Source organism: Cajanus cajan, chromosome 5, assembly GCF_000230855.2.
Source record: "Cajanus cajan strain Asha chromosome 5, NIPB_CcT2T_4, whole genome shotgun sequence".
Classification (NCBI taxonomy): domain Eukaryota; kingdom Viridiplantae; phylum Streptophyta; class Magnoliopsida; order Fabales; family Fabaceae; genus Cajanus; species Cajanus cajan.
In genome coordinates this window covers 58479964-58552052 of record NC_138521.1, presented here as the reverse complement: position 1 = coordinate 58552052, position 72089 = coordinate 58479964, and the positions used below count along the sequence as shown (strand labels likewise).

The 72089-nt window shown below is 36.0% G+C and overlaps 7 protein-coding genes and 1 non-coding gene across 12 annotated transcripts in view; 3 read left to right on the top strand and 5 right to left on the bottom strand.

The window, feature by feature from the left end:
- The window catches only part of RDR2 (RNA-dependent RNA polymerase 2), a 4948-nt gene extending 3569 nt beyond the window's left edge, over nt 1-1379 (top strand). The window contains exons 3-4 of the mRNA XM_020371095.3: nt 224-374; nt 463-1379. Coding sequence (XP_020226684.1) covers nt 224-374; nt 463-1227 — 916 coding nt within the window. The 3' untranslated portion in view covers nt 1228-1379. The remainder of the gene's footprint in view (nt 1-223; nt 375-462) is intronic.
- A 1626-nt stretch (nt 1380-3005) lies between these two features.
- On the bottom strand, nt 3006-4599 carry LOC109807265 (uncharacterized). Its single transcript, XM_020369785.3, has one exon. The coding sequence runs from the start codon at nt 3662-3664 to the stop codon at nt 3185-3187; it is 480 nt and encodes a 159-aa protein (XP_020225374.1). The 5' UTR covers nt 3665-4599; the 3' UTR covers nt 3006-3184.
- Nucleotides 4600-6928: 2329 nt separating this feature from the next.
- NFD2 (Ribonuclease III family protein) lies at nt 6929-7839 on the bottom strand. Its single transcript, XM_083075472.1, has 2 exons — nt 7679-7839; nt 6929-7614 (listed from the first exon to the last, which is right to left on the bottom strand). Exons 1-2 carry the CDS (start codon nt 7748-7750, stop codon nt 7126-7128), a joined length of 561 nt encoding a protein of 186 aa, XP_082931598.1. The 5' UTR covers nt 7751-7839; the 3' UTR covers nt 6929-7125.
- A 9298-nt stretch (nt 7840-17137) lies between these two features.
- On the bottom strand, nt 17138-23363 carry LOC109808706 (putative alpha,alpha-trehalose-phosphate synthase [UDP-forming] 9). 2 transcript variants are annotated; one of them, XM_020371818.3, is made up of 6 exons: nt 23248-23363; nt 23013-23082; nt 21512-21576; nt 18355-20441; nt 17710-17983; nt 17138-17634 (listed from the first exon to the last, which is right to left on the bottom strand). In XM_020371818.3, the coding sequence occupies exons 4-6, from the start codon at nt 20337-20339 to the stop codon at nt 17302-17304; spliced, it is 2592 nt and encodes an 863-aa protein (XP_020227407.1). In that variant the 5' UTR covers nt 20340-20441; nt 21512-21576; nt 23013-23082; nt 23248-23363; the 3' UTR covers nt 17138-17301. The 2 variants fall into 2 exon arrangements, with proteins under 2 accessions (XP_020227407.1, XP_020227408.1); XM_020371819.3 differs by lacking the exon at nt 21512-21576.
- A 13481-nt stretch (nt 23364-36844) lies between these two features.
- Nucleotides 36845-38536, bottom strand: LOC145958113 (uncharacterized). Its single transcript, XM_083074589.1, has one exon. The coding sequence runs from the start codon at nt 38534-38536 to the stop codon at nt 36845-36847; it is 1692 nt and encodes a 563-aa protein (XP_082930715.1).
- A 284-nt stretch (nt 38537-38820) lies between these two features.
- LOC145958488 (small nucleolar RNA R71) lies at nt 38821-38926 on the top strand. The gene has a single exon (XR_014434329.1). It is a non-coding gene; the product is annotated as a small nucleolar RNA R71 (small nucleolar RNA).
- An 8334-nt stretch (nt 38927-47260) lies between these two features.
- Nucleotides 47261-50318, top strand: LOC109808995 (uncharacterized). 2 transcript variants are annotated; one of them, XM_083075471.1, is made up of 4 exons: nt 47261-47807; nt 47889-47969; nt 49541-49680; nt 49864-50318. In XM_083075471.1, the coding sequence occupies exons 1-4, from the start codon at nt 47490-47492 to the stop codon at nt 49922-49924; spliced, it is 600 nt and encodes a 199-aa protein (XP_082931597.1). In that variant the 5' UTR covers nt 47261-47489; the 3' UTR covers nt 49925-50318. The 2 variants fall into 2 exon arrangements, with proteins under 2 accessions (XP_082931597.1, XP_082931596.1); XM_083075470.1 differs by having other exon boundaries at nt 47271-47807; nt 49767-50318.
- Nucleotides 50319-50440: 122 nt separating this feature from the next.
- Nucleotides 50441-66824, bottom strand: LOC109809064 (spermidine synthase 2). 3 transcript variants are annotated; one of them, XM_083075468.1, is made up of 10 exons: nt 58946-59379; nt 52893-57566; nt 52429-52505; nt 52233-52355; nt 51972-52076; nt 51787-51859; nt 51470-51541; nt 51140-51338; nt 50907-51033; nt 50441-50788 (listed from the first exon to the last, which is right to left on the bottom strand). In XM_083075468.1, exons 2-10 carry the CDS (start codon nt 53071-53073, stop codon nt 50723-50725), a joined length of 1023 nt encoding a protein of 340 aa, XP_082931594.1. In that variant the 5' UTR covers nt 53074-57566; nt 58946-59379; the 3' UTR covers nt 50441-50722. The 3 variants fall into 3 exon arrangements, with proteins under 3 accessions (XP_082931594.1, XP_082931595.1, XP_082931593.1); XM_083075469.1 differs by lacking the exon at nt 52893-57566; XM_083075467.1 differs by lacking the exons at nt 50441-50788; nt 50907-51033; nt 51140-51338; ... (4 more) ...; nt 52429-52505; nt 58946-59379 and adding exons at nt 63136-64205; nt 66008-66824 and having other exon boundaries at nt 57380-57566.
- Nucleotides 66825-72089: the final 5265 nt, after the last annotated feature.

Sequence of the window (72089 nt, the reverse complement as noted above, 5' to 3'; positions counted from 1 at the left end):
AGTTAAACTTTAGCACATAAAATAGGGGAGGCTTATCCATTGTCCATGCTTAACCAGAGGCTCTTGCATGACATAGTGGATGTCAAGTATAAAACCTTTATTAACTTTTCACCTGAAAGTTTAAGCTTTTAGAAGATTTGGTGTTTATCAATAGTCATTATTATCATTGATGTTTATCTTTAAAATATTTTTCTTATATTGATGTTTATTGCTGCTAATACAGGCCTCATCCAAATGAATGCTCTGGTGGTGATCTTGATGGAGATTTGTTTTTCATAAGCTGGGACAAAGATCTAATCCCATGTCAAACTGAGGCTCCAATGGACTACACAGGAAGCAGGCCTCGTATAATGGACCATAAGGTGACCCTAGAGGTAATTTTCATCGAAGTTACATTTTTCTTTTAAAAAAATTGATAAATGTAAAAACTGCTTCCTCATTTGTTATTTCCTTTCCGAGTAGGAAATTCAACAATTTTTTGTTGATTACATGATCAATGATACTTTGGGTGCTATCTCCACCGCACATCTAGTTCATGCCGACCGTGAACCAGAAAAGGCCAAGAGTAGAAAATGTCTGGAGTTAGCACATCTTCATTCCATGGCCGTTGACTTTGCAAAGACCGGAGCACCTGCTGCAATGCCTAGAATCTTAAAACCAAGAGAGTTTCCAGATTTCATGGAGAGGGTGGACAAGCCTATGTATGTCTCCAACAGCGTATTAGGAAAACTTTATCGTGCCATAATGGAGTCAGAATTGCAAATAAGATATAGCTTTGTGTGGTCACAGAAGCTTGCTGAAGAATCATATGATCGTAGTCTTGAAGTTGATGGTTTTGAGGCCTTCCTTGAGACGGCTTTAAGTTACAAGGAGATGTATGCGCAGAAGTTGAGCAGTTTAATGAACTTCTATGGTGCAGAGACTGAGAATGAAATGCTACTTGGCAACTTGCAAAACCGTGCTTCTTATTTGCAGCGTGATAACAGAAGATATGGTGATATGAAGGATCGGATTCTGCTCTCTGTTAGGGGCCTTCAGCGTGAAGCTAAAGAATGGTTTGAAAATAGTTGCCAACCACGTGAATATCAGCGTATGGCATCTGCATGGTATCATGTGACTTATCACCCGAGCTATTGCAATGAAAGCTTATGTTTTTTAAGCTTTCCATGGATAGTTGGTGACATCTTATTGCAAATAAAGTATGTAAACAAAGGACTTCACACATGAAGGCTTCCTCTAATGCTTTATGGGGAAAAATTCTGAAGCCGTTTGTGGTGGATGACATGTCAATGCAGATGTTGGCAAAATTATTACTATAAATTTATTTGGCACAAAAAATATTTACTAGCTGTATGTGCAAATGCGATTCTGGATGGCTTCATGTGTGTCCATTTTTTAGAGCTACCAAATCGAGTTAGGCAGGCTCATCGCATCAAAAGTGGGTTGGGTTAATTTGACCTGGTTTGTACCTTGCGAATTATTTATTTAGGTTAGTTTAGTAATGTTAAGCCAATCTGCACTGAAAACAAGTATGGATGTGTACCTCACAAGTCGCAAATCATCACCTAAATCTTAAATCCTACCGATTGCATACCACCTATGAGGATAAGTAAACTCAGATTATTCTTAGATTGTGTAAATAGAACATTTTTAATCTTAATATTTCTGTTATGTTTACCAAAAAGTTTGTTTTATTGTAATTTAATTGAAATAAATAATGTTTTGTAAAATTAGTGACTATTTTAATTCCATTTTGGGTCTCTAATTTTTACGTTTTTGTCCCATGAAACTGTATATGTAATTTTCTCTCCCTGTTTTATTTCATTGTTAGCATGTTTTATTGTAAATTTAACCTCCACTATCATTAATCAAATCACTCGTTCTCAATTTACGAGCACCCAAGGCTCAATTATCCCTTTTACATATTGGCAGACACTGCCATGTCTGTTTCTGCTGTTTATCAATAATGTTAATTCATTGCCCATAGTGAAGACATCAACACAAGCACGATTGTCTCTACACATAATATATTTACTGTATTTTATAATTAAAATTTAAAAGCTTTTAAAACTATTTTTAAATTAAGTTTAACTATTATTTGCAACGTTGTATAATTAAGAATCGGAATATTTTTCTTCAATTAAATTACGTACGTTTCTTTCAATCAATGATGTGATTTTTTTGGTTAATTTTTCCTCATTAATTAATATTAATATCTAAAAAACGTACGTTCATGTTTTATTAATTTATCAAACAAATACAGTGAAATTGCATTGAAATTAACTAAAATACACATAAATGATCCAAGTATAACCATATAGATGATACCTTGTAGGTTGCTATACTCATGTATTTTGTGTTCAATAGTAACATACCGAAAATTATTATAAAAAAAAAATTAAAAAACAAAGAAGCAAACTTTTGGAAAAAGAAATATCCGTGGAAGGAACGGTTGATAATATGTAACAATAGAAGAATGATTGAAAAGGTATTGGCAGAAGCATTTCGGAAATGTCTTAATCTAATTATTGATAAATAATAGGTTTACCCAAAGATATAAAGATTAAAGAGCAGTTGTTGTCTGTAAGTATAGGGGTCACTTATTGAGTAGACAGTAGTAAGGGAAGGTGGTGGAACAAGTTCCTATGAATTTACCCTACCAAGTACTTTGAAGGGTGACGAAGACGACACTCCAAACAAAAAGGCGATACTGAAAGCCCCAAGTTGTACAGCTAATCCTTGTTCATTTCGTGGAAGCCTCATTTTATTGATTGCAAATTGCCAATTCGAAAAGCAAATCCCCACCACCCATGGCCTATCCTTGCACATTATTATAATAATAATGATCACTACTTGACTAGGACTACTACCTATTATTATGATATCCGGGATTGGAAGCCAAGCCTTCTTTTTTTACTCCTCTCCACCCACCCAAGAACCAAACCAACCATTAACAGAAAACACCCAATTAATTTAAAAAAAGAAAAAAGAAAAAAAGGTGTATATACAGAATAAGAAGCACCCATTCCGATGTATATACTATATACCAATATGAAAAGAAAAATAATTAAAATGAAACAATGGGCGGTAGAATGGGAAATGAAGGAGCGAATGAAAGCAAAAAGCGAAAAGTGAAGCGAAGGGGCAGGCAGAGGAGAGCCAATGCTACCTCGCCAGTCGCCACTCAGACCAAAACGACATCATCGATGTCACGAGCCTTAGGGGAAAGCGACTTGACGTTGACGGCAGCATAGCGGGTGGAGAAATTGCGGAAGGTGGCTTCGTCGTTGAAGTCCCCGTTATGCCCCTCGTCGAAGTTTAGGGCGTAACTCAAGGGATCATACTGGTACTTGGGCGTGCGCTTGGAGTTGGAGTTGGAGGCGCGGTTGCGGTTGCGGTTGAACCTGCGAATGAACGTTTTCCACCTGGGACCTGCCACGATCTCCGACCACTCGCGAATCTTCTTAAGAGCCCGAAGCCCCCGCGACCACCACCGCTCTCCACTTGGACCTGAATTGGAGTTGGAGCGGACCAGCTCCCACCATGAGGAACGACGTCGTGGGCCGAAGCAGCACGGCAATAACAAGGCGCACCGAGAGTTGGATCTCTCTTGGGCTTGGGAGGTGGGAGTGGGAACGGATTCAGAATCAAGCTCGATGGACATGTCAGCTACTCAGATCAGATTATATGAGACAGATAGAGAGAGAGAAAGAGAGTGTGCCCCGTCTTCGCTTCAACTATAAATAGCTAATACAAATGGCTGGGCTGCCTTTGCACGCTCTATTTAATTCCAAATGTAACCCTATGTCAATGTCTCTTCACCCACACTACTCACCATCCACTCACCCAACTTTATTACTTCTTAAATCAACCATTCCTACTATCATTTCTTCTAATATTATCCCTGTCACTTCTTTCTCACCAATAATAATATTCTAACATCACTTTTTAATTCCTCTATATTCAAAAATAAAAAAACATTATCAAATAAATATTGTTAAAATATCATCACCATCAACGACGCAACAAGCGCCCACAGAAAATAAGATCACCAGCACCACACGTCACACACACGCACAAGCACAAACACGGGAATCTCATTCTCATCATCAGCTAGTGCTTGCTCACTCGCAAGTCCTGATTGCCCTCTCTGCTGGGTCAAAATACCCTCACCTATGTATATCCATTCACACGCATACACATGCATATGTTTCCGCGATATTTCTTCTGCTGTTTAATTACACCTAAATTGATCTACACTTGTAACCATAAAGTATGCACTTTCCCTTTAACATCACATTCACAGGTTCAGCGCCCCTAATTTCATTTATGCAACTCTCTATTCATTCACTTTTTCTTCAATAAATATAATCAACAAAAATTATGCCTTACTTAAAGTCAACTTTAAAATTTTAATTTGAATTCATTTAGTACACAAAAATTACAGCTAACAAAAATAGGGTCACCCACCCATCACTGCTCCATTTCAAAGGAAGCAACGTTGACTTAATTTCATTCTAAAACAAGAAAAGTAGTATTCATGTTATACAATTAGACCCGCTTAAAACCTTTTGTATGTTATATTTTTAAGGAAGAAAAATTATTTTTCAAAATCACCTTTGATCAACCATAGGATAACATGTAACCAATTCTTGAAAGACCAAATCAAAATATAAGATAAATTTTAGTATTAAAGACCAAATCATCAAAACTAAATCTAAGAGAAATATTTGTTTAATAAAACAAAGTTAATTTAAAATAATTTTTTAAACTATAATTAAATAAACATATTAATTTTTTTGAAATATCACTCAAATAAATATATAACACTATCTTCACTTGTATACATTAATTTTTACTATGTCACTAATTAATAAGAAATGCCTAATGCAAACTCTCATGTCAAGAATGGAACATTTCAAATGAAAAGTTTGTAAGACTAAATATCTTAGGGTGGGCCAAATAACAACTCAATACCAATGACCTAATAGTCCCAACAACTTCTAAAATAAATTCTGATACGCTTCTAAAATTTAGACTTAAGTGGTATCTTTAAGCCATGTGAGACTAAACACACCCTGTTGACTGTTGAGACGACAATTGAGGCAGCCAGCCAGACCACAATTAAGATGGTTTTCTAACAGATATGGGTGGAAAATTGTGCCGTTAAATTTAGTGGGTTAAAATTGTCATGCACTTCAATTTTAAATCAGACATAAATACACTAGTGCTTGCTCTTAATTTAGGGAAAGAAGAAAACTTTAACAAAACCTAATCCAACATGACAAAGACCAGCTCATCTAAATTTCTCTCTTCAATCACGGGGCTCGCAGATTTGAAATTAAGTAATGACTAATGAGTCGTGGCAAACCCACGAGATGTGTCGACTCTGTTTTTTTACCACTACTACAAAAGATGTCATGATTCGGACCAGAATCTGTCGATGGGAAAGACATGGACAATAGACAGAACTAAGATTATGACACAACTCAAAGACGTATAACACACGACAGCATGTTCTTCATTAAAATTACATTGTAGTTCGTATGGATAAACAAAAGAATAATTTTATTACTCATCTAGTGACAAAATCATATCCAATGGATAGCTTATCAAATCTCAAGTTTCTTCTCCAAGCCCTTAAGTTCCACATTTTACCATTATTACTTGTGATCGTAAGTTTATGAAGAAATGAAACCATATCAGTACCAACGTTACCCATTGTAACAATTTCATGCAACGACTCTAATATGAAGGCACCGCATCATATAGTGGTATTTGATAACCCACGTCATTCCTAAAACCATAAGGATCACAGTCTCTCACCTCTCCCTCCAATCTAGCTGTTTAAAAGAGCTTTAACACATTTGTTTTGACTTATATAAACATTAAAGATGAATCTAAGAAGTTATCATCAAAAGATAAAAGGATAAGTAAAACTAATGATTCTGCTATACCTAAAGTTAAATATTAGCTCCCAGAAACCCAATCTAAGAATGGTGAAACAAACGTCAGCTTTAGTGAAAAATTTCACCCATTTCTCCTCCCCATTTCATGACAATGTACCTCATGTAAAACAGGGGAAGATTTACCCAGTAGGGACACGGGGGATGTGGTCTGAAAAGATTAGAAAAAGGACAAAAACCTGGTTAAAATGAGTAAATACTTGAATTAGTAACTCCAAAAACACATTGAAACAGTTCCTCTTCTCAAAAGATTTTGAAACATCAATTTCATCGTACAAGATGTAAAGACTGAATAGATATCCAAAGGTATATCGAGGGAAAAAGTAGGTTTCCATTTTAAATGTGTGTGTTTGGTAAACATGAAAGAAATAGAGAGAAGAGAAGAGAAGGAGAGTAAGTAAGAAATAGAGCAAAAATTGAATTTGTTTTGTAGAAGAGAAGCAGAAGAAAAGATGAGATAAATTTTTAATTGTTTATATTAGATTAAATAAAAATCCAAAATTTATATTATCAATTAAATTACACAATTACCCTATATATTATGCAACTAACTTCAAATCTTCAATAGAAGGACAAAAGGATAAAAAAACCTAACTTTCCTTCTAATCCTCTAATATTATGAGGTATTAAAAAACATTTGGGTCCCACCACATCTTCCCCTCACTTCCACTCAAATCCATCACACCAAACACACACGCACCAAATTGATGTCTAAAATCTTCAGATGACCAAATCGAGTGTTCAGCCATAAAACAACTATTCCACAACAGAACAAAGGACAGTAGGCCACTAAATCAACGTCCAGCATACCTCAAGAGGACCGATTCAATATCCTCCGTGTCTTCAGCAACCAATTTAGCACGAAGTTTTACAATAACAGCACCACAAACAATTGACAATAGATAAACAACACCACAAGTTCATGCACGAAAACCATATATTATTAACAGCCAAAAAAGAAATGAAAACACAGAGAAACTACATAGCTTCATAATTCATTCAACTAACAAACAAGTAGTTGCAGCATCAGTACATCACACTATATTAACAGTAACACTCCCTGCTTCACAACTAGCGGTCCAGAGCTAATAACAGTAATTAAGAAGTATCTTGAGCAACAAACAGAAACACAGGACAATTGAAAACTGAAGTGACAGTTTCAAACAGGCAGGGAAAGTCCTAGGTCAGCGCCATGAAGGGACCAGAAAACGTTACCTGCGTCATCGGATTTACCAGCGTCGATAGCAATAGCAGCAAAGATCGCTCGGAAGGCGGTGCAAACGACGGCGGGGGCGGAGGAATTGGTCTTGGGGGAAACTCGAACGACCTTGTGCAACCCTAATCGCATTCCATCGACGGCGCAGGAAGATTCGACGTTGGTGATTTGGGACAATCGACGGTTGAGCTCTTTGGGAGAAACGTCAACGTCTTTGGAAAGCATGTGGAAGGAAACGGAGGTTTGGATGACGGTGGCGCCGAGAATGGCGAAGGCTTTGTTGTTCTCCTCGGAGAAGGAAGCGTGGGTCATGGCGCGGCGAAGAAGATCGACGCTCTTGAAAGTGTAGCGGAGTTGTTTCTGTAGGGTTTCGAGAGCTGTTGAAAAGGGAGAAGAGAGGCGAAGTTTGGAGGTTGGAGTTGTTGCGTGTACCTGCAAAATGTATTGTAAGAGAATGAATAAAGGAGAAAAAAGGGGTTGATGGAGAAGAAGTAACCGGAACGTGGGGGAGGATCGCAATGAGGAACACCGCGAAGACGGTGAAGCTGCGAATACACGACGATCGCATTTTGCTCTTCTTCCCTCTCTCTCTCACACTTGAGTTTTGAGTTTTGAGCTTGACTTCCTCCTCCAACTTTACTTAGCTAACAAGCACTTTCATTCAAACTATTATAATGTTGTGCTGAAAAAGCATTGCTAGCCTTCACCTTCAGTTTATTTTTAAATATTTTTTAAAAAAATTCTATTATATTTTAATTTCAATTGAGAATTTGCTCAATAAATTTTTAGACTCCATTACATTTTTTATCCACAACACTCAAATATGAGACATTGTATTATAGATTTGAGTCATCATCATCTAAACCAATGACTTATTTGTTGTTAATTTGTTGAATGTTATCACTAGCTACTATATTATTATTACATTATTGTCATCGTCATTGTAACTCTAACATCATTATCATCGCATTACCTTCTTTGTTTATATAATTACCAATAACATCATCACCATTATTATTAATTCATCGTTATATTACTAAAGTTGTCATGACAATTATTATTATTGTTGTTATTATAATCACTGCTATCAAGTTTTAGTGCACGATCATTATTATTAGTGTCTCCGTCATCATCAATATTATTATATTAAAATAATTAACATGAATTATATAAAGTTAATTGATATTAAAAAAAATGGTTTGATTAATTTTATATTATTTTTTCCTTGAGTTATTCATTATACACTAAATCATACATATGATACAAAAGTTGCTCAATAACTTAAACATTTGTTTTGTACTATTTTATTCTCCTTATGTTGTGTCTTATTTTTTGATTTAACAAGATTGAACCTAATATTAAATGATTTATAACCATTCACCTCATCCACTTAATCCTTGTGTTGTATCTTAATATGCATCAAACACATACTAATTTAATACATTATAAAATCAATTCCATATAATAAATTAATATTAAATTTTTAAAAAAAATATTAATTACATTTAGTTTCAATAAATTGTAAACACTCAAGATTTAACTCATTAATTGAGTGTGTTGTTTTTAGTAATGAGGTGAGATAATAAATTTTTATAATTTAAATAAAATATTTAATAAATTTATTAATATTATAAAAGCAAGAAGTTATGCAACTTCTTTCTTTCTTCCAAATCTCTTTCTATATTTTATATATATATATATATATATATATATATATATATATATATTCTATTATAAAATAAATTGATATTAAAAATAATTAAAAACAAATAAATATATCAAAATAATTAATACCATAATATTTAATAAATACATTGCAAATTTCACTTTTATAATTAATAAAAAAAATTATAATTTTAATGATAAATTGGGCAAAATAAATGAATAAAAATAAATAAATTTTAGGTTAACAAATAAAAAAATTAACTACTTTTTATTGCTTAATTATTACAGTTTTAAAGTAATTATAAATGAAAAAAAATCACATAATTTATTAAAATCAATTATTATGAAATGTTAATTATATTAATTAATAATTATTAAAGAACTTAAAATAAAATTAAAATTATACAAATTTTACAAAAAAATTATCTTTAAAAAATTTTGTTTAAGAGTGATATTTATACATACGTTTGTATTTAATTGTAGTTATTTATATACATTAATTATACAAATAATTTACACAAACAAGTCAAATGTCCTAGTAGTAACTCTTGATTGTTGTAGAAAAGGAAGGAGTTGAGAAATCTTACCTTCAATACTTTTATCGTTCTAAACATTTAATTATTATTATTATTATTATTATTATTATTATTATTATTATATTAAAATAAATTAATATTAAAAATAATTAAAAATAAATAAATATATCAAAATAATTAATATCATAATAATTGATAAAAAATGTTATATGTTTCACCTTCATAATTAATAAAAAAATTATAATTTAAATAATAAGTTGGACAAAGTAAATGAATAAAATTGAATAAAAAATAACTATAGATTTTATGTCAACAAATAAAAGAATTAACTATTTAAAATAAATCACAAAAACAACTAATATATGAAACTATAACATCATCATAAAATATTTGGTAGGAAAAAATATGTAATCAATTATTAATTTTTTATACCAAAGTTATAATATTACTGATAATTATAAATAAATATTATTGTTAGTAATTTATAACTAATTTTTTGTTAATGATGAAAGCAAACAAATATATAAAAAGAATTATGGAAACTCAAATAACAAATTCAAAATTCAAAGTTACATATTTTATGAAAATAAAAAATATATTTAGTATAAATAATGAAATGATGTTAAATTGTTAATATGTATATATTTTAAATATTTTAATAATTAAAACAAACAAATATATTTTTAATATTTAGTTTTGATTTTGAATCAATTTATCTAAAAATTCATAATCAATTATAAAAAGTAAAATAAAGCAATACAAAGGATTGAGATTTTCAGTTGATGTATTACTCGGGAAAGGCTAATGTACTGGTGAATGCATTAAGCAGAAGATCCATCCATGTTTCTTCATTGATGATCAATGATGAGTTGGAGTTGATTGAGTAATTTAGAGGTTTGAATCTCACCTTGAACTTTGCTTTGGATCACATTAGTTATGAATTGATTATCATAGCTAATGAGTTCTTAAGGCAAATTGGTGTGAAACAGTTGCAATATCAAGAATTGTTTAATATCTTAGGACTAATTGGTTTAGAGAAGGTAGTTGGCTTTGAGTTGGGTAGTGATGGGATTTTGAGGTTTAGGGGTCAAGTTTGCCTACCTTAGGATTCAGAGTTGAGGAAAATAATTTGGGAGGAAGCTCATAGGAGCAAGCTTAGCATACATCTTGGTATGACTAAAATGTATCAAGACATCAAGCAGAGTTATTGGTGGCTATGAAGAAAGATGTAGCGAAATATGTGACGATATGTCTAACTTTTCTGAAGGCTAAGATTGAGCACCATAAATAAAGAAGGTTGTAACAGTTAATAGAGATATTAGAATGGAAGTGGGATAACATCACCATGGACTTCATTGTTGGGTTGCCCAGGTCAGCTATAAACAGTGATACTATTTGGGTGATTGTTGATAGGTTGACTAAATGTGCGCATTTTCTTTCTGTCAACAAGAGGTGGTCCTTGAAGAACCTCACTTAGTTATATGTTAAGGAGATAGTACGATTGTATGGGGTGCCTTCCAATATTATCTTTGATCAAGATACTAGGTTCACTTCTAGATTTTGGTAGAGTTTACACAAAGCTTTGGGAACAAGATTGAGGTTAAGTTTTGTCTATCACCTACAAATAAATGGTTAATCTGAGAGGACAATCTAGTCACCTGAGGACTTGTTGAAAGCTTGTGTCTTGGATCGTCTTGGTAGTTGGGAGGAGGTATTGCCTCAGATGGAGTTTACATATAATAATAATTTTCATGTAAGTATTAGCATGGCTCCCTTTGAGGCATTGTATGGGGAGACAATGCAAAACTCCTATGTGCTAGTATAAGAAAGGTGAATCAATTGTTGTTGGGTCAGAGTTAATTTTGCAGACCACAGAGAAGGTGAAGTAGATTTAGGAGAGAATGAGAACTGCCCAAAGTAGGCAGAAATCATATGCTGATAAGAGGCAAAAGCCTCAAGAGTTTGAAGAGGGAAAACATGTGTTCTTGAGGGTGACACCCACTACTGGGGTAGGAAGGACGATGAGGTCCAAGAAATTGATGTCACGATTTATTGGGCCTTATCAAATCCTTCATCGTATAGGTTTGGTGGCATATCAACTAGCTTTACCACTATTTCTGTCTAACCTACATGATATGTTCCATGTATTGCAATTAAGAAGGTATATTCATGACCCAAGTCATGTGGTAGAGCATGATGTTGTTTAGGTGAAGGAGAATCTAACCTATGAGAAGCAACCAGTAGTAGTTATGGATCGTAAAGAGAACGGTTGAGGGACAAGTCCATTCATCTTATCAAGGTTGTCTGGGATGTGGCCACAGGTGAGGCTACATGGGAGTTGAAAGACAAGATGAGGATTCAATATCCGTTTCTCTTACCAAGTAAATTGATTTTCGGGGACAAAAATTTATGTTGTTGGGGAAAATTGTAACATTATCATCTTATAACTCTGTTGTTTGATTTGACAGCTATTGTTGAGAGCATTGGGGTGGAAAGACCCTAAGAGCACGTTGATCTTTGAAAGGTTGGACCAAAGATAAGGGGAGTTAGTTCGAGAAAGGTATAAAAGGAAAATTTTCAAAAGGGAAGCTTATAAACTTCAATTTTCAAGAACTCTAGAAAAAAGTTAGAGAGAGATCCTTTCTTTCTTCTTCCTCATTTTCCTTAATCGAATTCCTTTTCTACCTTTCTCTTTAGGTGAATCCGGGTAGGGTGTAGGCTGGAATTTGATCAGCTTATGAAGGCGAAGGGCTTAAGTCGGTGCTGTACAGAGTTCCTTTTCTTTTCTTCTTACGGATTTAAATCTCCAAGAGGTAAGAGAAGCAGTGATTTTGAGTTTATGGTGCATTATGTGGCTGTGATGATTTCAAATGAGTTGTTAATCTCATTTGATTGAGTTGAGGATGAAGTTGAAAAGGGGTTTTCACGGGTTTTGTGGTTCAAAGGGGGTTCATGTTAATCTTTGATTGATTTTTCAGTTGCATGTTGTTTTTATGGTGTAAATATGTTTACAAGCTTTGTATGTTTTGTATTGGGGATTGCATATTGTGGAAACATTATGATTTTTAGGTATTTGGCAAAATTGGGCTCTACAAAAGTGCAAAAATTAATGTTGCATCGGGCGGGTCTTCAAGGCATCAGGCGTAATTCTAATAGGAGGTCTCTGTCTCACTCACATTGGGCACATGATTGGTAGTACTGGGCGTGAAAAGAAAGACTCATCTCGGGTTAGAATCACGTTGGACATGGTTGAACGGCGTCAGACATGGATGTCTTAAGAGCTCTTTGACTTGGTAATGCTAGGTTCAATGTTGTGTGGGACTCAGGTAGAGACTCTCTGCCTAAGATGGGGTTAGACGCAGTGTTTTACCACGTCAGGTGTGAAGTCCTAGGGGTCTCAACCTTAGCCACGTCGAGAGCAGGTTGAGAAACATTAAGCATGGGTGAGGTAGAGAATACCTCACTGACGCGAGGTGCCTAGTGAGTGGTGTTGAGAGCAGGATGTTGTATGATTGTAAGTTGAAATGTTGTAAATGGCTGATGTTTTCATAAGTTATTATATTGGATTCTTTTTCACTAGCTTATCTTGTATTTTCCTTATGGTTATAATTGTGATGATCATACTTAGTATGAGAGCATGACAAGATTAGCCAGGTGATGACACTAGGTTGGAGGATAGTCACATTTGAGGTGGCTAGTAGAGTTGATGAGGGCTACTGTCATGTAGTCGGCTTGTTGTATACATGTTGACCGACATTAGGTTTATATTGCAACTGGTGTTGTATTTTGTATATTACACATATGGATATTGATACTTATTCCTAGTTGTATTGTAAACTTTAATTCTAATTTTTGTTGTTTACCATTCTGCTATGTTGTAGTCATTTAGTAGTAAGATTAATGACTTGTCAGATTGTTACATCTATAAAATAAGTGAGTTTAAATGTTGGTTTCTGAAATTTTTTTCTCTATTTTTATTTTTTTAACATTAGTAAATATTATTTTTATTTTTTGCAATATATTTTTTGTCTTTATAAAATGTGTAAATTTTAATTTTGATCCTGTATATTTTTTATCTCTAGAATATAAAATCACTATTATTGGTGTCTAACAATGATTTTAATAAAATTAAAAATAATAAATTTTAATAACTCAATTGAATGACATAATGATTATCATTTAAATTTAATGTATATAATTAGTTGCAATTAAATATAAATGTTTGTATAAATATCACTTTGAAAAAAAAATTAACATAATTTTTGTAATTTTTTTTTATAATTTTAATTTATTTTAAAACCTTCAGTAATTATTAATTGATATAATTAATTTTCCATTATATATATATATATATATATATATATATATATATATATATATTCTAAAATATCAAAATTTCACATATATAAAAATATCTTTTTACAATTTTATTAATAAAAATGTCCGTATATTTTTACATTCATATTTTCTTTTAAAAGACACAATTGATAATTAATATCATTAAAATTTTGTATATTTTATTATATCTTTATAGTTTTTAATATTAATATTAAATTAAAATTTATTTACGTAAATTTGGTAGAAAAAAATAATGATTTTTTTAATTTATATTAATCTAAAAATGTTCATAATTATTTGCATCAACTAAAAACTGTTCATAATTAATAATTATTATAATTAGTTATTTATTATGACACATTATTATAGTTTTTTATATTAATAATTTATTTTTATATTTATCTGAGTTTTATCAAAAAAAACTTTGGTAAAATTTTTGAAAAAGTAATATCTCAATACATAATATTATTTTTTTAATATTTTTCCATTAAATATTAATAATTAGTATAAATATTTTACAGGAAGTTAACACAATAATTTTAATTAAATTATATGATTTTTTCATTGACAATTATTTTAAAACTGCAATAATTAAACAATAAAAAACTGTAATAATTAATTAAGTTAATCTTTTATATAGCTGTTACATATTTTGATATTAATATCTTATATAATAATAATAATAATAATAATAGTTCTATATAATATGTTGATTTTTATATAATATGTTTTGAATCAATATTTTGTATTTTTTGTTGAAAAAATTAAATTAGTTGTATTTTAAAATTTCCTGAAATATTAACTTTTTAGAAATTATTTTAATTAATTAAATTACTTTTATTTTTAAATTATCCATAACATTATTTTCAATAAAAAAAATCCATCAAATATTAATACTTAGTATAATATTTTACTTAAATATTAAATTAGTATAGATATTTTAATCAAATTATGTGATTTTTTTCATTTACAATTACTTTAAAACTGTAATAATATGTATTAAATTAATATTTTGTATTTTTTGTAAAAATTTTAAATAATTTTTATTTTTTAAATAAATTTTTTATTTTATTCATGAAACAAATTACTTATATTAAAAAATTATCTATAATGTGAATTTTTCAGTCAAATATTTACAATTAATATAAATATTTTACCTGATTTTTTCTGAATAGTTTTAAAAAATATACTGTAAGAGAATAATTTTATTTAACAAATATATTTTAAAAAACTAATTTGACTAATGTTATAGATTTTGATTATTTTAATTTAATTGTTTGTGTTGATTTTTTTTAAAAGTTAATTGTTTTATTTGTCAACATAAAAAATTCCATCTAATATTAATAATCGGTATAAATATTTTAAATGAAGTTTAACACAATAATTTGTTTTAGTCAAATTTTGTGATTTTTTTTATTCATAATTAATTTAAAACTGTAAAAATTAATAAAATTATTTTTTTATGATTCTGTTACAATTTTATATATTAATGTGTTATTATTATATAATAATAATAATTTTAATTTTAATTTTATATAATATATTGAATGTTTTGGTGAGAGATTTTATGAGAGAAAAAATATTGTAGAAGATTTATGCTTTATATACATGAAAATATTTAATTTTTTAATGTAAATTTTGAAAGAAATATGTTTTAAATTAATATTTGTTATTTTTTGTAAAAATTTTAAAGTAGTTTTATTTTTAAATTAATATCTTGGATTTTATTCACAAATTAAATTACTTGTATTATAAAATTGTCCATAATGTAAGTTTTTCAATCAAATATTTACAAATAATATAAAGATTTTACATGATTTTTTTTAAAAAATAGTTTTTAGAAATATACTTTGAGAATAATTTGATTTAACAAATATACTTTAAGAAATTAATTTGATTAATGTTATAGATTTTTATTATTTTAATTTAGTTGTTTTTGTGATTTTTTTTAAGTTAATTCTTTTATTTGTTGACATAAAATCTATAGTTATTTTTATTCAATTTTATTTATTCATTTATTTTGTGCAATTGTCATTTACAGTATAAATTTTTTCTTAATTATAGAGGTGAAACTTATAACATTTTTATTAATTATTGTGGTATTAGTTAATTTAATATATTTATTGACTTTTAAATATTTTTAATAATAATTTATTTTATTATATATATATATATATATATATATATATATATATAATGTAGAAGAAAATTTGAAGGGAAAGAAGAAGTTGCACATGCTATGCACAAATTATTGAAAGAATTTGTGAAAATAATTTATAATATGTCCATAAATTATTTTCAACTTATTTCAATAAACCATCTTTTATATATCCATGAATTATTTTTAACTTGTACGAAATTGGTTTAATCCTATATTTTATTTAATTATAAAAAAAATTATACTTAAATGTTTATATAATAAATATATATTTTAAATAATTACAATATTATTACAAAGTATGTTCAAAATTCGTTTTAACATCAAAAACAAAAAAAAGTGAATAAATATATAATTACAAATTCAAAATTATAATCTACATCACCTATTGATTCTATTCTTGATTCATACTTAAAAAATTTCTCTGAAAACAGTAACTAATTTCTATAAAAAAAAAAAAAAAAAACATCAAAGAACATAAATGTACACAATATAAATATTGTTCTCCTAACATAATTTATTTTATATCCAAAATCAATATTTGAATCCTACACATTAAATACATATCTGATAAGTTTTTAATGCAACTTGTTTATCCAAATAAAATCGTTTTAATGCAACTTGTTTATCCAAATAAAATCGCACTTTTAAATCACCGACCATCATACAAAATATGTATGTTTCAAATTTTAATTTACACATAATAATTTGACTGAGGTTACCAAAAGAAAAATTGGGTGTACGATATTGATATCCTATTCTCATAAGGCTAGTTTGTTTAAAATTAAAAAAAAAATATATCTAAAAAAAAGTAATTTAAAAAATCAGATTGAAATTATTTATAAAAAAAATAGAAAACTGTCGTTTTAAAAAATAATAATTTAGATAAACATTAAAAAAAACTGATTATTTTATTAAAAATATTTTTATAAAATTGTCAGACTATTGTGTACAGGTGCTATATATATTTATTTATTTATTAAAAAAAAGTGAATCAAACAAAATATTGCCACATGTTAGCACGATCCCCATTTCCTCTCAAATGAAAAAGTTTGTCCCCGAAAAATGGTCCATATGATTTTAAATTGTAATTGGCCTTGCATGTAAGTTTAACTATACAATGTATTTTCATCTCATCCAGCAGGGCTCTGGATTCAGAACCTGAACCTAAAAATATTTTTCAACATCAAAAGTATTGCTAAAAGACAGCATATACATTTCATTTACTGCCACCTAACAATCTAAAGCAAAAACTCTTTTAACAGTCGAACCCCTGGTGCTGGTTCCTGAGAATCTCAATGCCGCAGTTTCCTGTTTAATCAAAGCTCGAAAATCATTGTAAACTACTCCCTTGAAGCAGGCCTGTTTATGAAGAAAAAAAGAAAAAAACTGAAAATAGACAGGTGAAGTTTGCATTTCAATCTATGTTGAAACAACCTTCTTCTGTTTTTCCAGAAGAGTATTCTTCAGGAAATGATGATTTGGGCCCGAAATGGCACCAAGAGCTTGAAGCAACCCCATCACATCCTCAGTATCATCTAAGTAGTACTTAGCTTTACTTGGTTTCTGACCAACAGTGCATGAAAAGATTTCTGGTGCAGGAGAAGAGGTTCCACCGTAAGCTTTGGTTAGTAAGCTCTCAAACATATCCTCGTCAGATCTATCATCCCCTATGCACAGTACAAAATCTGGGGATTTCCCTTTCTTGGTCATCTGGGACAGGATGTCCTCTACAATTAGCCCTTTAGTAATCCCCTGCAATGTTGATTAACCAATATTAAAACACATGAGAATAGTCATATGTTGAGAAATGAAGAGATAGATATGTACCTCTGACTTGACTTCAATAATATGCTTTCCCTTCTTTACAACAAAGGGTTCATTTGCAAACAAATTTTCAAGATGATCCAATAGCTCCTTGGCTTGCCAAGATCCAAAATCAGGATCAGCATTATAGTAGTGCCATACCAAGGCACTCTCTTTGGTCTCTATATAAGAGCCATCTGTTGCCTCAGTATACATTCTCATCACAGGTTCAACAATTTCTTTCCCAGAAAAATTGGTACTTATATGATTCTTTTCCCAAGTTGACTGTGGACTCCATCTGTGACAAAAGACAAAACAAGACATCATTAATTTGGAGGATTTTCCAATAAAATGAAGAAAATAAAATCAGTACATAAGATGCAAATATTTCTTAGAGGAGTACTAGCAACACCCTCTTTGACAGCATAATTTTATAATTTCCTATAAAATTCAATCAATAAAATATTAAAAAGAGAAAGTTATAGAGCGAATTGCTTAACATTTCTCTACTTGATATATGCATCATGAATGTATGAAAAATATCTATTCCTTCTCCCTCCTTTTGCCCCCTCCCTTCTTATTCTTGATAGAAATTAAACAGAGTATTTCCATTATATTATAACAGAATTGAAGATGACCAACTATAAATTAAGGGGTAGAAAAACTCACTTTAGAAAATAACCATGCTCAGCTGCTATACCCAGATTCTCACACTGATCAAACCATTCACTCAGCGTGGTTTTCTCCCTGCCACTTACTATAAACACAGTGTTCTTAGGGTCACTGCAAAGCTTATTCAGAACATCTATGATTTCAGGACATGGAATTTTAGTGATGGAAGTTTGAGGTACAATGGTACCATCATAATCCAAAAAAATTGCCCTGCAATTTGTCCTTTCATATGCAGAAATAGTATGGCTTTTGTTAAGCTTCCTGAAACTAGGAGAAAGGGATAAAACTCTGAAATTAAGGCCAAAGCCAATCCCCCAGCAATTTTTACTGTAGTGATCCTTGCACGAGTTCTCAAGATCTTGCACAAAACTTTTAGCCCAGTAAACCACGTCATGAGAGCTAACATAACGATAGTGTTTATCATGGCGCAACTGTTTCTCTCCACTGGACATTGTGATGGCCAAATTCAGTGCATCAGCTACAGCATTAATGTCCCATGGGTTTACCCTGATTGCCCCACTAAGAGAAGGAGAGCAACCTATAAACTCAGAAACAACAAGTGCACTTGTCCGAGGGGACTCAGAACCAATTTCTAAAGCTTCATCCATTTTAGCACTTCCCTGCCTACAGACAATGTACTCATAGGGAACCAAATTCATACCATCTCGCACTGCATTCACAATGCAGCATTCTGCTAAAGCATAGTAGGCTGCCTTCTCATATATAGGAATATGACGATTAATGATGATGACAGGCTCATAATCTGGCAAGCCAAATCTTTCATTTATCCTATTGGCAGTAATGTGCATCTCATTCCTTGCTGTCTCTACATCCTTCCCGGTACTCCTTGCTGGATTTACAATCTGGACCAGTATTAGTTCACCCTGCAGTTCAGGATATTGCTGAAGGAGTTGTTCAACGGCCAAGAGCTTTAGGCTGATACCTTTAAAAATGTCCATATCATCAACTCCGAGAATAAGTTTTTTCCCCTTGAACTTCAACAATTCTCTGACATTAGCAGAAAAAGAAGGGTGACTCAATGCAGATTGAAGTCTACCCATATGAATCCCTATAGGCAAGATTTTAATGAATATTGTACGGCCAAAGTATTCAAGCTTGATGTAACCCCTTTTGCATTCATATTTTAAGCCAAGAATTCGACTGCAGCAAGAAAGAAAGTGGCGAGCATAATCAAATGTATGAAAACCAATCAAATCTGCATTAAGCAGTGCTTTCAAAATTTCATCCCTCACAGGTGAAGTCCGATAAATTTCCGATGAAGGAAATGAACTGTGGAGGAAGAATCCTAGCTTGATCCAACTGTACCTCTTCCTTAGAAATGTTGCAAGAACCATAAGATGATAATCATGAACCCACACATAATCATGTTCTGGATTAATAACCTCCATGACTTTATCAGCAAATATTTTGTTTGCAGAAACATAAGCCTGCCACAGTGACCTGTCAAAGCGATTGCTATAGTCTGGATACAAGGGCAACATGTAATGGAACAGAGGCCACAAATATTGCTTGCAGAATCCACTATAAAATTGTTCATGAATTTCTGAAGGAAGAAAGGTAGGCAAGCAATTGAATTCCTCCAGCAGCTGAAGAGAAACTTTCTCTTGTTCACCAGTTTCAACATCAACCTTGAGAGATCCCACATAAAGAACCTCAAAGTCAGAAGAGAGACCATTCTTTAATGGAAACAAGATTGAATCTTCATCATAAGTGAAGCACCATTTGCCAGATATTTCATCCTTTTGAGCATGAAGAGGAAGAAAATTTGCCACTATAATGATCTTTTGAGGGAATTCTGATGAGCAAGCATTTAAATCATCATTGTCCCTTGGTTTGCCATCCACATCAGACTTGATTCCTGGAACAATCAGGGGATGGGGAAGAGCTCCAGGAGTATGAGGGGAATTTGAACTGTCCTCAGTCACCAGGTCAGACAAATTCGAGGACGATCTGACCACCATCTTTGTTCCAAATGTGAATTACAGAGTTATGAAAGTCAACTGTTATTAGGATCCGAAATTCAGAACTGCGAATTCTTGAATGAACCAAGGAAAAGCAGGAACCTGTGAAGATGAAAAAGAGATAGCTATAATTCTAATATGCAAGACTGAAGCAGCAGCATAAGACGCAGGTAAATAACTCAAATAAAATCTTCGCATACAATTATTTGGTTATTTAAATGTAGATAGATAATCACTCTCTGTTAGTAAATTTTCCAACAAAAATTGTTAAAATTTACTAATAAATGAATATTACTTGTATGAACATGAAGTCAGCTGACAAATGAAAGCTGCTCACATAATCAGATAAGCATTTTCCAATTATTATTTGTCATTTATCACGTTTAACTTTATAAATAGTTGAAATCAAAAGTCCAACAAGTGATTATATAATTGAAAACTACAAAAATAGTATTTATGAACACAATTTGCAAATGAATGTTATGAATGCACATAACTGCCTGGGTAGTATACAATGCAAAATTGCAAATGTACCATGGTAGAGGCAAAGTTAATACATTCCCCAATCTCATTCAGTAATTACCAACCAATTATATATCACAAAAGAAAGAGAAAACTCAACTTAATTTCTAGACACTGGTTATAAGAATCAAGTAGTTAGAGACAGAACTACTCATGGAGTGTGGGGAGATTGCAAATCAAAGCCAAATTTTTTTTTTATTAATTACAAAATACCCCAATAAATTCCAACCTGTCTTTAATTTATTTGTAATCTCTCCTCCAATATTCTAGCTCCACTTCTGCAAGTAGTTCCAGATAATACTTTTTCAAATTGTATTACACTATCTAGACTATGAGAGGAAAAGAAAAGCACAAATTACACCATAAATGTATATTATGATTGTGATCCTATTACCTAGAAAATTTCTTTTTAAGTTCAAAATTCTCTAAATAAAACAAATAGAACTCTCTTCAGAGAAAGGAAGAAAATTGCAGAGAATCTAATTAAGGGTATAATGGCTCCTGTATTAGATCTTCAAATCATCCAAGTCTGCAATATGTGCAATTGCAGGCATACTTGATTGGAAACTCAGAATCACAAAACTAAAAAAAATCTATCTGAAGTAAAAAAGAAAATTAACAAGCATATAAAAAAGCGCATACATATGTACCTCGAATTTAACTCAACTTTTTGTAGCTAATCTCATGATCTACTTGATCTTTGAACCATCCAATTCTACGCAACCAAAGTTCAATTCAATCAGAAACACTGAATCAGGAACTTAAAACAAAATGTCCAATGGATATCAAAACACATATAAGGTAACACACAGCGGCACGGTTATACCTAGACTGAAATTGAACTCAAACTCTAGCAGCTAATCTCGTGAACATCTAACCGGTTACTGATTACTAGCTTTTCACGCATTTTCTCCTTGTCTATTCATATGAACCTTGTGATTGAGGATGCGTTATGATTGCGAACGGTTAGGAACATTACAGGCTAACAGCCAATCAAACTTACCATGTACAGAAGCATGCTGACTCACATTTCTATGTTATAAAATCAATTTTATTGCTTATATCAGTTTAGCAACTATATACATTAATAAAGTTTACTTACATAAGGAGTAACTCTCAAACCTCAGTACACATTTTTACGCAAATTCTTCCTAGTAAATAATTAAAACATAAAAAGGACTTTTAGGAAAAGAAAAATAAATTCAACCAACAAATAACATAGTCAACTGAGAAATTTCAAATTAGCACAATATATAAAAGACTACTAAACCATCCTTTTACAAAACATTTTTGAAATTTGTCTTTCTGCATATCATATATGGAAAAGGCACAAAATCTAAGCAATGGCATTATGGAATTTGGATCCTTTCTTAATTATTACGCCGATATACACGTGCATGTGCGTGTGTGTTTTATTTTTTTGTGTAACGCTTTTCTTTTCTCTCTTTTAAATCTCAGTAAACCAAATGTACACACTGTCCTACATGCCGCACATCCTGGAATACCAAGTACGGCCAGCTAGCTTCAGCAATGTGTATCATTATTATGCCTGTGTTGAGAACAACATCATGGCTGGATAGACTCATCCAATTTTCCCAATGAAGGCAAAAGCTACTCCTAGTAGTAGTTTCTTGTTTCCACACCTTTTACCTGATTGACTTGGAACCAAACAACCACTATATTGAATTTGCCACCATTTTAGAGGAAAAACTAGGAATGATAACAAAACTAGCAGTTTCTCGTTTCCAAATTTCTTGCGTGAGTCTAAACATGGAACCAAACCACTACTATATTGAATTTGCTACCATTTTAGAGAGAAAATTAAGAATGATAACAAATTAACAATTGATATGAAAATCATCAGCTTAAAATCACAAAATCAACCGGTTTATGAGTGTGTAACATAGAGTTGATCAAATCCACTCTTCGACTGATCAACTAATGCTACAACTCTCCACTCAGTGCTCTGGCGTGCATCCTAGGCAAGAGCCATAAATAGTTTCGTTAGATTATTTCTTGCACATGCAAAAATCCTTTTACCTTGAGTATAACATTTTCTCACCAAATAAGCACCCCCAATGGCAATGTCAATTTTAGAATCCGCAAGACCCAAATAGCAAGAAAGAAAGAAAAGAAAAGGCAGACATTTACCTGAAAAGCATCAAACTGATCCAAAGAACCTAAGATTAGTCCTCATTTGGTTAGAGTATAGAAAATTGCACTGCAAGAAAACCAAATTTAGCTTCTCAAGCACCGCTTTTCCTTTGATCGTCCCAGAATAGGAAATAATAAAGACGAAAGAAAGCTTCTTTACGTGAGTGAAAGATATAATTCGAAAGGAAATAAGAGAAAGAGTAGTCAATGCAACATCAAGAGGTCAATTTACCTGGTCCTTGACTTGTCTCAACAAAGGCAAAATGAACAAAGACAGAAACAGAACACACATGAGAATATATATGCCATGAAGTGGATATTTTAGAACTGAAAAGTGAGTCTGAACAGTGCCACGGGGGTGTCTTCAGTATGTGAAAAGTTACAAATAGAAATTCTTTTATTATTAATAATATTACATCATTATTATTGAGATAATAATAATACAGGATAAGCTTGTTAGATATTAGGATCGAAACGGTGAATTTTATGGTAGTTTTAGAAACTGACTAAATACTAATTAGTGAGGTAAAATTAATAAAACGTTAGATTTTTTTATTTTTTTTTTGAGGTTTCGTTTGGTTTTGGTATCTTTGTCGAGACGTAGAAACTGGAAAGTCAAAAGAAGATATAAACATGGTATATGAATATATATAGTAATTGTGAATTAACACGATTGGACTGCAACTCCGTTGGTCTCGTGTTATGTTTGGAGCACAACACTTCTCACCAGGATTTTACACACGTGTTTACATTTAAAGAAAGGCAAATTGTAAATGTGTCAAAAGACTCAAAACAGTAAAACTTTTCAAACTTTTTAGATTATGTTGAGAATTTTATTCTAAATTTTGATCACTTTTATATTTAATATATTCAATTTTATTATAAATTTATTTTTATTATAAAAATTGTAAATATATTTTAAACTTATTTTGATTAAACACAATTTTATCCAATTTTTTTATTGATATTATAATAAGTACTCTTTCAATTTTTTATTCATATTATAATTGAAGTATCTAGTCTCTTTACTTTTTTTACGAAATTATTTTAATTTATTTGATGGTTTTGAATTTAATTCTTAAATTTATAATTACTTCAAATAATTATAAAAAAAAGAGTTTTGTTATTTAAAACATCCTACCTAACTTGTTAAAATAGTTTTCTATAAAAAAAAAATTACTTTTAATATCATAATAAAACATTTTTAATTTTTTTAAATTTCATAGACTAATGTGATTGCACTCGTTGTTTTTAAAAATTAAAATCACTTTATTTTTAATATGGTATAGATGTTAGTATAAGACAATGTTTTAAGTGTTTGAATATAATGTTTTTTTTATTCTTTTTCATCTTTTGAATATTTTTAAATTCTTATAAAAAAAAATTACAATAACATTAACAGATGTTTTAAAGAAATTAATAATGATCAATATATTTTTTTAAATAAAACATCACAATGAGAAGCGTATTGGTAACATTTTTATTTCTCATTTTTTATTCTTAATCCGTGTCCTAAGATTCTTTTTCTCTAAATTATACCTTTGAATTCTTTAATTATTTTTAAAAAGTTTGTAATATTCCAACCAATAGCATCGACTAACTCCGATCAATATCCTTTAATTTTTACATATATTTTAATAATAAGTAAATAATCGGTAGTATTTAGAGAGATCATTGAAAGTTTTAAATGTGAAAGAAGAAATTAACGATAGTTAATTTGAAGAATTATGTGAAAACAGAGCATTTAAAAAGAGTATTATAGAAAATATATTAACATATTCCCTTAAAATCAAGAAAAGTAATAATTTTTTTATTACCTCAATTTAATTTAAAGCGAGACTTAATTAGAATAAGAGACAATATTATAATTTTATCATTTCCAATGTAATCTTTGATTACGATGGTGAATTAAATTAGTTTATCTATTTTTTAATATGTGTTATGTTTAAAGAAAAAATAATTTCTAAAAATAAATGTTATGTTAGTTTTTTAATGTAGTATTAATTGCCTATGTTTCATTTATGAAGAGGAATCCGTTTATTTTAAGAGTAAATTTACTTAGATTTTTTTTGTTTAATAACTTATGTTTTACATCAAATTTCAATGATCTAACCTTTGAATGCATAGATTAAGTTTGCAATATTTTATAAAATTTGAAAATCATTTAATACTTCATTTCATTAATTCCTAAAATAAACGAATCCCTTCTCTTCATTTATATATCTCATAATATTTCTTAGAAAATAGTTATTATGTTGTATCATTTCTAGCAAAAAAAAAAATGAATTGTAAGAATTATTTTATAAAATTATTATTATATTTTATATATTTATTAATTATTTTTCTTTTATATATGTAAAACAACTTAGGATGATCCTTATTATTGAACGAAAAGAGTAATTACTAAAAATTATTGTAGAGAAAAACAATATAAAATAAAAGGAAATATGTTAACTAAAGTGCTAAGAACGTCTCCTAGAAAAGAACCCATTTTGAGTTCTTAAATGTCTTATAGTGGACTCCATTAAAGTGCGAAGGATTCAAGAACATTTATTATTTTTGACTTCAATGCTAGTTGGGTATTTAATTCATCTCACAATTCTCTCTCTCTCTCTTATAAAAAAAATAAATAATTATTGAGAAAATTACACTTGCCTTACTCCTAAGATTTATTTAAATGACACACACCTCCCTTATAGTTTTTTTAAAATCATTAACCTCCTTAGAATAACATCATTAATTAAAATGAAAGGAAAAAAAAAGTCAATTCATATTTTGTTTATCATATATACATCTATCTTTCATTTTTTAATTATATGCAATATCCTATTTTTTTATGAAAATTTTCATTGTTCTTCAATTTTGAAAATAATAATTTCTCAATTTATTCTTTGAAATTAGTATAGTTTTTAAATTATAACATGCATGATATTTAGGATATAACTTGGGAGTTAAAATCGAGTAAACGATCAAATTTTATTCAATTAAATTTTATTTAATTGTTGACACTTGTATTAATAATTTATTCCTTCTTAATAATGGACAAATGATATTATCTTATATAAGAAGTTGTAGTATCACTTATATGAATAAATAAATAAGGGTGATTAGTGTTCACATGAAAATTAAAAGGAAGGCTAAGGATGTGTGTCATTTAAAAAGACTTTAGGAGAGATTAATTCAAATTTTCTATAATTATTTTAAGTTGAGTCATAAATAAGAACAAATATCACAATTTATATATTATTTTTGTAAGAGAAAAATGATGTTCAATAAGCTATACAACATATTTTTTTTCTTGTTTATCCCTCTATCACATAATTTATTACATTTATCATTGATAAAAGTAAACAAACACAATAAATAATATTATATAAATTATTGAATGAATGATTGTATAGTATATCTTTTTTATATAAAAGTTATTTTAGTTTCCCAAAAATTTGTAGTCTAATGTTTATTTTCCATATTTAGTTTATTATCTTAAAAAATTATATTCTTAGTAAAAGAAATTTATAACAATTTTACCTATATTTTTTATTACAAAATTGTCTCACAAGTAAAGATGACAATAATGTAAGACAAGTGAAAGTACAAATTTTACCTATATCTTTTATTCTTTTTTTCTCGCACAAATGTCTACTATTATTAAATACAAAATTTAAATATATTAGTGGATATTTATGAATAACTGTTAAAATATAAAATTTAAAAAAATACAAGTCAAAAATTATTTTTAAACATATAATTACACATATATTTATACTAAAAAATATTATATATATATATATATAATTTTTTGACAGAAAATATATTTTTATTATAGATATTTAAATAATTACAAAATATGTATGAGTAATGAGTTCCTTATTATTCGTCCTTCTCTCATTAATAACTTATTAAAATTTTCATTTACTATCGGTCACTGATTTTACTCATGTGTACAACTTTTTCTTTTGTCATTCTTATGCATAAAACAAGCATTATATTATTATACTTTAAATATAAAAAAGTGTGTATAGTAGGGAATAAATGAAATAGAAAATGAATATATCTTTTTCATTTATTTTTCTTTACATATTTATTATTATTATTTTCATTTTATTTTTCGCTTATTCTTATTTATTTATTTATCTTATTTTCATTTATTTTTCCTACTTTCATCATCTTATTTCTTGTATATTGTGATAACACTCTTTTAATGTATATTTTAAGTTATATTTTTAATTAGTTAAAAGTTATTAAACAATAATTTTTCTCAGATTTTTTATTTTATACAATGAATTTATTGTAATTTATATTTTAAATAAATTTTAATTAATAATTAAGAGTGTATTTTAAAAATATGTGAAGGAATGTTGGCTGAAATCCTAAGATGGATGAGTAGTATATTTATAGTACAAACCAAAATGCTGATATTAAAAAGTGTGACTGCACTCCACTCCTCATCATCAGGTCTCCATCTTGGAAAATGCGTTCTCAGTGGGCCCATCCAGTTTAGAATGTTCCAGAATCCTACTCTTATTAGTATTATTTTTTAAAACAGAATCCTACTCTTTGACTCGTCTCACGTCTCAATCAAGGAAAAAAAGTCACAGAAAAATATTCAATTGAAATAATAATTAGAAGAAAAAAAAATATTTTTTGTTTTAAAAAGTTATTTTTTATATTTTCTCCAACCAATAGAAAAGTATAGTGTTATCCATTTTCTCCTTTTTATTTTATTTCTGCTCACCTAAACATAACATTATTCTTAAATTTCTTATCCTTGCTTGTCTTTATTTTCCCTCAACATTTCCATTTCGTTAGAAATGAAAGTTCACGCCACACCTTTTTTATTTATTTATTTATATATATATATATATATTATTTTATTTTTCTTTTCTTTGTTTTAATTACTGCATTCTCGACGACTTTGATTCTTTGAAGATGAATTGACATATGAAGTTATATTAAATAATTTTAAAAAGGAGCTTTATTACTTATCATAATTTTATTTTATATTTTAAATATAATTATACTTAACAAAAAAATACATATGGTACCAGACAAAAAAATTTATGTGTAACACTAAGTTTTTAATTTTACATAATATATTTTATAAGGTATAACAATTTGTTAACTCACTATACTTAACAAATCACTATAAATCATCTAAGATTTACATACTTATCAAACTTGAATATACATGTCATAATATATAATCAATAAAAATTTATTAAATACTAAATCATATGTGTGTGCGTATATATATATATATATATATATATATATATATATATATATATATATATATATATATATATAATAGTCCCGACTATAGTATGAAAAAGAATCATAATTGTTGATCAAACAATATTACTACCAACTGTTAAACGATTTCTTCCAATATGGCAAGCGAACCAATCGCACAAGTAGTAAGTAGAAGTAATAGTCGTTCTTCTCAAGGGACTTGAGTAATACAATGGCAATATGTGGAATTTAAGCTAATACAGACTAAAGAATGATTTCATATTTGGTGGATTGTAATTTTTAAGCTAAAAAGAGCAAAATGATTCAAAGTGAACTTTCATCAAACACTTGAAAGGTGATTTTGGAGATTAACTAAGATGAATAAAATGTTAGGGTTAGACTTCACCAACTTAAATCTCATGCATAAAAAAACATTCATTCTCATTCAAACATTAATATAAGCCCACTAATTTTCTCTAGTTCCAATTCCTTGGTTAAAAAAGCCTAAGTTTTATTATAAAATATCAATCCCTTGAATACTTCAATAAATCCACTTGCATTAAATTTAAGGGCTCCAAACAACAAGTAACTCATGTTCCATTCCTAGACACAAGTTTACTAGGTATCACATTCTCAAACAAGATTACCAATGATATTCCCACACCAAAAGTAATCACAAATCATGTAATAGTTGATCATTCTATACAAGCATTAAGCACAAGAACATGATACTAACATTTGAATGAAGAAGATATATATATATATATATATATATATATATATATATATATATATATATATATATATATATATATTCAAACAAGTTACATGAGAGTCAAGTTGGCTACATCTAACCCCAACAAAGGGGTTTTAGCAATCCATGTCCATGAGATTAGTAAGATACATCAAAAGAGTAAGAATGGAAGAAAACCAATGAGAAACAATGGTGAAGAGGTGAGCCCTAGCTTCCTGCACTCTGCTCCTCGTTTGGTTCTGCCTTCAGATTCCTTTTCCTTCGCGCTCAGCCAGAAATTATAACAATCTACGCAACTCTTTAAGTGACGCGCTCAACGCGATAATATACGCGCTTGGCGCGTGACGGAAGGTGCGTCGGGCGCGTGATTGGGCATGCCCAGCGCGATGCCAATTCTCCATCAACTCTCTGATCCAATGCGCTGAGCGAGCTGAGATATTGGCTCAACGCGGGTCTACTTAAAATGCCAGCTAGCTTCACTAGAGTTCAATCGAGCTTCTTCTCTTTGACATGGCTTCTTCCCACATGATTACCTATCCAAAAAATCACAAAAAATGAGGATTAAAATGTATAACCCTGTATGTGTAACCAAAGTGTCTTTACTTACAAAAGAGAAGTTCAATTGAGGATCACATAAGTTGAAAGTTAGAAAATAGTTGAATTTGTTAACCAATTTGGTACTAAAATATAAGTAAAAATTAACATCATCAACTCTCCCAAACTTAGAACTTTGCTTGTCCTCAAGCAAAAGGTAACTTGTTAGTACAAAAAAAGTCACTTCATCAACAAAGACAGACTACTTGAGAATGTGGTGCAATTCACTCAAACATCAGATATGCAAGCTTCCTCTTAAACTTAGTCTCTCGAGGGTAATGAAATTCCCTGCCAAACATCCACTATGGTGCTCACAATGCAAGAATGACAAGGATGCACTTAATTGTTTTACAAGAAACTAACCACCATGGCCAAATAGATGTATTGATCAGCCCACAAATTCAACCTCACTAGGAAAAGTGTTTCACTCAAGCACATCGGTGTTTAGGGAATGTGTTTGTCCCTCTACCAACTCTAATGCCACCCAATTTAACTTTGCTTTTCGTTTCAACAAGTTCAAGAGACTATATTAGCATGCATACATCACAAGGATTCTCTTGAGGTTGTGAAGGGAATCTGGCTAAGGGGAAAATTTAGGTTCTTTGTGTATAACAATAGTATTGAGCTAGGAGAGCAAATGAATAATCATTGATTCCCAGCTCCACTCCCTTTCTTTCTAATGAATGATTCCAATGATTCCAGCCAGCAATGAACAACTCTGATTTTTATTTTGTTTTTGTTGTTTTTTTTGTTTTTGTTTTTGGTTTTTTTTTTTGTTTTTTTTGGTTTTTTTTTGAATGAAGAAGATATAATGAACCAGAGTTTTTTTTCTTTTTCTCCATGCTTACCCTGAAAGTTTCTTCCTCCCAACTTGTGTTACATAACAATGATCATACCATTTGCTCTTAAGCTCAACATAGGGTGTTAAAGTGGTTTCATCATAAAGTTCATGATTATAAGAAGGCTAGAATTATGTAAGCTCAAAGGGGGTTTGCAATGGTTGATATTTTCAACAGGGTTGGCTTTTTGGCTTAACAAACTACGGCAAAAAGGGAACATGATTTTGATCATCTATACACATGCAAACAAAGCTCTCAACACAGAAATTCAAGCAAAGTCAATTGAATGTCAAAAGATCGGTTCTCACAAGAATAAACTCTGAAGCTCTTAATCTCACCCGGTTCAATTTATGTAATTCACAGGCTTTCCTACTTTGCCACAGTCCTTAATCACAAGTAAAACAAGCACTTACAACCATGCCATTCAAAACATCAGCACAACCACAATTATCAGTTCAACAGAAATATGCCATTCACTCAAAAGATGTCAGGATTTGAAGCAGCAATAACACAACTGATTCATCATGAAATGCAACACCAATCTCAAGTAAACTGTCAGGGTATCCAAAGTAATTAATATAGGAGAAAATACGGTGCAAAAAAAATAAAGATGGAAATAGTAAGAAAAATAGATAAGAACAAAAGGTGAGCAGGCCATCCCCCAAAATATGTGGCTGCTCCTCTCCACAAATGCCTCGATCATCAGACGGACGTCGACACAGAAGACTCTGTGGCCTCGTCATCAATCATAGCATCAACAGCTGCAATATCAAAAGCGGTAGGAATTTCTTCATCAACTCCAACATCCGCTCTTGAGGAATCAAATGTATTCAAGGGCTCTACTCTGATGGCTTCCTCAGAGCTCTGAAGCACCGGATCCATGATGTCAGCAGGAATAGGATTTCTGTCAGCCTCTCTCTCAACCTCCACATCAGGTTGCATCTCTGGCTCTGTATCAGCTGCTCTATCTCCAACCTCCACATCAAGTTGCACCTCTGGCTCTGTATCAGTTGCTCTATCTCCAAAAACTGCTGCTGGCTCTCCTCCTCCCTCTCTAGAAATAACCTGGACCCCAGGCCAAGTAGTGGCAGTGCCAAATTCCTCCATAGAGTAGGGGAATTGCAAATTAGGAGCGGTGACAGAGCATGGGCCCTAATAGTATCCATAATCATCCGTTGTGCTCGAAAAATCATCTGCATAGCTGTATCAAAAACAACAAGACTAATCATTGTTGCCTGTTGTGATGGGACCTCAGGAATCTGGTGTTGAGGGGGAGGTATCTCGGGGGCCTGTGGAACCTGGGGCTGAGGAAGAGGTATCTCAGGGGCCTCTGCCTGTGGTGGGACCTCTGGTGCAGCAGCTAGGGCCTCCCCTTCATGAACTGGAGGAGATAACTGACAATGAGCGCTGACATATCTGGCATCTATAGACTGACGCGGTCGCTCAAATGGCCCCACAGATGTGTCAACTCCTCCTCTCCTGCATAGATGAGTATCAGTGAAGGGTGCCCTAATTTGGCATTGCCAATCGTAGAATCAGCACAACTCTGTATTTCCTCTGTAATGAGGGTTCCCAAATCTATCCTCTTCCCGGAGAGGATACTGAACAGAATGTATGACCTGTTAAGATGGATGTCAGAAGCATGGTCAACTGGGGCCAAGTTGAAATGAATCAGAGTCATCCAAATCTTGGCCACTAGCAGGAGGTTGGTCCTCTTTATGTGTAATGGTAGGCCCTGAGTACTCCGGTGAAATCTGCCTCCCTCTTTGCACACTGCCTCCTCAATCTGATTGTGCTTGATATTAGAGGGCATCCGAGTAGTTAAGAATTGAGAGTACTCGCAGTGCTGTCTAGGCTCAAGAGTAGTGTGGAGAAACTCATTGATTGTGGCAGGGGTAAAGGAAATTGGATGACCCCTCACATAGCTAGTGTAAGTGGCTGGAGCATCCTCATCAATGGTTAGTGCATTTGCATAGAACTCCCGAACAATAGCAATGTTAGCTGGTTCGGGATAAAAGCCTAACCTTTCCCACCTTCTCTTGGTATACTCAGCTACAAAATCTGAAGCCTCCTCTGGCTTGAGAGACACCTTCCTCTCCATCAACAATTTCCTTCGCTCCATGGAAGAAAATTGTTTTTCATGTTGCTTTGTGAGAAAGCGATCAGAGTATGCCTCCCTTTCTTCTTGGAGGTCTACTGCTTTGGCCTTCAGTGGGATTTCTTTGCCTTTTGGTTGTCATCCTAGAAGATAAGAGAAGTTAATCACCAAAATGTGGAGAATAATACAAAAGAAAATAAACAAAATGGATGGCCGCGCTGAGCGCGTTTAGGGGCGCGCTGAGCTCAGAAGGCAAACTGTCTCTCTGCCTTGTACGCGCTTGGCGCACAAGCAAGCGCGCTGAGTGCAAAAAGACATAATGCATCTTCGTCAAGAATGCGTTGCGCGCAAATGCAAGCGCGCTGCGCACATATAACAAAAACACAATACACACAAAATGTAGGGCGCTGAGCGCGCGTGGGAACGCGCAAGGCGCGCTACAACTTCTCTTCCAAAAAGATGAAGACGCGCTGGGCGCGGACTCATGCCGCTCAGCGCGCTGTTAACTTTCAAGCCCAAAAATAGAACAGAGCGACATGTAAACAACGAAAATCTGTGCGAATGGACGAAAATCCATCACCCCATGCAAGTAAAAACAAAAAACAACAAAAAGGAAAGAAATGTACAGAAAAACCGACATTGGGAGCGAAAATAAAAGAGAAAGGTTGAGAAACATTACTTGATTCGGCGGATTGAGTGCAAGACAAGGTAGAAAGTGAGATTGGGAGAGAAGAAAAAATAATGAGGGTTTAGGGTTTGGCGCGAGAGAGAATGTGAGGAAGGAGAGTGAGTGGGTTTACAAATGAAGACCCTTCCCTCTCGCGCCCCTTCAAATTTGTAAGTTACACGCCCGGCGCGAGTGGGAGTGCGCTTAGCGCGTTGAGACTTTTTGAATTCCTCTTAACACAGGAGGACGGGTTGGGCGAGCAAGACGGTGCGCTGAGCACGGTCTTGGCAGAGACTTGTGCCCAAAAACTTGACAAATTGCGCTGAGCGCGATAGGAAACGCACTTGGCGAGCTCTTGGCAGAGACTTTTGGTAAAAATCTTTACCAATTGCGCTGGGCGAGCGAGGTGGCGCGTTTGGCGCCTTGGAGACAGATGCTCCCCACTTATATTCGCTGAGCGCAGTCAGTGGCGCGCTTGGCGCATTTTTGATGTTGTTGATACTGGAAGTGGCGCGCCTGGCCCCTTGTGACGCGCTTGGCACGAAGAAAACAATGAGCTCCAGTGGTGTTCACGCCGGGCGCGATATCCTGCACGCTGGGCGCGAGTTTTAGTTTAGCCCAATTTCCCTATGTCCCCAAAACTGAGTTTCTCATCCTTGCCTTTTGCGAAAAATTGAATCCTACTCTCAAGACTACCTATAACTAGTTTCTCAGTCTAACTAACACCTACCATCCTAACAATGCAAAACACCAGTTAAAACATAAACATACACACTATCAGACATGCAACTAAAAGAAAACTTAAACACATAAAAGTTCAAATCATCTGGATTGCCTTCCAGGAAGCGCTTGTTTAACGTCACGAGCTTGACGACCTCTTTTGATCCACTACGGGTCGCTAAGCTCAAGCTTAGCAATCAGCCTTTTAAAATCTCCACCAAGATAAGGCTTTAATCACTATCCATTAACCATCCAACTTCTTTTGGAAGCAGGGTCTTCAATTTCAACTGCTCCATAGGGCTTAACCTCCTTGATGACAAAGGGTCCGAACCATTTAGATCAAAGTTTTCCAGGGAAAAATTTCAACCTGGAGTTAAATAAAAGCACGGATTGGCCTGGTCGGAAATCCCTCTTTAAGATTTTCTTATCATGATAAGCTTTCACCCGTTCTTTGTACTGCCTTGAGGACTGATAAGCATTGAGTCTCATTTCCTCTAATTCATGAAGCTATGACTTCATTTTCTCCCCACAAGACTTCGGGTCAAAATTCAGCAGTTTCAATGTCCAGAAGGCTTTGTGTTCCAGCTCCACCGGGAGGTGACATGCCTTTCCATACACCAACTGGAATGGTGATATAGATGTTGGTGTCTTAAAAGCTGTTCTATATGCCCATAAAGCCTCGTCAAGTTTGCTAGCCCAATCTTTTCTAGAAGTGGCAACTGTCTTTTCTAGAATTCTCTTGATTTCTCTGTTAGACACTTCTGCTTGCCCATTGGTCTGAGGATGGTAAGCTGTTGCCACTTTATGTCTCACCCCATAATGTTCTAAGGCCTTCTTGAGCTGATCATTGCAAAAATGAGATCCTCCATCACTGATTAGAACTCTGGGAGTACCAAACCTGCAGAAAATATTCTTCTTAAGGAATTTGATTACTATTTTAGCATCCGCTTTTTGTGTTGGGATAACCTCTACCCATTTAGATACATATTCCACTGCCAGAAGGATGTACTCATTAGAAAATGAAGTTGGTAAAGGGCCCATAAAGTCAATCCCCCAGCAATCAAAGACTTCCACTTCTTGAATGTTCTACAATGGCATCTCATGTCTCTTGGAGATATTTCCACTCCTTTGACAGCTATCACATCTCTGTACATATCCATAGGCATCCTTGAATAAGGTAGGCCAAAAGAACCCAGACTGGAGGACCTTAACTTCTGTCCTTTCCCCATTAAAATGACCTCCGTAAGGTGAGTTGTGGCAATGCCAGAGAATGTCTTTAGCCTCCTCTTTTGTAACACACCGTCTCAACAAATTGTCAGCCCCAATCTTGAACAAATGAGGATCATCCCACACATACAACTTGGCATCATTAATCATTTTTTTCTTTGGTGCCAATTTAGATCTTCAGGGATGACTCTAGCAGCTTTAAAATTAGCCATGTCTGCAAACCATGGCCTTTCTTGGATTGACAAGAGTTTTTCATCCGGGAATTCCTCTGATAGCTCTGGTTCTAGTGTAGTCACCTCATTGTTCACAAGTCGAGAGAGATGGTCTGCTACATTATTTTCACAGCCTTTCTTGTCATTGATTTCTAAATCGAACTCCTGCAACAAAAGTATCCACCTTATTAGCCTAGGTTTGGAGTCAGACTTAGTTAACAAATATTTAATTGCAACATGAATAGTGAAAACAATAATTTTTGAACCAATCAGATACGCTCTGAATTTTTCCAGTGCATATACTATGGCAAGAAGTTCTTTTTTAGTAGTAGCATAATTAGTTTGAGTGTCATTTTAAACTTTACTTGCATAGTGTATCACACGGAAAACTTTCTCTTTTCTTTGAGCTAGCACTGCTCCTATAGCATAATCACTGGCATCACACATAAGTTCAAAACCAAACTGCCAGTTAGGAGTAGTGATCATTGGTGCAGAAATGAGTTTGTTTTTCAAGGTCTCAAAAGAAGATAAACAGTTTGCATCAAATTTAAACGGGGTATCCTTATTTAGCAAGTTGCTCAATGGTTTTGCAATCTTGGAGAAATCCTTGATGAATCTCCTATAGAACCCAACATGTCCTAAGAAGCTTCTGATTCCTTTAACGTTGACTGGTGGGGGTAATTTCTCAATGACTTCAATTTTGGCTTTGTCAACTTCAATCCCCCTGCAAGAAATCTTGTGGCCTAAGACAATGCCTTCAGTCACCATGAAGTGACATTTCTCCCAACTGAGAACCAAATTGGTTTCCACACACCGCTTCAATATGGTGTCTAAATTGTCCAAGCAAGTATCAAGAAGACCCAAAAACTGAGAAGTCATCCATGAAAACTTCAATACATTTTTCCACCAAGTCAGAGAAGATAGCAAGCATGCACCGCTGAAACGTAGCTGGAGCATTACACAACCCAAATGGCATTTTCCTGTAAGCAAAAACACCAAAAGGGCATGTGAAGGCTGTTTTCTCTTGATCTTCTGGATCCACTACAATCTGATTATAACCTGAATATCCGTCCAGAAAATAATAGTATGCTTGCCCCGCTAACCGTTCCAACATTTGATCCATGAAGGGCAAAGGGAAGTGATCTTTTCTTGTGGCCTTGTTCAATTTCCTGTAGTCTATACACATCCTCCGACCTGTGACAGTCCTTGTGGGGATCAATTCATTCTTTTTATTGTGGATTACAGTCATCCCACCCTTCTTAGGAACTACTTGCACAGGACTGACCCACGCACTGTCTGAGATAGGATAGATCATCCCTACCTCCAACAATTTTTGAACCTCCTTCTTTACAACTTATTTCATGGTTGGGTTCAAATGCCTCTGAGGTTGAGCCACAGGCCTATAGTCCTGCTCCATGTGAATTTTGTGCATGCAATAAGAGGGACTAATGCCTTTCAAATCAGATAGGGTCCAACCTATGGCTTCTCAGTTCAGCTGTAACACCTCAATTAACCTCTTCTCCTCATTATCAGAAAGGGAGCTACTGATGATGACTGGTTTGTTGTTACCCTCTTCAAGAAAAACATATTTAAGATGTGAAGGCAAAACTTTCAATTCTAACTTTTGCTCTTCAGACCTCAAACTCTCATGCAATTCTTCAAATTTTATATTTCTTTCAAGAACTTCTTTGGTTGAGTTCAAGTTCTTTAAGCAATCCTCAATTTCTTTCTCCTCTTCATCATTCAAAAACTCGAAAGCTTCAATGAGGGCTTTCTCCAAAGAGCTTCGACTATGTATTTGGCTTGAAGCGGCAGAGATCACATCATCAAGTATATCCACCCTCATACAATCATTTTTATCATTGGGGTATTGCATGGCTTCAAAGACATTGAAATTCACTTCCTCATCTTGGATTCTCACTTTTAACTTTCCATCATCCACATCAATAATAACCTTGGCGGTTTTCATGAAAGGCCTACCAAGTATTAGAGGAACCTCTATGTCCTCTTCCATGTCCATTACCACAAAATCCACCGGGAACATGAACTTGTCCACCTTGACCAACACGTCCTCCACCACTCCATGAGGATACTTAATTGATCTATCAGCTAACTGTAATGTCATCCGAGTAGGTCTAGCCTCCAAATCTCTTATCCTTCTCATCATAGACAAGGGCATCAAGTTAATGCTGGCCCCCAAGTCCAACAAGGCTTTACCCACTGGTAGAGCACCTATGGTTACAAGGATTGTGAAACTGCCTGAATCCTTAGATTTCTGAGGTAGGGACTTCTGAATGATTGCACTACAACCGGCCTCCAACTCAATAGTTTCTTCTTCAATGAATCTTCTTTTCTTTGACAATAACTCCTTCATAAATTTAGCATAAGTTGGCATTTGCTCTAAGGCTTCCGAAAAAGGAATATTAATTTGCAACCTCTTAAAAATGTCTAGAAACCTTGCAAATTGTCTCTCTTTGTCTTTTCTTGAAGGGGCATGTGGGTATGGAAGATTCTTTGTAGGTGGGGCTTTCCCAATTTCCTTCTTACTCTCTTTTTTCTTTTTCTCTATTTCTCCACTCACTCTCTTATTCTCCACCTCTTCCACTACACTCTCATCATTGTCTTCTGCTCTGCTATTTTCTTTCATCACATTTTCTTGTCTATCATTTTGATTATTCTCTCCAAACTTCTTCCCACTTCTTGTAGACACAACCTTACAATGCTCCTTGGGATTTGTTTGTGTATTAGCGGAGAACGATCCACTCTGCTGGTCTGCTAACTGTTTGGCCAATTGTCCCACTTGCACCTCCAAATTTTTAATTGAAGTATCTGTATTCTTTTGGTTTTGAAGGGATAATTGCATAAATTGCTGCAAGGTATCTTCTAGCTTAGTAGTTCTTTCATACAACGGTGGGTGTTGTTGTTGTGGAGAGTGAAGTCTACTACTTGATGCACCCATGTCTTGTTTCCCTCCAAATTGAGCATTATTATTTCTCCACCCTTGGTTGTAAGAACTAGGATAAGGATTGTTAGAGAAATTTTGGCGTCCTTGGTTCCCCATATAGTTGGCTTCTTCACCTTGGGAGCCACTAGGAGCTTGGCAATTGCCATTGGAATGATCACCTCCACAAAAATCACACCGCATAACTTGTTGAGTTTGGCAAGGGTTAGCATGCATGGCTTGGAGTTGTTGAGGTAATTTAGCCATTTGTTGATTGAGAGCTTCGATTTGTTGATTGAGCTAAGAGGGCATCTTGAGTGCTTAATTCTAATACTCCCCTCCTTTGTGCTTGACCTCTCCCATGTTGGCTTCGCAAGTCAGTAGATGCCATAGACTCAATTATTGTGATAGCTTCATCGGCAGTCTTGAACAAAACAGAGCCACCAAAAGAAGCATCCAAAATCATCTTTGTTTGTGGTTGTAAACCATTGCAAAAAGTCTGAACTTGCATCTCTATATCAAAACCATGATTGGGGCACTTTCTAAGCAAAGCTTTATATCTCTCCCATGCCTCACATAAGGGTTCATCAACTCCTTGCACAAATGTAGCAATAGCGGCCTTGGCCTCCGTATTCTTGGATGGTGGGAAGAAACGAGCTAAAATTTTTGTCTCCATATCCCTCCAACTGGTTAGACTTTGGTTAGGCTGTGATTGGAGCCAAGCCTTGGCCTTCCCAGTGAGAGAGAATGGAAATAGCCTCATGAACAAAGCCTCTTCGTCATCCCCAGAAATTCCAACTGAGCCACACAACTCATAGAAGGTGTACAAATGAGTATGTGGGTCTTCATGATCCAAATCGGCAAACATATGAGAGCTTATGAGTTGCGAGAGGGCTGGCTTCATTTCAACAATCTTCTCATTCATAGTTGGCCTCACCATGCTAGAGAAATTTCGGGGGCTGGTATATAGAATAGAATCCCCAATAGTTCTCTTTGGAGGTTGTTTAAATGGATTATGATGCTCTTCTTCAGCCATTTCTCCTTCTGCAGCTAGATCGAAATGTTGAGTAGTGTTAGTTTGAGAGGATGAAGTTTGGTGGGTGACTTGTTGATTTAGTAGCCTCTGTCTTCTTGTGTTGCTATTGTTTCTCCTGGCTGTTTTCTCAATCTCTGGATCACTAAGCAAAGGTTCCGAAGAAATGACCCGTCTTGTTCGGATAGTACCCTGCATACACAAGAACACACCAGATACTAGAGCAACAAGTTAGCCCATAAATAAAATAAAATAAAGTAAAATAAAATATTGGCTTACAAGAAAGAAAATTCAAGAATAAAGAATGGAGTCTAGTATAACTATAATTGCACAATTGCCTTGTATTGAGACACAAGTCCCCGGCAAACGCGCCAAAAACTTGTTAAACGATTTCTTCCAATATGGCAAGCGAACCAATCGCACAAGTAGTAAGTAGAAGTAATAGTCGTTCTTCCCAAGGGAATTGAGTAATACAATGGCAATATGTGGAATTTAAGCTAATACAGACTAAAGAATGATTTCATATTTGGTGGATTGTAATTTTTAAGCTAAAAAGAGCAAAATGATTCAAAGTGAACTTTCATCAAACACTTGAAAGGCGATTTTGGAGATTAACTAAGATGAATAAAATGTTAGGGTTAGACTTCACCAACTTAAATCTCATGCATAAAAAAACATTCCTTCTCATTCAAACATTAATGTAAGCCCACTAATTTTCTCTAGTTCCAATTCCTTGGTTAAAAGAGCCTAAGTTTCATTATAAAATATCAATCCCTTGAATACTTCAATAAATCCACTTGCATTAAATTTAAGGGCTCTAAACAACAAGTAACTCATGTTCCATTCCTAGACACAAGTTTACTAGGTACCACATTCTCAAACAAGATTACCAATGATATTCCCACACCAAAAGTAATCACAAATCATGTAATAGTTGATCATTCTATACAAGCATTAAGCACAAGAACATGATACTAACATTTGAATGAAGAAGATAGATATATATATATATATATATATATTCAAACAAGTTACATGAGATTCAAGTTGGCTACATCTAACCCCAACAAAGGGGTTTTAGCAATCCATGTCCATGAGATTAGCAAGATACATCAAAAGAGTAAGAATGGAAGAAAACCAATGAGAAACAATGGTGAAGAGGTGAGCCCTAGCTTCCTGCACTCTGCTTCTCGTTTGGTTCTGCCTCCAGATGCCTTTTCCTTCGCGCTCAGCCAGAAATTATAACAATCTACGCAACTCTTTAAGTGACGCGCTCAACGCGATAATATACGCGCTTGGCGAGTGACGGAAGGCGCGCTGGGCGCGTGATTGGGCACGCCCAGCGCGATGCCAATTCTCCATCAACTCCCTGATCTAATGCGCTGAGCGAGCTGAGATATGGGCTCAGTGTGGGTCTACTTAAAATGCCAGCTAGCTTCAATGGAGTTCAATCGAGCTTCTTCTCTTTGACATGGCTTCTTCCCACATGATTACCTATCCAAAAAATCATAAAAAATGAGGATTAAAATGTATAACCCTGTATGTGTAACCAAAGTGTCTTTACTTACAAAAGAGAAGTTAAATTGAGGATCACATAAGTTGAAAGTTAGAAAAGAGTTGAATGTGTTAACCAATTTGGTACTAAAATATAAGTAAAAATTAACATTATCACCAACCAGCTACTTTAAGGTAGCTCAAAAGATCTATACCACCATCACTTATATGGGCACAAAAGTTTCACGTTCAACCTATTCTTATTCTTAAGGGTAGGCAAATTAAATTGCACTAAACTGAACTGTTAAAAACTATATTAAACTGAAAAGTAGTTCAATTAAACTGAACTGAATTGAAAACTAGATCACACAAACTGAACTGAATTGTTTTTTATTCTATTAAACTGTATTGTACTAAACTGAACTGAACTATAATATGAACTAAACTGAACTACTATGCACCTTAATCTGTTTCTGAACTACATTATTTATGAACTGTGCTAACTTTTCTTAATACCTTGAAAAAAAAAGAGATAGGAATCCAATATAAACTAAACAGAAACAGATTCCTCCTTTGCAGTAGCCCCAACAACACTTGCAATAAAGTTTCCATGGGACAAGACAACACCCTGACCAGAATTTGTTGAGTAGAAACATGAAAATTAAAAATCTAGCCTACTGTATCTTCAAGGACAGCATGCAAAAATATGTAATGCTCCAAATTGAACAGCAGCAGACAGATCAACTAAACCTTCATCTGTGCATATACTTCATCTGTCTTAGGTTCAGCCTACACCACCGAGATAAATTTAACACTTAAATGATTATCAATGTATTGTAAATCATGTTTATCAATTAAATGATTATCTTTTCCAAAATTCAAACCAAAGCATGAATCAGTCAATAATAAGTTAATAACAGAAGATTAACATATCAGATAAAGCTTGTCACGTGATTTATAAGATAGAATAGAACATTCTAAATACGCAACACTAACCGAATAATTATAATCACTCAATTGAAATATCTGGTCAAAATTTCAGCTTACATTAGAGATTCAACCACAATCATCTTAGATCAAACTTAATGGATCAGAGGGTGGCACTAGGAACATGCTTACGCGTCCTCACTATGTAACATGCCCCAAAAGATAAAATCATTTTAAAAAATAAAGTATTATATTGGCTATCACTTTCGGATCTCAAACACTTAAACACTCAACCCACCTGATTTGACAGAGTATCATCCGAGACATGATAGACATAAACCAACTCCAACACCTGGCAGTAAATATGATAACGAATTTCAATTCTTGAGACAGAGATAGATAGACCAAATGGCTCTTTGCATCAGTGGCTCTGCAAAAATTCTGACAGCAGCAACAAATTTGCACATGCTAATGACACCAAGAACTGCTCATTTGCTTTTGTCACCACACATCTTGTAGCTTGGATGGAAAAATGAGACAAAAAGCTGAAAAGAAATTTTATACAGCTCTGCTGTACCTATATGCTATAATATATCTTAACAATTATGTGTCGGAAACTTTGAAGAGAGTAGGAAGCACAGATAATGAAACATTACAAAACGCAACAACTAAGCAATGCTAACAGATTGGTTTGCTCAAGAGTTCACAACCAACTATTTGCAATGCAAGATGTTAAGTCATACAAGTTTGCATTTGCAATACTTTGTGCTTGAATATAAAGATGCCAATGCACAAAATCACTCAATATTTTTGTATCAAAAACAAATAAGAAAAATCACTCATCTAGGTTGGCGTAAGTTTGAATGTGCTCCACAAGAACCTAAATTATTAGAACGACATAAGCCCACATCCATCTAAAAATTAAGCAGACAAGAAACATGTCTCTATTTAAGAATATGTAGGTTCTCCCATAAACAATAAAATTAAAAAATTAATATATCTTCAAATATAATCAGGAACCTCGGCAGTGGACATTTTTGCATTTACTTTATGCGGTGGCTGGTGTGAGCATTTTCACATTTACCTTATGCGGTGGCTGGTGTGAGTTACTTGCAGAGGGATTCCTAATAGCTTCTCCACCTAAAGATCTATTATTACAAGAGGGCAGAGGCAGAGCCAACCCCGTACCGTGCTTTTATTTTTTATTTGTAATTACTTATAGTTAACCGAATTGTAACTGTATAAGTTCAGTTTTTTAAAACTGAATTAAAAAATAGTTTAGTTCAGTTTTATTTTAAATAGTTTTAGTTTTTTAGTTTAAAATAATCCAGTTATTTAATAGTTTTAGTTTAATTTAGTTAATTTTGCCCAGCCCTACCTATTTTATTCTCATACAAAGTATGATCATTGCAATCCAACCACATGAAAAATATGCAAAGGTAAGTTAATGTTCAAAGAATCAACATAATCAATATAGAAGTAAAAACAACTATATTATCAACATGAACACTCAACTTAAATCAACATAGTATCAACTTACAACTTATCAACATAACTGAGCCACATATGTGATTAGCTCACTAAATATCCTCCAAATATCATGTTTTTCCAGTACCTAATTAGGATTTTAACTTTCATCATTGTATCTTATTCTAATTTGGTTGCTTTATACATGTATGTCTCAACCTTGCCAACATATAAATCAACATTGGTTGCTTATAGCTAATATGCCTCGACCTGAGCTACATATCACATCAACTAACGTCTTAGAGGAGACTAATTCAAGGGTCAACTTTCCAAGAAGAGTTTTTACTAAATTTGGCTATTAGAGCACCACAACACAATATTCTTATAATGAGATATGCAACTTTATAAACAACCTATCATTTAGTCCTAGGTTGATCAACATAACTTTCAACACCATGTCTTATGCATACTCAACACAACAACTCAATAAATAATATACAACTTAACTAAAAAATTTCAACCATTTAATCAACTATACACTATCCTAGATCAATGTATAGAGATTCAGCACCATACATCGATATACAACACTTAGCACAACTTAATAAGCATACAACATGTGATAGACCCAACTATCCTATACATGTTCACCAATTTCATCATAAAACAACAAGTTAAATTAAGGTAACATGCGCTTGATGTTATCCATTATGTGCATGGCACCATCAAGGCAGGGAGCCCTCGGTCTTGCCCACACTCGAAGTCATACAATCTATGCCTAACGTGGATTAGGTAGAGTACCCCTGGACCCTCGCGCTTGGTGTGGCAAAGTCCCATGCTTGACTTCAACCCAACCTAAGATGATTCTCTCTCCTCACACTCGACGTCACTCCTTTGGCACCCAATGCCAATTTAGTTAGAGCCAATTCTCTCACCTCAAATCTAGCGTTGTTTAAATCATGCCTGACGTTATTTCAATCTAAGGCAATTCTTTCTCTTTATGCCCAACACCACCGATCCTACGCCTGACAAGAGTGACATAGAACACCTTTGATTGAAATTCAGAAATTTCCAACATGCAACACTAAAATCTACCAATTCATCAAAAATCACATCAACATGCTTTAAAGCACCCAAAACCCAACCCCTTCATCATGCAATTCAAAATCAACCAACACAACTACATTTTGCTACAAATCAAGCAACATGCAACTCAAACAATCTAACATAAACAAGGTTTTATTGTGACACCCTTATATCCTAAAAGATTTAATAAATAAAATAAAACAAATTTTTTATAAAAACAAAATGTAATAACTTTCTTCATTAAAACTTGTAAAAGGGTTCAGAACTTTATCCATTACTTAAAACAAAAGAAACATATCAAATATTGTTTTAATAGAAATAATAAAATTTCTTAAATCAATATAGTTTTGATTACATGGAAACTCAACTACTAAATAACTATTAATTTTAAAACTTAGTCCCAATGTCACACTATTAGAGCAAGACCCCTTTTTATGGTTCTCCCTCCTCAAATACACCATCTTGTACCTACTCTAATCCTGCAATTGGCGTTTAACTCAATCACAAACATATAAACACAAGGAGTGAGAATAAATCTCATCTATAACAACATATACAAGACATAAAGGTAGACACACATAAACTAATAACGATAATTACATCACACATACTTCTATCCAATCTCAACATAATAATATTATCATCAAAACATCTCCATTCACCATTCAATATCATTCAACCACACGATACAACATATCTATGATTCAAAACTCATGTAATACATGATTCTATCTCTACATGCATGTGGTACCAATCTTTTTATTATTATCAAGAATATAAAATAGCCTAGGAGTAATGAAATGGGACCAACCATTGAATAGTGTAGGGACCACCCATTAATAATGACCCCCCAAACCACTTCAACTAGGGGATGCCTATTAAGGTCTTGTCGAAGTGTTACAATTAGCTATTGTAGCCTTTCATTCCTAACAAAGATTTCCCCACCATAACACCCCCGAGACATAAGTAAATGACATATGATATCCCAATTGCATAGACCCACATTATCCTACGAAACAAAACATGAAATGCATGGACTCAAAACAATCAATTTAACCACACAAATGCATTCTCAACTCCTCAAATGCTAGTCCGTAATATTGGACTTATTCATCATATCTCATTATAGTATTCATCATAATATGTACGTATCATCACATTCCAACATTTCAATGTCATTGCAACTCAATATATCACCAATAAAAACTTAACACATCATACATCAATATAATTTTCACATGTCAATTCCTTCTCACATGCACATCATCATTACTATACATTCCCATCACATACTACAACATTTATCATTCTAACATCATCATCATCATCAAACCTTAAATATTACCACACATCATAATATTATCCTTTACTGTTACTCATTTTAATGCACCCATCCCATTGTAAATCCACCAATGACATCATTAATATTCACACAGTAGAATAAACCATTTTAGTTAATTCCTTACACATTACTACTCATTAATTAATTATTTTAGTCCTCAATCTCAATCTCTCCTCACGGTTCCTTATTAATTAATCAATTAATCAGTAAAGTAATACATCTTAAATGGAAAAAGGCATGGCACCCGATGAGAATGGGTTCACGCCCAACGTGGAGAGGTTAAGGAACTCTTTTCCAAACTCATGCCTTGTGTGGGATCATCCGTGCTCGACACAACAAGATTTGGGACCTTTTTGTCTCAGTCTCACCCAACATGGTCTAGGCCACATTCAACATCATCATGTTTGAAAAAACAACGCCAAATGGCGTTAAATGCAACACCTGACGCCTAGTATCAAGAGGTCTAAGACCTCTTTGGCAACCCCGTATCTAACGTGATCGTTTTCACGCCCAATGTGCTTGTAGGACCTACACTTCACAAATTTGCGATCTACATAATTTTACTTCCTTTAACTCATCATATGCATTAAACCCTTCAACTTAAGGATTCATTTGGTCAAATAATCGAATCACACTCAATAAATATCATAGTAACATCAAATCATCACAATTCACTCAAAACCTTCAAAATTTATACATAACAACCCTAACCCTCAAAATGCACCATCTCAAACATCAATTTAATTAATCCAACCAAATCAAAACCTTAGTATACAATAGCAATATAATTTCAATAAGAATATATACACAAGAGATTCCCCTTAAACATATAACGTAAAAGGCTTAGGGATCACTTCTCTACCCTTATCCCTCGTATATATATGCTTATAGAATCAATAATCCCACTCCCCATACTTGGAGTGATGGTTCTTATGGAACAACACCCGGTAGTTCCTGTCGCTAATTTGTGTATCCTCGATCTTCTTCTTTAGGTCTCCTCCTATGAGCGTTTTAGGTTTTCAGAATACATACAATGACCTAATCCCTCTCTATTTTCCTCTTTTGAATTAGTCTTTGAGTTGGACCCAAAGTCTAGTCCAATTATTTCTAATAAAATATTTCTCTTATAAATCTTAATTTATTCTAATTCATTCATTATTTATCAAAAAAAAAAAACAGGATGTTACATCTAGCTTCCATTAGCTTAAGATTAGTCTAAAAATAAGGAAAGAGGAAGAAGAAAACAACTTTGAGTACTCCTTACCGACACTCGTTCTGAGCTCTTTAACCTTAAATCCATCAATACAGTCAAGCTCTTCAAAAATGCTCATGGCATGACTACATGAGGATGAAGTGCCGCATATTGAATTCATGACCAAAAGAAAACATAGTTGTGCCTAAATAAGTTTCTCAAAAGACAATTATAAAATAAAATAAGCTTTTTAAAATTAAAATTCTTTTTTTTTTTCATTTAGTTTTTAAAAAGTAATTCTTTTTTATTTATTTTATCTGTAAGTGTTTATTACTTATTGAGAAGTTCAATCTTATTCTATTTTACTAATTTTAGCTGCAATCTAATTCCATTAACAACACATGTCTGCTTAGGGAGGCGGTGCCTGTACAAATTAAGAAGCCACATCTACCAAATGTGGAAGCAGGGTTAAAGTGGTAAATAACCGAAACCAGTATCCGTATCCAACATCCAACATAACTAACAAAGTTGGATTAGATTCACACAACCTATTCAGAAGGCTAGTTTTGTGGAACAACCAAACCTGTGTTGAGGTTTGTGCTTGACTTGAGTATTATTGATTGTTGGAAGTGAAACAAGATTGGATGCAATGCCTGGTCCTGGTCCTCACATGATGTATGCCATGGGTTGTGGTTTGGGCATGACAAGCATCAGCAATGGAAGGTTTAGTCCTCACCACACTCTCACCTACACCATAAACGCTTTCTTTGGACCTGATATTGGTTCTTTCTCTGAGTGGCTTGGTTCACTCTTTGGCGGTCCTGCTCAAACTTTTGGATCTGCTCTTGCACATCTCATCCACCACCCCTTCTACTATATCCTTATTTTGGGACACCCTCTTTCTCTTCTCTATTCTCGGATATCCTCCTATCTTCTTCAATCTCACCTTCTTGATTCTGTCTCAAGGGTCACTCTCTCTCTCTCTCTCTCTCTCTTGTTTCCAGAAATTTCAGGTCTGACCAATATGTTAACTAACTTACTATTGCAGGTGCCCCTTACAAGGACGCAATGCTTTTTCTTGATATCTGCTGGTTCTTTTACTCACTTCTTTCTGGATCATCTGTTTGAGGTAATAATATGTAGACAGATAGACACTTTTTGTGTTGCCAAGTTTTTTGTGTTTGATGCTATAAATGATCTGTTTTGTCTTTATTCATGTTGAAATGAAGCAAAAATGTATGGTTTTCTATTAATGAGTTCTGTTTGATTACTTTTCCCTGTTAATTTTGGCCTGATCGGTAGCTATAACGAGAAAGAGAAACATCTGTGTACTTTTGATTTATTTGCTTCTATTGGCGTGTTTTTAGATTAATTACATCAGTCATTCACTGGTGTTGGATGCATTTATGGAATTTAAAGGCATATTAAGATCGCCCCCTTGCCTTTTGTTTATTACCAGAGGTCTATGAGATTTATCATTGACCTTTAAGAGAATGCATGAGTTGCAAAATGAATAGAATACATATGCAAAGATGTGGGGTAAAACCACACACATATATCTGGTGAGAACAATTCTCATTTTAAGAATTTCATAATATACATCTGAAGGATATTTCTATATATGGGTGATCAATATTAAAAATTAGTTAATTGTTACATGATCATTTGAAAAGGTCGTGTACATTTGTTTCTTAGTCTTAACCTATTAAATATGATTTAACGGTATGTATTTATTGTTGTTATTTCTCACAATAACTAAGAATTCTCACTCAATATGCCCTGTATGTATGTATATCCTTAAGATGAGCCAAAAGCATTGTAGATGTTAATCGTGTCCAAAATTATTTTAAGCAACAAAGCATCCTACACCTCAAGTTGTCCCTGCAACCTTGATGAGGAGCCATATTTATTAGTCAACTAGGTGATATTGGATTGTTTGCAGTTTTATTTTAATCTTAAGTGGTACATTTATTGTCACCCTGAAAACTTTAAATTAGCTTCATTAACATTTTTTTTTGTTTCATGGATATTTGAAGTCCAAAAGTAGATTTTCGGTTGCAAAAGGAAATACCTTCGTAACTTTCTTTTTTCATGTATAAACATTAAATGTCAGAAAGATAATGTAGGGATCGATTCCATTTATCTTTATTTATGCTCTCAAGCGAAAGAAGTAACCCCTAAATTGGTCTTTTGAGAGTGTATGAATTGAGCCTATTAGTTCTTTAGATGTTAAAAACCCTTCATTAGTCTTTGACATTACAAAATGTCTTTCATTTTAGTCTTTTTTAGTACCAAATGACAATAGAAAATGAGTAGAAAAAAGGATTAAAATGAATAGCTTCTTACAATAAACGTAGTGTTTTTAAAATCTTGGGGACTAAAATTTCCGATTCTTATAATCTCAGACTAATTTAGGGGTTTATTCCCAGCTAAAGTGTTGGTTCCCGGGTAATATACTGGACTTCCATTCTATTTGCATATTCATGACAGCATTTACAAGTATAGTGCTGTTGGCTATTATTCTGATGGAAACTTGGGCAGAAACTTGGAATTCGGCTGAATTTTAATGGATTGCAAATTATCTAATGGTGTTTAAAGGAATGCCAAATGCTGCAGTCACTTCATTATAATTTGTCCTGAAAATTTACTCTTATATTAAGTACTAATTAATTAACAAATATTATGACCCAAATGACACAGGAGAATGGGAAAACAACCACGTACACTTGGATTTTGAGCACTGGCTGGTGGCAAAGTACAGCACCAGTTAACCCAGATGCTGTTGTTGTAGTTGGCTTCTTATGTGCTTGCTTAATTGGAGGCTATTTTTACCTCAACAGGTTTTTCTTTTTGCAACTTTTTAACCAACTTATATTATAGTCAGAGCATGGTTTTGACATTTTCTGTCACCTTAATTATCACGCAGAGCAAGTTCCTTAAACACCATAAAGAAGAAGTCATATCAATCAATGCTACTTATGATATCCATAGCATCCTTATATTGCTTTTGGTGTGCAATCCAGATATACTGGATCAATCCACGTCGTCCAGCGGTTGGTGAAGAGGCTGATCTTGGCGTTCTAGTATTTTTAACTATATATTTTTTCCTACCTTACGGTTTGTGTATAATGTCCATGTCCCCGAAAGATCTTGATACAAATCAAATTGATGTTTAACGTGTTTACCCTATCAGAGATGTGTTCTGCTTTTGCCACTGTAGCTAGAATCTTGCCGCCATTAACTTGTATGTATACTCACTCACCAAAAAATATGTGAAGGCATGCATCCATTCCTCGTTAGAACTGGGTTCTTTTGACCTTACAGGTTATATTACACTGGCTCATATAAGTTTTACGTTGTTATCTGTATCTTGTTGCAAAGTGATTGAAATTGAATGTAGAAGTTTGATGCTTGACTCCTGTCATAATGTACCTTTCAGCTGTTCAAATAAAGCTTCTTAGTTGTTATTAACGTTAAATTTGTTTGGATAAATTTGAAAGTCTGCAATATATTTAACCTTAACAAACATTTTTTTGGGGGTCTACCTTAACTAACTTATAATGGGTGAACTTTGGTTGTTCTGGCTGTAGATTCACTCTCATGCACACTAATCTCTTAACCTTAACTCTTTTGTGAATCTTCTGGCTCCCCTAATTTTAAGTACGTAATTGTATGAGTTGCATTATTCATCCTTTATATGTTTAGCGATTGGTGTCATGAGAGTAATAATTAAGAAATAACTTGGAAGGTTATCAACTTCTCATTTTTATAAATAAACTTGTAATAGTTTTGCATGTGCAACCTTTCACCCGTAAACATGCAGAACGAGACAGTACAAAGGATAATAGCAATTCCTTAATATTACTACTAGTGAGTTCTTTATCAATATCTTGTTGGATCAACAACCTTGTCCACAAAAGAAGGCAAACAGAAAGCAGCAGCATGGATCTGTTGTAACAAAATAAAAGGAAAGAGAGGAATAATATCTTAAGTTAGTTGGAAAGAGAATAAAGCGAAACACTAAAAGTAGGTAAATCCTTGAACTGAAACCGTTTCAATGAATTACCTCTGGGTTATAAAACTTAGGAGGTCCCTTTGCTACTCCATTTTGCTCTGGATTCAGTGGATTTATTGGGTGTTTGAAGTTGACTGGAGGCCCCTCCGTGGAGCAAAGCATGAATCCAATCACCCCACTGGAAAACAAAAACAAAGAATCACTTCTTAGTTCTTAACAGAAACTTCTCTGAATATCTAGAATTTACAAATGTAATAAAAATTTAGTTAAATAAGGAATACTACCTTGCATATGTAGGAACTGTGGTCCAAGCATAGTTAACTGAGCCTTTGAATATCTTCTTGCAATTTGCTATAGTATCTGCAACGACAAAATTTTCATGCCACAAGCTGTCTGCTGGAGCAGACAACACTCCACCAGGTCGAAGAGCCTTTGCTACAGATTCTAAGAAGCAGTTATCCGCCAGAACTTCCGCAATAGGTCCTGCATTACATTGAATTTCCTCATATCTCTTAACTATTTATTTCCTTTTAAGGTAAAACACGTGCACATTCTTTTCTCACTACAGCTGCAATTTTAAATTGACATTTGACAGCGAGAAGGATTATTTTTACCCATTGGTTGAAAAGCATCCAATATAATGACATCGTAAGTGCCCTCAGGAACAGAATTTATGAACGCAATTCCTGCACATATTTGTCACAAATTTGGTATATATAAACTGAGTAAAGTAATGTTACTCATAACAAATTTTTATAATATATACACATAATTTTTTTTTCTCTTTTTTCTCTTCTTATCTCTCTCGTGCAGAAATGATTATAAAATTTTGATGTATAAATAACATAATTTATACAAACTCCTTTGATTCATTTATATATCATGTTTGTTTTGTAAGTTAAAAATAAAAACAAATGGCTTAACTTTTTACCGTCGGTGATATGAACATGCACTCGGGGATCCTCGTAGCCAACAGCTATATCTGGGAAAAACTTCTTATAAACCTGTACACTCAAATGCAAACAGAAGATTTAAGAGGGGTTCTTTTTATTTGTAGTTCATTTCTGTCAAAGTTCATTGAAAGTTTAACTAAGGAATGTTAACTTGAAGACTTACATCAATCACCATTTTGTCTATTTCACATATATCAATATGCTCAACAGAAGAATGGCGTGATATTTCCCTAAGAATTCCACCATCTCCCCCTCCAACAAGCAGCACCTGTAAATAGTAATGTTCATCAACCTCTTGTTAAACAAATATGGTACATTAGTCTTTGTTTCTGACTTATTTCAGAAATGTTTTTTTTTTTTTTTTTTTTTTTTTACATTATAGGCTTTTAGTTCATTGCGAGGAATAGAATTTTGAACAGAAAACCTTGTTTGGATTTAGAATGGAACAGAGTGCAAGGTGAGTGAGCATCTCTTGGTAAGCAAATTCATCATTCTCGGTCAGTTGGATATATCCATCCAGAATTGCAACCTTGCCATGTCTAGATGACTGCACACAATACACATCACCCGAGGATGTTATCAAGATTTTATTATGAAAATGAAAGTATTATAAGAGGTACCTCAAATACAAGAAGCTCTTGGAATTCTGATTTCCCTTGAAATATGATCTTTTCCATTTTATATATGTGTGCTTCTCCTGTACAATTGTTGGTGTGAAAACTAATGGTACAAAATGTTACTACTACTACTACCAAATTAATAGTACAAAATGTGAAAATAACACTTTACTATATACTAGGTGGCCACCATCCCCTTTACATAATTCCCCCCTATACTTTTACCTTTATCGTTATTATTATTATTATTTTGAAAATTCCAGTAGTTGCCCCGAATAACAACCAATTTGGTGGGTGTGACAAAGACAAAGACCCACTCAAAAGTTAAACACCAAATTTAAATCATTGACCAAAAAAAAAAAAGAAACATCAAATAAAAAACTGAAATAAAGTTTATATCAAATCATATAATAAAAATGAGTCAAGTAATTGAACCCTCCGTATAGAAACTTTGAAACAAATAGTACCCGGCCAGGAAGCATCAGCATACCACCCTGGAAGCTCAGGAGATGTGTCTTTAGGTGCTCCATTACTCTCCTCTCCATTATCAGTTTCTGATATTACAAGCTTTGAATTTTGATGATCTAAATTCTCACCCTGCACTTGTGATTTGATGGGATATTGACAAATAATGGTCTCTTTGGCCATGAGACTTTGTTTTCTAAACTTGTTAGCTTCTCCTTCAGGTTTGGTGTTCAATTCTTAAATTTTTTTTCTTCTTGGCCTTAAAAAGGTAATTGCAATATGCCAATGGCTATATGGCCAATTAGCACTTATGTAATGAACGATTTCTTAGTGCAATTGATTTCTAAGTAGCCAGTGTAGTTTGTGCAATATTTGGTAGGGAAAACTAAGAAGGGGCAGAGGGTAAATGCACCAATGCATTTCCACGCCTTCACTTGGCATAATATATATAGGTGATGGAGCTAGGAAATGCAATAAAGGTTTAGTATAAAGTGCCCTTCATTTAGTTTTAGACTCTTTTATTACGATTAATGTAAGATTTAAATATCTTAATTATTTTATTTTATATTTATACCGTATGGTGGCCGACTCGTCCGAATACCCGAGACCATTTGCTTATACCGAGTGCCCGAACCCGCCGACCACCCCCAGATAGGGGCGAAACGTGTCGGCGAGATCAGCCGAGTATGTCGGCATCATCAAGATGGTTACGGAGAGATTAATTAACATAATGCATAGGATTAGACCCCTAATTTTTCGAGGCTCAGTCCCTAATTGCGGCCCAATAAGAACTACTATAAATAGGACCCCAACGAGGTATGTAATTAATTCTGAACTACCGCATTTATTACGCCGAGCACTAACTTGAGCATCGGAGTGTCTTTGCAGGCACACCCACCCCTGAATTCGGACTACCCGGATAGGAACGAGAAGACCGAGACCCAGGATCAGACCCACTACAACAAGGATAATTAGAGTGTGTATCCTAGTACAGGAACATTTGGCGCCCACCGTGGGGCCGAAGAGACGTTTTCAGCCCCTTAAAACTCTATAGCTGAGACCGAGACATGGTAACAACGCGCAAAGGACAATCGACAACGACTCACCCGATTCCTAACCCCGAAAGCAATCCCGTCATGGCCAACCAAGAGCGCTACTCGTACGGGATGCCTTAGACCCAACCGGAACCTATGATACAGCAAGTTCAGCCAAACACCAATCAAACTCAACCGAACTTTCAAGACGACTTGCGAGCAATTCGCGAGGAAATGGCGACCATCCAAAGGCAAAGAGAAGCCGACGCCCGAGAGCTGGCCGAGCTACGTTGACAAAATGCCGAGCTCCGGAACCTGAACCAAACATACGTGTCGTCCACTCCCACACTTGCGGAAGAGTCCGCCTATCACGCCCCAACGGACCAGGTCACCCGAACTCCATTCACATCTTTAATAGCCAATAGGACCGACACCACCGTTCACTCCCTGAGGCATCCTTTTTCCAGAAGAATAATGGAGGCAACACTGCTAGACCATTGGAAGAGCATGTCAATCTAGAAGTACGAAGGATCATCCGACCCCGAGGAACACTTGAATGTTTTCTTGACTCAAGCAACTCTCTCCACTCAAGACGACTCGGCTTTGTGCCGAATATTCCCCACGTCTCTGAAAGGAAGGGCCCTGGGTTGGTTCACAAGGCTACCGAGCTCCTCCATCGAATCATTCAACGAATTATCGTCCCAATTCACTCTCCAGTTCGCAACGAGCAAGCCGTACAGGACGACCTCGCTAGCCTTAGCGGGGGTTCGTCAGGAGAAGAAAGAGAGTCTGAGGACTTTCATGGACCGGTTTAACAAGATCGCTATGGAAATCGGCGACCTCAACCCTGCCGTGGCAATGGATCGGCTGAGCACGACACTCAGGCCCGGACCCTTCGTAAACAGTTTGTGCAAAAAACCACTGTTGGATATGAATGACCTCCGACGCCGAGCCGAAAAATACATGTAAATGGAGGAGTTGGCGGAGACTCGAAATCAGGCCAGGGCCGAGGAGGGTTATAGCCGAAAAGAGCCCGGACGAGAACCGGTGAGGAAGACCTACGCCGAGCCCCTAAATACCCGCCCCCCAAGAGGACCCCCCTATACAATATATACTCCCCTCAATGCAAGCAGGGCCAAAGTAATGGAGCAGGCTCTTGCGTCAGAAATCCTCGTGATGCCGAAAAGAGCGAACACGCCCCCTAGAGCTGACAAGGCGAAGAATTGCCGATTCCACTGAAACCGGGGGCACTCCACCGAAGAATGTTCAGCATTGAAGGACAAGATCGAGGACCTCATCAAACAGGGTCACCTCAAAAGCTTTACCACCTCCCAAGACCACCAGTCAAGGGAAAGAGACCATCCTCGTGAAACTCGTCCACCGAGGGACCGCCGCCGCCGATCCCGTTCGGCTGAACGCCGAGACCGATCACAGCGTCCCAGGGAGGACAATGACCAAACACGAAAGGTGATCAATACAATAGCCGGGGGCTTTACCGGAGGCGGTTCCTCCTCTTCAGCACGAAAGCGACACCTCCGAGCTGTCCGATCAGTGAATAATGTGAACCAGCCGAGAATGCCAAAGATGCCACCCATCACTTTTACTGACCGAGATTTCTGTGGCGTTGACCCCGTACAAGACGACCCATGGTAATTTCGGTCGAAATGCATAACTGCATCGTCAAGAAAATGCTGGTTAACCAGGGGAGCTCGGCCGACATCTTATACTGGAACACGTTCGTGCAACTAGGAATCCTAGAAGAAAGCCTAGAACCATATCACGAACCATTAGTAGGGTTTTCCGGTGAAAGAGTAATGACGAGGGGGTGCATCGACTTGTACACTAGCTTCGGTTTCGACCAAAAGTCTTCCCGAGAGATCAAAATCCGTTACATCGTTGTGCATGCGAACACATCCTACAATGTCCTGCTCGGCCGACCCTCCATCAACGCACTCCGAGCCATCATCTTGACCCCTCATCTGTGCATGAAGTTTCCGTCGAGAGATGGACAGGTAATAATCGTTCATGCCGACCAGAAGACAACACGAGAATGTTACCTCTCTAGCCTAAAGGTCCATCCTGTATTCGACCCCCCGCCAACGTTGTCAGGCGTAAATGTAATAAGACAAATGACAGAGGGCTTAGATCTCGACCCACGCCTGGGTGAGGAGGATCGAATCGAGCCGGCCGAAGACCTCGTTCCTTTCCAACTCGGGCGGACACCCGAACAGGTCACACACATAGGATCTCAGCTGAACGAAAACGATTCGAACCAGGTGAAGCGAACGGTTCAAAACAACAAAGACTTGTTTGCATGGAAAGCGTCGGATATGTCGGGGATTGACCCTAGTTTCCTATGTCACCGACTAGCCGTATGCATCGACTTGTACACTCGCTTCGGTTTCAACCAAAAGTCTTCCCGAGAGATCAAAATCCGTTACATCGTTGTGCATGCGAACACATCCTACAATGTCCTGCTCGGCCGACCCTCCATCAACGCACTCCGAGCCATCGTCTCGACCCCTCATCTGTGCATGAAGTTCCCGTCGAGAGATGGACAGGTAATAATCGTTCATGCCGACCAGAAGACAGCACGAGAATGTTACCTCTCTAGCCTAAAGGTCCGTCCTGTATCCGACCCCCGCCAACGTTGTCAGGCATAAATGTAATAAGACAAATGACAGAGGGCTTAGATCTCGACCCACGCCTGGGTGAGGAGGATCGAATCGAGCCGGCCGAAGACCTCGTTCCTTTCCAACTCGGGCGGACACCCGAACAGGTCACACACATAGGATCTCAGCTGAACGAAAACGATTTGAACCAGGTAAAGCGAACGGTTCAAGACAACAAAGACTTGTTTGCATGGAAAGCGTCGGATATGCCGGGGATTGACCCTAGTTTCCTATGTCACCGACTAGCCGTATGTCGAGACACTCGGCCAGTCGCACAGAAGAAAAGAAAAATGGGCGACGAGAAGAGAAAGGCAGCCGATGCCGAGGTGAAAAAATTGTTGCAAGCAAAGTTCATCAGGGAGGTCACTTACACGACTTGGTTAGCCAACATGGTGTTAGTCAAAAAAGCCAATGGGAAATGGAGAATGTGCACCGACTATACCGACCTCAACAAGGCCTGCCCCAAGGATGCCTACCCACTCCCTTGTATCGACCGACTAGTCGACGGAGCGTCCGGACATTCAATCTTCAGCTTCTTGGATGCTTATTCCGGTTACAACCAAATAAGGATGCACTCGACCGACGAGGAGAAGACGGCGTTCATAACCGAGAGCGCCAACTTTTGTTATAAAGTGATGCCGTTTGGGTTGAAGAACGTCAGGGAGATCTACCAGAGGTTAATGGACAAGGTGTTTTGTAACGACCCACCCTAGGCCGTCACATCAAAACCAACTAAAATAAAATGATATAAAATAGAGAAAATAGAGCAAAAGCCAGCTACGCTAGAGTGTAAAAATTTGTCTTCATAATATCAAACATAATTATATCAGAGTCAGTCTTAGTAAAATTATACAGTAATCCCATAATAACATCATATAAGACACCCTAGGTGCTGGTCAAGCTCTAAACCTAGCTACTTCTCAAAGCAGCTACCAAAGACTTCTTGCTATCCCAAAGCCTCACACCTGATCTGCTTCCCCACAAAGTGAGATCATCACAGTCCAAACCACATGGAAACATAAGGGTTAGCACGTATAAAAACCAACCATAGTACAATAAAATGAAATATCATTAAACTAGATATTCATCAACAATACATATCCATACCAAGGAAATGAACATTAAAATAGTTATTTCCATGCCAAATATAAACCAATCCAGAATCTAAGGTATACACATCCATACCAATGTATACATATTTAATAAAGAATCCATAACCAATGTATACAATCCATACCATATGTATACATATTCCACATCCAAAAACAAAGTCACACCACTGTATAATCCATGATGTAACCAACACATCCAAACCAAATGTTGGCCTCAACACCATCCAAACCAAGTGTTGATACGGTGAAACATGTCAGCAACCCATGTCCCACGCCTAACCTCTCATGGAAAATATACAGTTGGATTTACGTCGTCACGTAACCCTGGTGGAGCCACCTCATCCATCGGTATGACTCGGCCCAGACCCATACCGGTATCAAATAGAATACTTAGAGGAGTACTTCAGAATTCACCTAACATCTGAAGTGGTTTATTATATAATCCTTGGAAAAGTTCCTTATTGGAATCCTCACCATGGGATTCACAAATTTTATAGTTTTCCAAAGATTATATCCTGATCTCACCAAGAGATCTTCCATACCATAACCTTACTCCTCTGAGTTCTATTAGCTTTTCCAAACCACATGCACATAGCATATTTCATAATTACATACAACTTTTCCATAACCATGCCAAATCATTCACTAGAACAATCATATCTAGAGTTCTAGACCTCCTTTTTGGGTGATTCCAATGCCATTAGAAAGCTAACATCTAAGGCTACAACTTTCATGACAAAATCAAAATACTCATGAAAAATACTATTCATGTGAATAGTAATAGTACTATGCACATGAACAGTAATTTCTGAAATCAATTCGTGACTGAATAGTAAACTCAAATTGAATGAATAGTAAATTCAAATTGAATGAATAGTAAATTGAATGAATAGTAAATTATGCAATCAGACGGAATTCATATGAATAGTACTATTCATGTGAATAGTACTTTCACGACAGAAAACTTGAAAATCATCAAAATTCCTTCCAATTCATGAATCCAATCCAAATTACACGAAATTGAACCATTATAAAGCATAAACAATATCCAGAAACAACATTTTAAGCAATAAAATCAAGTTTTAACCATTAATTCATGCAAATCATGAAGAAATCATGAAAACCCTATCAAACCCCTTTTTCCTCAATCCATCCTTAATCAAGCTTAAATCATGAAATTAATATGATATTTCAAACCCATACATACTAGATTAAGTCTTATAAGTACTACCCTTACCTCAGAAACTTCAGAAATGCAAGATTTGGACAAACCCCCAAATTCCCAATTCAAACTTCAATCTCAATTTTCAAGGCTTTAGAGGCCAAATCTCCTGAAACTCCAGTTGTGAAGATTGATCCTGGCTTGATAAGCTTCCCAAATATGTCCTCAGCTTCCCTCCGGACCAGAGCCTTTCTCTCTCTACTTTCTCTCTCTAAAAACTGTCTCTGTCTGACAAATGAAATCCTCCGGTCCTAAGTCCCTATATATAGCCATTTTTCAAAATTTCCAAATTTCACCCTTAGCACCTATTCACCTCAAATATCCTATTCCTTGAAGTATTTCAACTCCCTAAGCTCTGAAACAACCTCAAATTCACTCAGAAAGACCAGATTTATCTTATGTTCCTATCCTTCGATCTCCTACCCATCTTATTCCTTTCCATGCAATACTCACAACTCACCACCATATGAAATGCGACATGTGTCAACACACAAACAAATATCACTTTCAGATATAGATGCTTGGAATAATGAGTTGCATGCCATAATACTTCACTTAACCAAGATGAGGAGGAAGGTGATCAGTCTTCTTCCCTCTTAATACTGGTTCAGTATAATGGTGTACAATGCATCATTCACCAAATTCATGCACACACATGCCTATACAAACTATCAAAACATCAATCTCTCATCTCATACTATAAAATCACTATCATGCTTAAATAACTAATCAAAATCACATTAACATACAACATGCATAGAAGTAAGTACATTCCAAATCCACATAAATAACATATACATACATACATATATACTAAATAACTTAGTATTTTCCATGGTGTTACAACTCTCCCCAACAACAAAAATTTTCGTCCCCGAAAATTCACTTACTCATAAAGAGATATGGGTATTGATCCTTCATTCTATCTTCCAACTCCCAAATGGCTTCATTAGTAACCTCATCCCAAATAACCTTTACCAAATTGATAGATTTACCCCGCAATTGCTTAACTTTCCTATCTGCCACTGAAACTGGCTGTTTCTCAAAAGTTAAATTCTCCTTAACTTGCACTGCCTCTGATTCCAAGACATGACTCGGATCGTGAATATACTTTCTCAACTGTGAAACATGGAACACATCATGCAAATTAGACAGAAATGGAGGTAATGCAATCTGATATGCCACTGGTCCAATCCTCTTGAGAATTTGATACGGCCCAATAAACTTAGGATTCAACTTCTTAGCTTTGATAGCTCTTCCCACACCTGTGGTAGGAGTTACCTTCAAAAACACATGTTCTCCCTCTGAAAACTCCAAAGGTTTCCTCCTTTTGTCTGCATAAGACTTTTGCCTACTCTGAGTAGCTCTCATTCTTTCCTGAATTTGCTTCACCTTTTCAGTAGTCTGTAAGATGATCTCTGGCCCTACCATCATTGATTCTCCCTCTTTGAACCAACATAAAGGTGTTCGACACTTCCTCCCATACAGAGCCTCAAATGGTGCCATTCCTATACTTGCATGAAAACTGTTATTATAAGTGAACTCGACCAAAGGTAACATTTCTTCCCAATTCCCTAGATGATCTAAAATACAAGCCCTCAACAAGTCCTCCAAAGATTGGATAGTCCTCTCAGACTGCCCATCAGTCTGTGGGTGATAAGCAGAACTGAGTTTCAACTTAGTCCCTAATGCTTGATGCAAACTTTGCCAAAATCGGGATGTAAAACGAGGATCCCTATCAGAGATGATACTGGAGGGCACACCATGTAATCTAACAATCTCCTTAATATACAATTGAGTTAACTTTTCAAAGGACCACTTTATATTCACTGGAAGAAAATGAGCACACTTAGTTAATCTATCCACGATCACCCAAATAGAATCACAATTCTTAGCAGACCTTGATAATCCAACAACAAAATCCATGGTTATACTATCCCATTTCCATTCTGGCACTTCCATCATCTGTAACAAACCTCCTGGTTTTTGATGTTCTACCTTAGCTTTCTGACATACAATGCAAGATGCGACATACTCGGTTACCTCCCTCTTCATACCATTCCACCAAAACATTTTCTTCAAATCTTGATACATTTTTGTCATACCTGGATGTACACTCAACTTGCTCTTATGACCTTCCTCAAGTATTAATTTCTTCAACTCCTCATCTTGTGGAATACAAATTCTTCCCTTGTATCTCAAAACTCCATCCATATCTTGTTCAAATCCTTCAGCTTTCTCAGAACCCAACAATTCTCTAACCTTGTTCAATCCCGTATCCTGAACTTGTTTTTGTTTCACCATCTCCAAGAAATCACTAGTAATGGTAGTCATACCACAACTAATAAAATTTGTGGCAACAACAACGTTAAGATTCATATCCCTAAATTTCTCTACCAACTCCATCTCTTTAACCATCATGTAAGACATATGAAGGGATTTTCTGCTCAAAGCATCTACCACCACATTCGCTTTACCTGGATGATACATTAACTGAAAATCATAATCTTTCAAAAATTCAATCCACCTCCTCTGCCTCATATTTAACTCTTTCTGATCAAACAAATATTTCAGACTCTTGTGATCACTGAACACATCAAACTTTGCTCCATAGAGATAATGTCTCCAAATCTTCAAAGCAAAAACCACCGCAGCCAACTCTAGATCATGCGTAGGATAATTCCGTTCATGAGTCTTTAACTGCCTAGATGCATAGGCCGCAACCTGCCTATCTTGCATAAGAACACATCCTAAACCTTGATGAGATGCATCACAATAAACTTCAAAAGATTTATTGGGATCTGGCAGTATCAACACTGGAGACGAAGTCAACTTTTCCTTTAACTCTTGAAAACTCCTCTCACACTCCTCTATCCATACAAAAGGATGATCCTTCCTAGTCAGCTGTGTCAAAGGCATAACTATTTTAGAAAATCCTTCTATGAATCTTCTATAATAGTCAGCTAATCCCACAAAACCTCTAACTTCAGTAACTGATTTCGGACGTTCCCACCTCAAAACCGCTTCCACCTTAGTAGGATCAACTGCAATTCCTTGTGCAGAAATCACATGACCCAAGAATTTCACTTCAGATAGCCAAAACTCACATTTTGACAACTTTGCAAATAACTGTTTCTCCTTCAATACCTGCAAAACTGTCCTTAAATGTTCTCTATGTTCCTCCATAGATCTAGAATAAACCAAAATGTCATCAATGAACACCACAACAAACTTATCCAGAAAGGGTCTGAAAATCCTGTTCATATAATCCATGAAAATAGCTGGAGCATTCGTCACTCCAAAAGGCATAACAACATACTCATAATGACCATACCGAGTCCTGAAAGCAGTCTTTGGTATGTCCTCCTCCTTTACCCGAATCTGGTGATACCCAGACCTCAAATCAATCTTGGAGAAAACAGAAGCTCCCCTCAATTGGTCCATCAAATCATCTATCCTTGGCAAAGGATACTTATTCTTGATTGTCAATTTATTTAACTGCCTGTAATCCACACATAACCTCACACCACCATCCTTCTTCTTTACCAATAACACTGGTGCTCCCCACGGAGATACACTAGGTCTGATCATCTGCTTCTCCAAAAGCTCCTCAACCTGCTTTTTCAATTCAAACAACTCCGCTGGTGCCATTCTATAAGGAGAAATAGATACTGGTCCTGCCCCTGGTACAAGATCAATACTAAACTCCAACTCTCGCTTTGGTGGTAACCCCGGAACATCATCCGGAAAAACCTCTGGAAAATCTCTAACAACATCAATACTATTCAACAACTTCTCATTCTCTACACTGATAAAAGATAAGATCATAAACCCAAGAGCTCCATCCTTCAACAACCCATCCACCTGTCCACTAGAAATAAACCTCTCCTGTTCAACAGTAGGAAAGATTAATCTCTTTTCTGAACAATCTATCAAAATCTTATTGGTAGAAAGCCAATCCATCCCTAAAATCACATCCAAATCAGATAGAGGTAAACAAAACAAATTCACTTTATAATTACGCCCTTCTACCTCCACTGGATATCTCAAACAAACTTCAGAAGTCAAAACAGACCCTGAAGCTGGGGTAGAAACAACTAGATCCACACACAAGGAACTCACAACCAAATTTAACCTTCTCACACATTCATAAGAAATAAAAGAATGTGAAGCACCAGAATCAAATAGAATAAAAATATCATTACCATTAGCTTTGCCCTTTCCTTTTACCAGTTCAGATGACGTTTCAGCTTCAGCACCTGTTAAAGCAAAGACACGACCTGCTACAGTAGGCCGATCCACTTTCTGGTTCTCTCTAGCTGGAATATTTCTGACATTGCAATCTTTAGCCATGTGACCCACCTTGCCACATTTAAAACACGTATAGTTCTTTGTAGGACAGTCTTTCATCATATGTGGGCCTCCACAGACATAACATCTAATACTCTGAACATCTCTTGTAGTAGTAGTCCCCATCGGTTTCTTATTAGCATTTCCAATTTGAAACTGAGATGGTCTCTTTTGAGGATGTTTCCCCCTACCAAATCCAGATGATCCCTCTGGACCCTTTGCCATTTTATTTCCTCCTTCAAATCTTTCCACTGTTTTTGCCTTTTCAACTAAAACTGAAAACTCCATAATTCTCATAGGAACAATAGTCTTTCTCAGCTCAAATCTTAGACCCTCACTAAACTTCCTACACCTCCAGGCTTCAGTGATAGCTTGAGAATAATATCTAGCCAAGTGTTCAAACTTGACCACATACTCTTGTACTGACATATTTCCTTGCTGCAGTCTCAAAAACTCAGCTTCCTTAGCATACCTGGCGCTATCTGGAAAATATTTCTCTAGGAATACCTTTTTGAAATTTTCCCAATTTATCACCTCCCCTCTAGCTTCCATCATAGCTTGAGCACCTTTCCACCAGAAACTAGCCTCACCCACCAACATATAAACAGCATAAACTAGCTTCCTCTCCTCGGGGCATTGCATCACCATGAAAATTTTCTCCATCTCCTCAATCCACTGGTCAGCAACTTCAGGTCCATCAACACCTGTAAATTGAGGAGGATTCCCTTTTCTGAACTCTGACAAGCCCCTATACTCATTAGGTACCTCAGCCCTAGCTGCTTCAGCTGCAGCCCGGTTGGTCTCCATCTGAGCCAACAAAGTATTCTGTTGTCCAATAGCAGCAGCAATTTGCTCCATAGCTTGAGCAATCTGTTGCGCATCCACGCCTGAAGAAGGATTAGAATTGTTTCCCCTACCAACCATCCTAATCAAGATGAAAGATCAAGGAACCCATGAGTTTACACCAAAACACATAAGAAATTCTTTTCAAAATCCATTTCCTCACAACAGAAACATAACAAGACCATTTCCCACAAATCCTAAAGAGACTCGACCAGCTCTGATACCAAAACTGTAACGACCCACCCTAGGCCGTCACATCAAAACCAACTAAAATAAAATGATATAAAATAGAGAAAATAGAGCAAAAGCCAGCTACGCTAGAGTGTAAAAATTTGTCTTCATAATATCAAACATAATTATATCAGAGTCAGTCTTAGTAAAATTATACAGTAATCCCATAATAACATCATATAAGACACCCTAGGTGCTGGTCAAGCTCTAAACCTAGCTACTTCTCAAAGCAGCTACCAAAGACTTCTTGCTATCCCAAAGCCTCACACCTGATCTGCTTCCCCACAAAGTGAGATCATCACAGTCCAAACCACATGGAAACATAAGGGTTAGCACGTATAAAAACCAACCATAGTACAATAAAATGAAATATCATTAAACTAGATATTCATCAACAATACATATCCATACCAAGGAAATGAACATTAAAATAGTTATTTCCATGCCAAATATAAACCAATCCAGAATCTAAGGTATACACATCCATACCAATGTATACATATTTAATAAAGAATCCATAACCAATGTATACAATCCATACCATATGTATACATATTCCACATCCAAAAACAAAGTCACACCACTGTATAATCCATGATGTAACCAACACATCCAAACCAAATGTTGGCCTCAACACCATCCAAACCAAGTGTTGATACGGTGAAACATGTCAGCAACCCATGTCCCACGCCTAACCTCTCATGGAAAATATACAGTTGGATTTACGTCGTCACGTAACCCTGGTGGAGCCACCTCATCCATCGGTATGACTCGGCCCAGACCCATACCGGTAGCAAATAGAATACTTAGAGGAGTACTTCAGAATTCACCTAACATCTGAAGTGGTTTATTATATAATCCTTGGAAAAGTTCCTTATTGGAATCCTCACCATGGGATTCACAAATTTTATAGTTTTCCAAAGATTATATCCTGATCTCACCAAGAGATCTTCCATACCATAACCTTACTCCTCTGAGTTCTATTAGCTTTTCCAAACCACATGCACATAGCATATTTCATAATTACATACAACTTTTCCATAACCATGCCAAATCATTCACTAGAACAATCATATCTAGAGTTCTAGACCTCCTTTTTGGGTGATTCCAATGCCATTAGAAAGCTAACATCTAAGGCTACAACTTTCATGACAAAATCAAAATACTCATGAAAAATACTATTCATGTGAATAGTAATAGTACTATGCACATGAACAGTAATTTCTGAAATCAATTCGTGACTGAATAGTAAACTCAAATTGAATGAATAGTAAATTCAAATTGAATGAATAGTAAATTGAATGAATAGTAAATTATGCAATCAGACGGAATTCATATGAATAGTACTATTCATGTGAATAGTACTTTCACGACAGAAAACTTGAAAATCATCAAAATTCCTTCCAATTCATGAATCCAATCCAAATTACACGAAATTGAACCATTATAAAGCATAAACAATATCCAGAAACAACATTTTAAGCAATAAAATAAAGTTTTAACCATTAATTCATGCAAATCATGAAGAAATCATGAAAACCCTATCAAACCCCTTTTTCCTCAATCCATCCTTAATCAAGCTTAAATCATGAAATTAATATGATATTTCAAACCCATACATACTAGATTAAGTCTTATAAGTACTACCCTTACCTCAGAAACTTCAGAAATGCAAGATTTGGACAAACCCCCAAATTCCCAATTCAAACTTCAATCTCAATTTTCAAGGCTTTAGAGGCCAAATCTCCTGAAACTCCAGTTGTGAAGATTGATCCTGGCTTGATAAGCTTCCCAAATATGTCCTCAGCTTCCCTCCGGACCAGAGCCTTTCTCTCTCTACTTTCTCTCTCTAAAAACTGTCTCTGTCTGACAAATGAAATCCTCCGGTCCTAAGTCCCTATATATAGCCATTTTTCAAAATTTCCAAATTTCACCCTTAGCACCTATTCACCTCAAATATCCTATTCCTTGAAGTATTTCAACTCCCTAAGCTCTGAAACAACCTCAAATTCACTCAGAAAGACCAGATTTATCTTATGTTCCTATCCTTCGATCTCCTACCCATCTTATTCCTTTCCATGCAATACTCACAACTCACCACCATATGAAATGCAACATGTGTCAACACACAAACAAATATCACTTTCAGATATAGATGCTTGGAATAATGAGTTGCATGCCATAATACTTCACTTAACCAAGATGAGGAGGAAGGTGATCAGTCTTCTTCCCTCTTAATACTGGTTCAGTATAATGGTGTACAATGCATCATTCACCAAATTCATGCACACACATGCCTATACAAACTATCAAAACATCAATCTCTCATCTCATACTATAAAATCACTATCATGCTTAAATAACTAATCAAAATCACATTAACATACAACATGCATAGAAGTAAGTACATTCCAAATCCACATAAATAACATATACATACATACATATATACTAAATAACTTAGTATTTTCCATGGTGTTACATGTTTCAGGGTCGAATCGGCCGAAACATCGAAATCTACGTAGATGATATGGTGGTCAAGTCCAACTCTCTGGCCGAACATTTAGCTGACTTAGCCGAAATCTTCGGTGAACTTCGCAAGCACAACATGAGACTCAACCCCGAAAAGTGCACCTTCGGGGTTAAAGGAGGCAAATTCCTAGGTTTCATGCTATCCGCGAGAGGCATAGAAGCGAACCGAGACAAATGTCAGGCCGTGTTAGACATGCGAAGCCCGAGCAACCTCAAGGAACTACAGCGCCTCTCGGGACGATTGGTCGCCCTATCCCGATTCCTCCCACGGCTAGGCGACAAGATTAGTCCAATGATAAAACTCTTGCGAAAGGCTTCGGCCTTCTCATGGGATGAACAGTGCGAAGCCGCCTTCGCAACGTTGAAGACAACCCTGGCGACCCCGCTGACCCTCACCAAGCCTGATCCTCTAAACCTGCTACTTGTGTACTTGGCCGTGTCCGAGGAGGCGATCAGTTCGGTTCTGGTGCAAGAAAAAGAAGGCACCCAAGCTCCTATATATTTTATCAGCCGACAACTGCAGGATTCTGAAACCCGATATCAATTGATAGAAAAGGTGGCACTCAGTTTAGTACACGTCTCCCGACGCCTACGTCATTACTTCCAAAGCCACCGAGTTATCGTGCATACCGACTGTCCAATCGCTAAGGTACTAAGCAAACCCGAACTCGCCGGGAGAATGATGGCCTGGTCAATGGAACTCTCGCAATTTGACATTACCTTTAAGCCGAGGGGACCGATCAAGGCCCAATGCTTGGCCGACTTCATAAATGAACTGCACCCTCACGGCCAATTTGAACAACAGTGGTGGACCCTCCATGTAGACGGATCCTCAAACAACCAAGGGAGCGGGGCAGGGGTAATCCTAGAAGGACCGAGAGGGATAACTTTAGAGCAATCTTTGCGCTTCCGGTTCAAAGCTTCAAAATAAACAAGCCGAGTACGAAGCTCTATTGGCTGGATTGAGGTTGGCCGAGGACATGGGTGCATCAAGCATCAAGTGCCGCACCGATTCCAAAGTGGTGGCCGAGCAGGTGGGCGGAAATTTCCAAGTAAAGGACAACAGCATGATGAGATACTATCATGCCTATCAAAAACTGAAGGCGAATTTCCAGGAGGTGTTGGTCGAACACATCCCCCGCGAAGACAATACCCGGGCCGACCAGTTGGCTAGGTTGGCCGCAACCAAGAAGTCGGGCCACTTGAGAACGATCATTCAACAAGAGATCGACAACCCCAACATTGAAGCCGAGGTGGTAGCAAATGTTGACGCTAAACTAGCCGATCACGACGATCCCCCCGATTGGCGGGATGAACTGAAGGCATACCTCACCGGCGGAATCGTACCCACCGAGCCGATCAAGGCCAAGCGGGTGAGAACTCAAGCCAGTAGATATGTCATCATTGCCGGCCAATTGTATAAACGTGGCTTCTCTACCCCTTTGCTTAAATGCCTAAGCCCCTTCGAGGCCGACTACGTGATGAGAGAAGTACATGAGGGCATTTGCGAAATGCATTCAGGAGCTAGAACGACAATATCCAAACTCTTGCGAGCCGGATATTATTGGTCGACCATAAACTCTGACTGCGCTATGTTCATAAAGAAGTGCCAGCCGTGTCAAAAGCATGGCAATTTGATCCATCAGCCGGCTGAGCAATTACATTGCATTCCCCCAGCATGGCCGTTCGCCACTTGGGGTGCCGATATACTCGGACCTTTCTCGGTCACCAAGGACCAATGCAAATTTCTCATCGTTGCCGTCGACCTGTTCACCAAATGGATCGAAGCCGAGCCCTTGGCGTGTATCTCTCTCATCAAGTCCAAAAGTTTCTATGGAAGAATATTATCACCCATTTTGGTGTTCCACACACTCTCCTGACCGACAACGGCCTGCAATTTACCGACCGAAAACTAAACAAATTTCTAGCCGGCTTAGGAGTGCAGCACAAGGTCACATCGGTCGAACACCCGCAAACGAATGGTCAGGCCGAGTCAGCCAACAAGGTCATCCTTTCAGAACTGAAGAAACGTCTAGGGGAAGCGAAGGGAGCATGGGCCGAGCAGCTACCCGAGGTGTTATGGGCATATCGATGCACCCCCAGTCAACCACACAAGAAACACCTTTCCGGCTGGTCTATGGATCCGACGCGATGATCCCGGTGGAAATCGGAGAACCGTCATTCCGCCGAGCCCACTTTGACAAAGCAAGCAACGAAGCCGAACTCTGAACGAACTTGGACACGGTAGAAGAGATTCGTGATCGAGCACTAGTCGTGGCCGAGGCCACCAAGCAACGCTACAAGCGAAGATTCGACAGCAAGGTGAAATCAAGAGAATTTCGAGGAGGAGATCTCGTTTGGAGAGCCACAGGTGAAGCAAGAAAAGATTCGAGGCAAGGGAAGCTCGCCCCAAATTGGGACGGACCGTTCCGAGTCCGTCACAACTTGAACAATGGAGCGTACAAGCTGGAGCACCTGTCGGGAGAACCAATTTCGAGAACTTGGAACTCTTCGCATTTGAAAATGTACTACAGTTGATGTATCAGTGCACTCTTTTCCTTGACCGACTCTTTTTTCCCTAAGGAGGGTTTTGGGTCGGCAAGGTTTTTAACGAGACACTTCATTAATAAAACAAATTTCATCATATTGTTTCCTATTTTTTAACGTTTAGGTTGACATAGACCGAACGCTAAGCGACGACGCCCACTTAACCCGAACAATCCTCGGCCGATTGCTCCGGCATGTACTCGCGCCTTAAGGTTTCCCTCCCGAGTAACCTCCTCGGCTAAGGATGCACCTAGGCTGAGTACCACGCCCAACACATACTTAAATCGAAGCCCTCCTCGGTCGATCACTCCGACGCGTACTCGCGCCTTAAGGTTTTCCTCCCAAGTAACCTCCTCAGCTAAGGATGCACCTAGGCTGAGTACCACTCCCAACGCATTAAATCGAAGCCCTCCTCGGCCAATCACTCCGACGCGTACTCACGCCTTAAGGTTTCCCTCCCGAGTAACCTCCTCGGCCAAGGATGCACCTAGGCCGAGTTCCTTTCCCAACGCACTTAACCAGAGCATTCCTCGGCTGAACGATCCGACGCATACTCGCGCTCTTCAGGCTTCCCTCCCGAGTAACCTCCTCGGCTAAGGATGCGCCTAAACCGAGTACCGTGCACAACTCGCACCGAACAAAATTTGGCCGACCTCCCAACGATTCACGCAAGCCTGACACACGCACAAACCGAAACCGAGCGTTCTCCAGCCAAGCAACCCTCAGTCACTCATACGTAACCCATCGCTCACACTCAGGTCGAACACTCTTGCCACAAGTTCAAACCAAACACATGAAAATCGTACACTCGTATACACGAATACACCACGCACCAATCATTAACCAAATCGCAAAATTACCCCTCGGCCACATCGAAATCGGTTGATTCTAACTTAGGCATTTAAAAACACGACGAGTAAGCAAAAGAAATTTCATTAATGATGGCCGATTAAAACGGCTACTTACAAAAAACAATGAGTCAGGTTTATGCACCGACACCAAAGGCCGAGCTTACAAAACGCGCTGACGACCCAATTACAAAAAATAAAATCCTACGACTAAGGCCGATCCCCATCACCAACAACGTCAATAACTGGGTCCTCCTCCTCAGTCGGCTATACGGGAGGTTGGGTTGAAATGCCTCGGCAAGGAGCCTCTGCATCAGGCTCGGCCCCTTGAGGGAACTCAGCATAACTCAGAAACCTTCCACCCAAGAAGTCTCGGCTCACATCAAACTGGAAATCGGCCGGGACCTCACAGAAATGGTAGGCCTGCCGCACTGCGTGTTGAAAGTCGGCATCATGCTGTGAAAGGATTTGCTCAGTCGCCTCGGCCTCAAATTTGGTGGCCGCCTCCTTCAGCCGAGCAATTTCACACTCATACTTTCGGCCTTCAACCTCTGAAAGGCTAACTTCAAGTCATCAGCCTCCCTCCTATGGGCGTCAGCGACCGTCTTCAGCTCTTCGGTCGACTCGGTTAGTTTAGCGTTGGCCCCCAACGCCTCCTTCACCGTGGCCTCGGCCTCCTTGAGCGGCCATGAAACCTTTCCTCGGAGACAACATGCCGCATCATGACATGCTTGGCGACCAAAGAGGTCCGAGTATCGAGCTCACAGAAGAGCTTGTACGCGGCCTCGGCGGACATATCCTCCAAGTATTGCAGTCCCCCTCCGGTAGCAAGATCCAAACTGACCAAGTTCTCAGTTTGCACGTTAGGGGCTAGGAAGTTCGAGCCCGCCACCACAGCGGGAATAGCAAAAGTGCCGCACCCCGATTGCTCCAACGACAGTTGTTTCGAGCGCTTATGAGAAGAGCTCGGCCGCTCCGACTCTATATTGTGTTCGGCCGCCCTCACTCGGGAGGTGCTTCCCTTCTTCTTAGGGTCGGCAACGGGAATCAGCACATGGGAAGGCTTATCCCGAGCCATCTTCAGAGCCGACCGTGCCGGGGGAACCTGCCCACTAGCCTTTGCATCCTTCGCCCTTTTCGCGAGAATAGCGGTCACGTCTAACTTACCTCCGGCCATTAAACCTGCAACGAAGTAAATCTTAACATCAATTTAAAAACTGATTAAGTAACTGAATCCTAGAACGCATACCTAACAAGGCCATCTCAAAATGAGACGTTTCAAAAATGTCCAAAAGGCCCGGACAGGCAAGCCTTTCGGTAGCTGATCTAACAGGTCCACAGTCTCCTTGTCCTCGGCAGGGAGTTTAGATGCGGACATCGCTTCGTAACGCGTCGGGCGCTCCGTCCAATAAAAGGGAAAGAGTGGGTCGCCTTCTCGGTCATAAAAGCAATTCTTCATATCCGACCCCCATCGAACCTTGAAGAACCCATTCTTAAACCCTTTGTAGGAAGAGGTGAAGGCTCGGAGAAACCCTCGCTTCGGCACCCGAGACAATGACACCCACTTCACTGGTTTGCTCGGGCGATTGGTATAGTAATAAAGGAAAGCCAGGGGTCGGTGGGTTAGACCCAAACACAAGCATAGATTCTGAAACGCCTGCATCGCGGCCCAGGCATTCGGGTGCAACTGAGTCGGTGCCACATTGAGCACTCGGAGAACCCCCATTTGAAAATCGTCAAAGGGTAGTTGAACACCGAGGTCTACGAACCAGCACATGTAGGCGTAGAAGTAATCTTCCTCATCGTCC

Excerpts from the sequence above, each read along its gene's own strand:
- LOC145958113 (XM_083074589.1), bottom strand. The coding sequence starts at position 38,536 with ATGCATGCTAACCCTTGCCAAACTCAACAAGTTATGCGGTGTGATTTT.
- LOC109808995 (XM_083075470.1), top strand. The coding sequence starts at position 47,490 with ATGCCTGGTCCTGGTCCTCACATGATGTATGCCATGGGTTGTGGTTTG. Across the intron at positions 47,808-47,888 it reads TTCTTGATTCTGTCTCAAGG|GTGCCCCTTACAAGGACGCA; the intron begins GTCACTCTCTCT and ends TTACTATTGCAG. Across the intron at positions 49,681-49,766 it reads GGCTATTTTTACCTCAACAG|AGCAAGTTCCTTAAACACCA; the intron begins GTTTTTCTTTTT and ends ATTATCACGCAG.
- LOC109807265 (XM_020369785.3), bottom strand. The coding sequence starts at position 3,664 with ATGTCCATCGAGCTTGATTCTGAATCCGTTCCCACTCCCACCTCCCAA.
- NFD2 (XM_083075472.1), bottom strand. The coding sequence starts at position 7,750 with ATGCGATCGTCGTGTATTCGCAGCTTCACCGTCTTCGCGGTGTTCCTC. Across the intron at positions 7,615-7,678 it reads CGATCCTCCCCCACGTTCCG|GTACACGCAACAACTCCAAC; the intron begins GTTACTTCTTCT and ends TACATTTTGCAG.
- LOC109809064 (XM_083075467.1), bottom strand. The coding sequence starts at position 64,204 with ATGGTTGGTAGGGGAAACAATTCTAATCCTTCTTCAGGCGTGGATGCG.
- LOC109808706 (XM_020371818.3), bottom strand. The coding sequence starts at position 20,339 with ATGGTGGTCAGATCGTCCTCGAATTTGTCTGACCTGGTGACTGAGGAC. Across the intron at positions 17,984-18,354 it reads GAGCATGGTTATTTTCTAAA|ATGGAGTCCACAGTCAACTT; the intron begins GTGAGTTTTTCT and ends CTTTTGTCACAG. Across the intron at positions 17,635-17,709 it reads TTATTGAAGTCAAGTCAGAG|GGGATTACTAAAGGGCTAAT; the intron begins GTACATATCTAT and ends TCAACATTGCAG.